A 72,089-nucleotide genomic window follows, 5' to 3' on the forward strand; every position below is an offset into this window, starting at 1 on the left:
ATATGAAGAGCAGAAGAAATAAACAGTACAAGACGGAGAACGTTAGATAGAAAAAGAGAGAAAAAGGAGATAGAAGAAAAGCAAAGAAACTAATAAAAAGAGGAACAGAAAAATGAAAGAGAAAACGAAGAAAGGTAGAGAGAGGAATTAAATTTTTGCTTTGGGGGGATGCCCACTCTAAGACCACCAGCTGGATTTTTATCTCAGGGGGGTTAATAAGATTTCATATCTTGCCCTTCAGTCAAAGAAACTTGCTTTGTTGTTTTTTTGTTATTATTATTATTGCTATATTATTATTATTATTATTATTACTTTATGGCGGTGTTTACAAGTTTAGACTTCAGTCTACAATTTAGATAGAAACTGGATTCACTTCGCTTCCTTTCCATAAAGATCTTTCACATACTTGGATAACATTTTCTTTTGGTCATTTTGTAATTTTTCACAAAGCATAGATATCAATCAGATACCAGTGTCGACTTGTGCATTTCTTGGGGACTAGGCAGAAGTTTACGATAAACCGAGGAAGATTTGAAAAATTCGTATCGTTTGTACAGTCACGGACACTTCTACGTTGTAGCGATTCCATTGAAAGTAAATTAGGCCATTACAACCCAGAAGTGTCCGTGACTGTACGTACTGTCCATTGAATTTATAATGTTAGCTGCAGGCCCATGTACAAGGTAGATCAAGGGACCTTTGCTCCCCTTGAACTACAAAATATTTCAATAGGAACCTATAAAAACCTATGAAAATAATGGACGATATTTCAGATTTTGCAAGAATTTAGATTTTGACCTCCCTTCCTGTCGTCGTGTGGATTGAGAAGAATAAAAAGTGCTTTTTAAACTCTGAAGGCTAGTGCTTCTAAATTGGGCTAGGATTAATTACGTATAATTTGTTTTCCGGATAACTGTAGTTTTAAGTTCAATGATGCATCTACTCTTCGAATTTTCAACTTGCGTTACTAATTATTCACTACAGTTATGTAATATTGTTAATTTTTTCACAAAATTGTTTACAATGGCTGAACGAACGAAATGGGTTCAACATAGAACTTGAAAAGGTTTGAGAAACTAATTTGTTCATCTCCAACTTTATTCCGATTTCCTTGTAAAAAGCTTGTCGCTGGCTTGACATACTCGCTTTTGTTCGAGACATGCCCGCTGGTAAAGTACGAGTAGAAATAACATTTCGGCATAATTTTATTTTCATATCCTGCAAACATATTCCTTTGAATTCGATTTCCCTGTACTCCCGTTAGCAGATTATGCTCTGTTTACCATTATCCCAAAAGCCAAAAGAAAAGGAAGAGAGAGAGAGAGAGAGAGAGAGAGAGAGAGAGAGAGAGAGAGAGAGAGAGAGAGAGAGAGAGAAAGAATGAAAGAGATAAAAAGACGAAGAAAGAAAGAGTATAAGTAGGATAATATTAGATCGAAGAAGAGAGAATAGGACAGATATAGCGAAAGAAAGGTAACAAATAGAGGTAGATAATGATAACACTCTACCCTCATATTCAGTCATCGGTTCTATTCTTGGTCGAGACACATCTCAGTGAATCAGAAATTCAGAATTCATTTTATAGGATACTGAATTTGAGTTTTAGGTCCACTTTATGCACAGCAACGCTAATCGGGACTGAACCTACAGTTTATAGTGGATTCCGAACCACTTGTTCCTCCACCGGGTATCGATCCCGAGATCCCTTGATTTATATATATATATATATATATATATATATATATATATATATATATATATATATATATATATATATATATATATATATGGCGCATTCAATTGCCACGAGTGGGACTCCCAGACTACATTTTTTACTTTAAAGTAACCATTCTACTGATAACTAAGTAACATTTTTCTTACAGTTTCTGTGTAATATTATTATTAAACTAAACACTGTTTATTAAACATAACAACCCCAAGAATATTTTCCTAGACTTATAATATGAAAAAAATACATTAAAAAATCACTTATTGTTATGAAAAATAAACTATTTAAGACATAGAGAGAAGGTGGCTGACCTTTGAATATTCTAGTGGAATTGAAGGGGACGTTTGCTTCGTGGTAGGCGTGGACATAGTCAAAGGCGATGACTTAAGGGGGATGGGAGCACTTTCTGGCACCTAAAATTCACGTAAAGGGACAAGACATTAGATATATTTACACATATAAAGTATTGTTTAAGCCAACCTTGCTCCCACAAATTAATTTTAAGTTGCCGCCTCTGGACATGGCAATGTGCTGGGCTTCTGAAGACCACAGGTTAAAGAGACACCAACGTATAGAGTAGTAAGATGCCAGTAAGAATTATATAAAATACCCAGATATACACCTCAAGTTTTATTTAGTGTTTTTACCAAATTTTGTGTTTTTCTTGCTCATGTGATAATTTCACTCATATTCAATTGTCTCTAGTAACACTATATCTGCATACAGTAGAATACACAAGCATGAGACTTGAATATGTTGATTAGTTTTCCTCTTGAATCCTACGGATTTTTTTTTTTTTACATATTTTGATGCAGATATTGTCAGCAGCTTGTGTGGCGTTTTGTTCGTTAGACAGAAAGAATAACCATGGTGAATAATATTGTGTAGTAATATTTATGCAGTGTATTTTAAAGTTAAGAGGGTGTTTACGTAATTAGGTTACTCACGTGTCGTTTATACCACGGAATGTTTTTTTTTTTTTTTTTTTTTTACAAAATGTTCTATCATAAACATACACATTGTGAATACTGTAAACACTTGGCTAAGTGACATTTACATATTCACAGAATCTTAAAGCACACATAATCCTAACAGTGTTAGCAAATGTGGTATCCAATCCTCTATTTCTTCAACATACTTGCCAACCAGCACGGAAGGTTCCACGCACTTCAAGATGGCTGCCTCAACGTACGCTACGTTGAGTTCGTCATTCCACAAGGAAACATCCTGATTCTGGAACCTCAAGAAGTTAAAAATTCGGCAGTTACAATTTAAAGGGTTGTTGTTTAAATTCAGAGTGACGTGTGACTTCCATTGGTGAAACTTTGACAGATCTCCGCTGCTCAAAACGACCGAACTAATTTGATTCTGAATTAGATCGACAGTCAAGTTGAAGGAGGCGAATAGGAGGTCGTGTTTCGTAATGGTGGTAATGTTGTTCTGCGAGAGATTAAGATAGGACAAAATGTTAAGTATCTTCCTCCAGTCTTGGGATATATGGGTGATGGAGTTGTTAGACAAGTCCAGATATTGTAAATAAGGGCATTCGGACAAGGGTGTAAAGTATACTAGCTCGGAATACTTTTCTACGAAGTAACTATAACCTGGTTGAAAGGAGAGAAGGTTGTTGGCTAAATTCAAGGTAATGAGAGTGTCTAGTGAGTTAAAGGAATCTCTGTGTATTTCAACAATTTGATTATTGTTCAGATAGAGTTGCTTCAAGGATGCCAGTTTCTCCCCTTCCGAAAATTTATCTATTCTCGAAATTTTGTTGTAGGATAGGTCTAAATTTTCCAAATGCCTCACTTTCGCAAATCGAACGTCACTGATCGTTTGGATTTCATTGAAACTTAGATTAACCTTTCGAACTCCTTCTAGAGACAAAAACACATTTGAAACATCCACTAATTTATTATGACTTAGATCGAGAGCTACCAGATCGGTCACTCCAGCAAATGTATTAGCATGAAAGAAACTTATTTTGTTATGAGCTAAATCTAGATACCGAAGTTTCTTTGAGTTCTGAAATGTGTTCGGATTAATTTCTTTCAAGTTATTGTTGTGTAAATATACAAATTTATGACTCTTGTGCTGAAATATGTTTTCAGGCAAGTTCTGTAGTTTATTGTTGTCCAAGTAGAGATTTATAATAGACCTGGATCCTTCCAAAAAGTTACCTGGAAGTTCCTCAATATCATTCTGGCCTAAATCGAGAATCAATAATTTAGTGGCCCCTCGTAGAAAATTTAGCGGTATGTGTTTTATGCCACAGTCCCTCATCATTAGGCGCATAATGGTTGGAATGTTAGTAAACCAATTGTTAGTCACATTTGTTAGATTGTTGAGAGTCATTTCTAAGTTTTTCACATTGTAGGGAACTAAGTTATCAGGTAGAGATCGTAACGAGTTATTTTCAATATCAAGAATACTTAGTTGATTGAAACCGTCAAAAATACCTTCCTCAAGAAAATGTAAATTTGCATATCCAATCTTTAATTCTTTCAGATTTTTTACCGGCTCGAACACCTGCTTGCTAATGTTAGTAAAATTGTTATACTGTAGATTTAACTTTGAAAGATTCCGTAGTGAATTGAATATATTAGGCGATAGCGAATTCAATAAATTATTGTCCAGGCTCAGAGCAACAAGATTTCTTAGATTGAGAAATGTATCATCATGAATATTAGCGAATCTATTATGACGTAAATAAAGTTCTTTAAGATTAATCAACGAGTGAAATATGCTAGGTGGCAAATGCGCGAGTTGATTATGTTCTAAGTTTAAAAATCTCAGCTCTGGTGTATCGGAAAATAATCCTAGTGGTAGTGCAGTGAGGTTTGAATTTTGTAAAGTAAACTTTGTCAACGAACGTGGAAGCATCTTGCTTGGCAAGTCCTGGACGAATCTGTAGTCGATTGTCAATTCTTGAAAACTGAGTAGGCCGATGGAAGTTTCTGCTGTGAAGTTGAACACCAAATATCCTTTGCTTACGAAACGTACGTCTCGTAGTTTCCTGTCATTTCTTGTTTCTTGAAATAGCTTGTCCAAATAGGACATCACATTCTGACAATCTTGTATTCTCACAGTTTCAACAAGATCCAAGTCAGCCTCTGCATATAAAGTGTCAGGAAAACTAAAAGAGGGATTGTCAAGACATTGAACAGACATGGTCATACCACCGTATGGTCCCAAGTTATAATCTTGGAATATAGTAATCGACACGTCATTGTAACAATATATTTTCAGTACTAGAGAAGTTTTGTAATGAGAACACACTTCGCCTGAAAATTCATCCAATGGCAATTGAGCGACAGCTGAATTTGTGGAGCATCCTGGATTAAGAAAAATGAGTTCTACAACCATTAAAGAAAGCAGTGTTCTAACCATCATGTTTAGAGGCAGCTTAACTCAATACTTTGTAGTGGATAAAAGAATCGACGGCAGTTCCTAAAAGAAAATAGAATAGAACTGCCACTACTGTTTCTAACAACACAAATTATGCGAGTAATTTTTTGTTATGCTAACACAGAGTGACCACACACAATACAGAGATTCTGTTGTTGTGCGACAGTATTAGTCTTCTTGAATGTGATGCTTGATAAGTCATGACTTGAACTTCCAGTGTTCCTCTGGACTTTCATGCAACATTTTCCTTTTTCCCTGAAATGAAAAGGAAATTATTTGCTTCAGTATATTTTTTAATTTTTCAGAGCAATTGAAGAACTGTAACAATTAATAACTATAATACCTTGGATTTTCCCACATTTTAAGCATAATGTTTCTTGGACAATTTGGTAGATTTATCACAGGATGAATTTTCATTACTCTAAGTGAAACCCTGACATTAACTACCGAGTATGTGCTTGTTTTAATAGGATTAGTATTTTAATTTTATTTATGCATTTATTGTGTGGACAAGTTGATGTATTTATGCAATTTTCGTCATGACATTTATTTTTGTAATCTCACAACACTTAATAGATTAAAATAATTAGAAAATTGATCGTAAAGTGTATAATATATTTTGTTTACAGCCTGTACTATGTTAATTAATCTGGTTGTTTTGTAGCTATCCTGATTTACACTACGTTGAAGAGAACAGAAAGGCAGGTGTATTTGTTGAAACCAAAAAATCGCAAAAAGTCCGTATTACAGATGGTTGAAGCACATTGTGACAAAAGATGCAGCAAAGTGTTCCTGGAAGTAACCTGAATGCTACTCACAAAATTACACAAATTAATATAAAGTTTCATACATTACTGTATACTAGCATTTTTAGCACCCCAGTGTGAATACTGAATACTCTATTCGATTATGAGAGGGAGAGAGACAGAGGGTTATTTGATTTATATTTTAAGACCACTTCTTGCACAGTAAGGCTAATCGGGACAGGACCTGCAGTTTAAAGTAGGATCCGAACCAGGGGTGCCCACAGAGGGAGATTATGGCGCAGGTTGCGCCATCGAGATTGTTTGGGGGGGATTTTTTCCCCTTCAAATAAAATTCAAAATTTAATTATATCTTTTTCCAAAATATATGTAAAGATTTTACACCTTAAATGCACCATATTTAATACATTAGTGAAAAAAGAAAGTGTTTAAGGATATTATCGAAGGTGTAGGGGGGGATAGATATCCAACTTTTACATATTAGACCTTAATTGACATGTGGGTTCTGGGGGGGATTCTGAATTAAATTTGGGGGAACAGTATCCAACTCCAGGTCTTAGATTATGGCGGGAAATTTAGTTAGAGGGGATATGAGCATTAAATTAAGGGGAGTATCCAAATCTTGTGTATTGCTATTGTCTTAGACTGTTGTGGAAATTCTGGTGTGGAGACTAGGCATTCATTTTTTTGGAGGAGACAATATCAACTCTTCAATATCAACATTAAGTCTAAAATTGATTGAGTATTAAATTTAAAGGGGGAGATAGAAAGCTCTTGATAAAGTGTTAAATCGTAGATTGTCAAGGTATTTCTGCAGTGGAGAGAGAGTTCGAACATTAAATTTGGAGACTGTATTTAGCGATGTGGTATCCACACGTTTTCAACTCCGAACGTGCCAAAGGAGAAGCTGGAAAAGACTAAGAATGTATTGACATCCTATTAAATGAATATTCTTGAAGGCCTGCAAAGAAATGAATGCAATAATGTGTTGATAGGATGCGTGTTTGGCACTTTGATGAGGTGAATGTGAAGTTTTTATACTACCTATAGCTGCATTACAAGACAAGCGATATTCTCGATTATGATGAACGATTTTAGGGGTGGTTTTGAGTGATGGGAGGAGGGGCAGATCAAGTATAGTGTTCAGTAAAGCCAAGAAAAATATGTTACTTTCGGTAGACATGTTGTTGTAATTAAATACTTTGTGAAGATTGCGATATGGTTTGAGGGCGCGAATGATATATGATTTGGGAGCGGGTACGCATGACATGATTTTGGGAGGACGCATTACATGAATTTGGGGTAGGGGGGATGAGCCATTGGCCTTGGGGGGAATGGGCACCCCTGATCCGAACCAATGTGCAATGTGCCTCCACCGGGAATCGAACCCGAGACCCCTTGAATACAAAGTGTTTGGGAAAAAACGAACATTTTCTAAATTATTTATTTGAGTTCTCTTCTACCTGTTTAGTGGAGTTTGCTCACTTAGGGTGGCCGTCACATCGAGGTAGAACATTTCTGATGAAAATCTGTAAAACATTCAAGAACGACTGATCGATCTTCTACAAAACAAAGAGAAACTTATGAATTGGATACAGGCAACCACTGTCACTGGCATATAAGATCAACTAAAGCAAGACATTTAAAGTCATCACCTTGTAATCAAGGGGTCACTGGTTCGGTATCAGGTAGAGGCATATAGTGGTTCTCATCCCACCAGAGCTGCCGGTTCACTCCAGATTAGCCTATCTGTGCATAAAGTGGACTTCAAATCCAAATCTAGGAATAACTCAAACAATAATTTTGCCTGTAGTATTATATGGATGTGAAACGTGGTGCCTTACATTGAAAGAGGAACATAAATTAAGAGTATTTGAAAATAAAATCTTTGGAAACATATTTGGAGCTAAAAGGGATGAGGAGACAAGTGAGTGGTAAAGTTACATAATTTAGAACTACATAATTTGTATTCAAGTCCAGATATTATTAGAATAATTAAATCAAAAGATTTAGGTGGGCAGGTCATGTGGCACGAATGGGAGCCTGATGGTAAGAGACCTGTAGGAAGGCCAATACAAAGATCGAGGGATAACGTTGAGATGGACCTAAAGGAAATCTGTAGGAATAGGAAAGAGTGGATTGATCTTGCCCAGGAGAGGAGGAACACATGGAACGCCTGTGTTGCTGCAGCCAAAAACCTTCGGGTTTAAGGAGACTAGAGAGTTAGTTTGTTACAAGTTATGTAATCAGTCTCACCCTGCAACGGGAACACCTTACCTTGTCACTTCCACGTTTACCTTCTAATGATACAATGAGGAAAAACAACAATACAACTTACCTTCAAAATAACTTGACACAAGACTCTCTTTGACGTTTTATGCCTTGTCTAATACCGTTCGTATAATCTCTTCAAAGAACACGAGTGCTCCAGAGTGTCCTGAATTGTCCATGGGTGGGAAGAAATCTGTAGTAATATTGTCGTGGTAAGATAATTATTAGATTCTATCCCCGGTGAACACTTCCCCCATGTACAGTATACGCGGATTTCCTCCAGATATAGCATGGGAAACACGTGACAAGGAAAACCACAAAATTTTACAAAAAATGAATTATCATTGCCATATAAATAGTGAAGATGCTAGGAAAAGAAATAGTTGGTAGGCATAAAGGGAGGGACTAACATTTCAAATCCCCATAAATATAAGACAAGAAATGCATATTTGGGTTAAGGGACTATTTATCTCCCTCCATCTCATGGCCGTAGACAGAAAAAAAATTCAGGGGGTTCAATCATGATTGTTCCCATGGACGTCGCCAGAAATTTGAATAATAGTAATAATAACAATAATTATACAATAATAATTAAAATTTCATAATAAAACAATTTTATTCCATAATAATAATAATTATTATTATCATTATTGTTATTCTTGAGGGGCTTATTCAATCCAGCAGATGAGTGAATATCCAGCACAAGTTTCACACAGTGTACTGAAATGCACAATTATTATACTTTGTTATTAAATTTTAGATACTTTCAAGACAAGGCATTAAAATTAGATGGATATTTTAGTCATAAGGTTTTTGTTGTTTGACCTTAAAACTTAATTTTTGGAATTTTGAAAAGTGTGGAACCAGTTATTCTTCGTAAGAACTTCCTGGTGCATGGATTGTAACCTCAATCACAAAAGTAATGCGCTACGAAACTGGAGATCCTAGGTTTGAACTCCTATCAAGGGGGATTTTCGACTTTATCGGACAGGGAATTTAAAAGTTGGAAAGGGAATTTTGGGACAATCATAAGGGAATTTTCAGTCTATATTCCTTGTGACGCAGGAGCAACACTGGAAAGAGGACAGCAGAAGTTAAAATTGAGGGGTCGCGGGTGGGCTACGATTCCGAGAATAAATCCTGTTTCACTCAAGTTTCAGAATTCCAAATGTATGAAAATTCTAGCTCGATCGTTTGAACATTGTCCCGCTGTTGTATTTTTGTGCTTCGAAAAAAATAATTGAAAATGAGCTACAGATTTTTGTTTCTGAACTTCCATTAATCCAACATGTCAGACGTTTCGGGGGGAATGGGTTGAATCCTAGAAACCCTCCCTCTAAATACGGTCATGCTCCTTCTGACATCGTCATTGGAACTCAACTGAAAGGTTTGTTATAAATCCCTATTTTGACGCTGGATTCGTCCAGTTAGCGCATGCACACTGACGTCTGAGGTCTATGCTAACGTAGGAGTCTGGTATGGGGTACGTTCAGTTGCTAATAATGTTTATAACTAATTGCTAAGAGTTCTAAACCTAACAATTCCTAACCTGTAATTCCGCGTAGTTCTAATAATGCACATGTGATTAGGTTAGGAGGACCAAGTTTAGCTCTTAGCAATTAGTTTTGGTGACTGTTAGCAGCCCCGCAGTAGACCCGCTAACGCAGACTGCTGCTCTATAGTGTAGTGGCTGACGTGATAGTGATTTCAAGTGGTTATAAATGTTTGAGGAACTTGGAAACTTTGGTACGGAGATTACGAGATAACACCCTCGTCAATTCTTTGAATGCTAGTGACAATGGCTCTTTATTAGAATGCAATGTTAATTTGACATTATCCATTGTTTAGTGGTTCTAACATTTATTCTAACACATATGATCTAAAGAAGTGTGTTAGAATAAGTGAAGTTGAATTCAATTGTTGTTTTAAGTCCACTTTATGCACAGAAAGGTTAATCGGAACTGGACCTGCAGTTTAAAGTGGGATCCGAACCATTGTGTCATGTGCCTCCACCGAGTATCGAACCCGGGATCCCTTGCTTACAAGGGGACGACGTAACCACTATCCCATCGGGGAGGGCCAAGGTATAAGTGTAGTTGAAAGCCCTGGTCAACGGATATATTCAGTTAATATTACATGCTGCAACTAAGCTGTAAAAAAGGCCCATTTACTCATATTCAACACGCTCAACCTCAACTGCATAAAGCAGGATCTACCATACAGAGGCACAGTGAAAGCAAGCTGTGATCAGAGTCCATTATTCTAGGAAAATAGTTACGAATTCAAAAGAAGAAACTTAGATCTTTTCCTTTTTATTTTAACAGTGCAGAGTACTTTTATAGAATTGTAACAATCAAAACGTAAATAAATTCCCTTTCTTTATATATCCATAATCACACAACTGTATGATATGCAACTGAAATTTATATTCTACAACTTAAAGTGACAAGTAATTAGGGGTCAATGCGTGTATAGTGAATGCGGCCATACGACCGAGAATTCTAAGAATAGGTTCCTCAATACCCAAACTAATATTAATTTAATTAGAAGTTAGAATAACAAAAACCTAATATAGGGTAAAGAAATGAACAAATAAACTATAGAATTTTAAAGGAACCACACTACGTAAATTCCCCATCATATCGCCACACTTACCATACACGTTTACAGTCAGAGCTACACTGCTCTTTCCCCCGTGACCGATGTCTCAAGACAAAACGTGCTCGTTTCCTCCTGGCGGCTCTGAGCATAACAGCCAATCAAATACAGGCATGACATCAGTTGCAATGTTACCAGCACATTTAGTACATTTGTGGGCAGAGGGTTATAATGCTAACACGATCGTTGACAAGGTGATTGTCAGAATATCGATTGATTGATTGACTATATTTACATTGTTGGGTGCGACGGCACGTTAGGCCATGTTAGTTTATCGGGATGGGGACCATGTTGCATTAGGCTGGTCTGTTGCAAAAGGTTCACAAGACTGCATGTGATGCAATTCCAATATGTATCTTTGAATTGTCTTAAGTCCACTTTATGCACAGGAAGCCTAATCGGGACTAGACCTACAATTTAAAGTTGGATGCGAATCAATGTGTCACGTGCCTCCGCCGGGTATCGAACCTGGGATCCCTTGTTTACAAGGCGACGACGTTACCACCAAAGATTAATTTGTGTTGATCTTTCTTATGTACTAGGATGGTAATTGTATTCTTCATCTTTTCAGCTTCTCCTCATACTTGCGTCCCTGCTATTGGTCAAGGGCCAATACCAAAGGCACCAACCACAGAGGCAGTACAAGGTGAGAGACGACGGCGAAGAGGCAGCGGCCCCGACGGCAGCGTCGTCGCCAGACTACTCCAACTACTACGCGGGCGCCGAAACGGCCCCTCGAGCTTCGGACGACGGCAACACAGGCTTCGTGCAACCCTTGGACTTCTCGTCCTTCTTCAGGGATGCAGGAGGCTCGGCTAGCAACAACAACGCCTTCAAAGTTAACACCTTCTTCAAGCCATCGCCGACGGAATTCCAGACGGGCGTCTTCTCCAAAGAAGGAGCCGCGTTTGGCGAGCTCTTGGGCAGCGCAACGAAGAACAAAGACGACGAGTCGGGATTCGTTGATCCCAATTTGCAGTTCCGCTCCTTCTTTGACTCCTCCAATGCCGAGACGGGATTCCGTCCCGAGGATTTCCTGAAGGCTTTCCCAAGCGCCGCAGCAGCCGAAGAGGATGACAAGAGCTCTGACGGTGGACCTTACACGTCGGACACCAAGGAGTATTCGGTGAAGCCAGGTCCTCACTACAACCACCACACCGCCCTTCCTCCTCACTCCTCGCGCCACCTTGCAGAACCCCACCAAGGCAAGTCCAGTTACTACGCACCTACCGGGCCTGGCAAGAAGGGCTACCAGTATTCTCCTAGTGAATATTCCCTCTCGAGCCGCGCCCCACCACCATCTGGCTTCTATCCTTCCACAGGTTATTCAGGAAGCGAATACGAATCCACCTCGGCTCCGACCAGCGCGCCTTCCCAGTACAGCAGCAGCAGCACCAACAATAAGAATCACAAGTGCAAGAAGGTCGAAAAGACCATCAAGGCTGACGACGTATCCAAAGGACGATTCAGGCGCCATGCCATGACGTGTCAAGTCTGCGAGGATCCCAAGACAGGTGGTTCGTACGAGACTTGCGCGTACGGCTCCGAGGCACCCGCAAAGGGCTACTTTGTGGCAAGGGAGGAATCGTACAGCACCAACACCAAACCGTACACGTACCGGTACAGAAGGTACCTTGATGACCCAGAAAGAGCCATCGTAGATGACGACGACGACGACGACGATGATGAATACGACACCATTGGTACTTCAGCCACTGAGGACAAGAAAGAAAAGGTCGATAAGAATATTGGCAGCGACAACAAGAAGAAACCGGAGAAACTGCAGAAGACAGAACGCCCGAAATCAAGAAAAACAAGGGAGGATTCAGGTTTTGGAACGAACGATAAATTTGAAACTTATGAATTTGGAGCCAGCAATACTGGATCCGGAAGCAGCAATGTTCCTGATTTCTCAAACTATAAATTTGATGCTGGCAAGTTTGCTCCTTCGGAAGACTTTGCTTCGTACACAGGAGAAGGAACCCAGATTCACCACACGTACCACAATCCTGGGCAATCGTACGACACCTACTTCCGCCATTACTTTCCCAATTTCGCAGGAGCAGGTAACGACAAGGGCAACCAGAACGTTCAGAGCACCAACGACGACAAGGGAACAGTAACGAGGACGTCGGAAACGACACGCGCGGAAAACAACAAGCCTGATTACACATACTCGAATCCTCCGGACACGTTCTACAACGAACCGCCTCAGAAGAAAGAACTGGAGGAAGCCATCGGAGCCTTCAGCCAGAAAGACCGCTCTCAGTGCAAGAAGGTGATGAAGGACCAGATGACCTGCTACCAGTGCGTGGACAAGACAGGCATGCAGCACGAGGAATGCATGTTCGTCGCTTCCACCGAACCCAAGAGTCACCAGCTCTCGTACCACGAGGTGAAGGAATTCAGGTTAGTTCCAGAAAACAAGAAAGACAATTCCGGCGACACGACTAGCACTGTGACAAACTCAGCCTCGGCACCAGATTCTAAATCTAGCTCGACCAACACCGACGCTCAACCAAAGACAGATGTGACTTACGCCTCACAAACGTCCAGTAAGAACGGTGAACAGAAGACCTCCGCGGCATCGATAGCTCCCCTCAAACACAGAGGTAGGTCGTCGATGGTTAGGACCACGTCCTCTACGACGGCGCCAACGTCTCTGGAAGAAGAGATTTCCAAGAAGAAGAGGAAGAAGGCAACCGCAACGACCACCATCAAATCTGAAATGAAGGCAACCGCCTCCTCCTCAAACATAGCACCGCAAATAGTTTCCGCCACCGAGACGAAAACGTCAACTGGAAATGCTGGTGGTATCCCTGACTACTTACAGGAACATGGTCCCGAAGGACTCTACAGCGCGGATACGAAAATGAAATTTGACAAAACCCTTAAAATTACCCTCCCAGAGTATATGTTGAAAATATCTCCCCATGAAGCTACTTTCGACGAATTTGTAAAATCATCTCTTTGAAATGGAAAACCAATAAATCACAAGAAGGAAGTAGAACTGCTGTCTAACAACCATCTAACCATCATTTACAAAACTTACATTGACAATACATGAGCTTAGACTAACATGCATGTATAATGACAGGACATTGAGGCACTAACTTTGAATATATCATTTGTCTTGTCTACTTTAAGAACATAACCATATTTGCATGAAGTTTGCAACATCTAACTACCTTATTTAACTGAATAGTATCTGAAGTATATGGAACAAGTAAATACAAGTACTTTTTACGTAGCCATGCCAATGTTTTTTGTTTGTTCTATTTTAGAGAAATATTAGGGCATGGTGAGTTTTATTGTATATTTCAGAAAAATACACTACAAATTAACTTTCACTTTATTAAATTTGTAGACAATATCTATAGGGGAATGACTAATACAAACCTCTTCCTAATCAAATTGGTCACAGTACTCAAATGCTTATGAATAAATGTTTCTAATGCATGTTTAACTGTATGCTAATAACGTTGGCAAGCTGTAAAGAAAAAAAAATCTATTTTAGTACAAATTTGCTAACTTTGATTACTAACTCCTTTATCTTGACATTTTATTTTACAGATAAACACAAGTTCTAGTCGCTTTGGGTTGAAGTACTTCTAGATCTTTGTTCTGTTTCTCTGGTCTACACATTTTCTTCACGATTCTCACATTTTTCTACGTATTGTACAGATAATAGTTCGAGTGTTATTGCATGAGTATTAACTGGAAACTCAAAAAATTATTATTTATATTACAGGATACTTTAGACGCGGTAAGATATAAATAAATATACGCACGAAATTTACTTACGTATCCCAGAAACGTGTATTTTCGTTTGATTTATTTCTGTGACCTACCACTATCCACATCGAAACTGGATCCTGACATTGGTCACCGAAATTAATCAAGCGAAAACGTACGTGCATTTAGTGTATATATTAATTTAGAACTGCTATATTTAAGCACAACATTTTGGTCTGAATATTAACATTATGATCTGTTAACTTCTTTACACAAATATCTCTTTATTCTATTTTAAGTACTACAAACCCAGTTAGAGAGTTTGTTATTGTCTTATATATAAGAAACTAAGAAACAGCAAAGATTTGCGCAAGAAAGTAACTCCATATTTTTCAAAAGAATCAGGTTTTAAATGTACAATTACACTTATTTTTGATTAACGTAATCATTCTGGTATTCTAAAGCTCGTTCGGATTATTCAGATTAAATGAAAGACGTTTTTGTATCACGTTTTAGTTGTATGAAGTGTGACAATAACGGAATATTTTTAATGATGTATCATAGATTTATATTAAAATAAACGAACAATAATAAGATTATGTGTGTTGATTATTGTGTTCTATGTAGACATTTCTGTAGACACACATCCAGATGTCAACCCCTCATCCACGTAGTAGACTCTGGACTGAAATATTGCAGACTAACGAGGCTCTAGAGTGTAGTCTCGGCCAGTATACGTCCATATTTGTTTGTGTCTTCATGTATCTTATCGTATCACTATTCATCCCCAACGTGGCGATTAGCCAAAAGTTGCCGTAAAGCGACGTAAATTAACATAATTGATTCATTAATGAACTGTGTGTCTAGTCCCGATTAGCTTATCTGAGCATAAAATGGGTTCAAAACGAACTTTGCCAATGTTACCCGTGAGAGTCTATGTCCGTATTTAATAGCTACTTCCGTATTGTAGGATTTTATACAAGATAAATTTTTCTCCCCGAGCAACATGGATTTTAGCGCCCTCCCCTTCCCCCTTATTTTCCAACCTGGTCCACCTATTTTCCACTATTTGACTATGTTACATATTTTCGGTTCTAAATAAGAAAAATAATAACCTTATTTTTAAATACTACAAGGGTTGGATAAAAAGTAATGGAAACACTGGTATAATTGGTACTTGACTGTATTGGCAGAGGAGCACGTGTTACATTTCTTCAAAGTAATCGCCCCTCATCTCTACGACCTTCTGTCACACGTATGGAAGGCGTCGTACACCGTCAGCGCGTCCATCTCTGTCGATGTCCCGCAGTGACCGCCCTATAGCACGTATAACGGCTTCGCGTGTGTCGTAGTGCTTCCCGCCCAGTGGTTCCTTCATTTTGACAAAACGGTCGTAATCACACGGTCTCATACCGGTGAATACGCCGGATGTTCCAGTACCTCCCACTACCAGTTATGCAGGAGCGCCGTCACATTGTTCGCAGTGTGACACCTTGCATTGTCAAGCAGGATGATGGGACACCGTGCCGTCGCTTCCTTCTTAATGCGAGACGAAGGTGGTGTTGCAAGAAGGTGCAGAAGTAGGGTGCGTTGACCGTCTGCCTGAGAGACGTTGTTCTTCTTGCCTAAACATATTGTTAGGGCGCTTGCACTCTCGTCCTCTGCTTCAAAGCACTGCTGTTTTTGACTGAAAAACATACAATCGCTCCCACTCACTATACTTCCTCGTCTGACATTCCTTTATCAGCCACGAAACGCTTGTGGCGCTGTGACTCACCCCTTTCACGGGACAGCAGTGTTGCCATTACATTTTATCCAACCCTTGTATAAGTATTAGTGTTAGAGAATACGTTTATTGTAGTAATTATCCATTTATTTAATACCTACATAATGATATCAAACAGTAATCTCTTAGCTTAAACTGCTACATGTTTTTGCAATGGACGTATTATGTTACGCTACAGTAAATTCAAAATTTTCTCCTTGGAGGGATGATAGCAATGAAGACAAAGGCTCTACTGAGCTATATCCTGGCCTGGGCATGGATGTTTCAGAGTGTCCATTCATCAATTTCATCATATCATCATTCATCCCAATCTTAGCAAGTTAGCCAAAAGTGGAACAAAAGGCGAAGTAAAATAAAGCAAATCAAATGAAATTGTGATTTATTGATTTAGTTTTATTTTACTTCACGTTTTGTGCCTCTTGGCTAATTTGCAAAGATGGGGATGAGTGATGAAATGATGAAATTGATGAATGGACATTCACAAACAACCAAGCCCGACCGGGATTCGAACCCAGGACCCTTGGCGTCGCAGCGCGATATGCTAACCACTCGTTTTTTTATTTTTTAAATTTTTTTTAAAAGGAAATACCCCCTACACGGAGGTATCCCCCACCATTCACTCTTTTTCTCACTTTTACACTTTTCAATTCTTACATTTTTCTTTGTTTCTTATCAACTGGATAAACACAAATACCCATGCCTTACCCGGGACTCGAACCCAGAACCCCTGGCGTTGTAGCGCCCCACTCCGCCACAGGGTCTGTCATAAAATGAAAATGAAATCAAAATCTATTGAGCTATACTTCTGAGGTCACTTCATTTTTTCTGCGTGTTTAACAATCGACTATAGCAGGAGTACTCAAAAGATTTAGTTTCAGGGCGTCCTTAGTGTTTCAAGATTTTTCTGCGGCGGTCAAGTCAGAATGTAGGACTATCTTAACACTTAAACGCTCAGTTAGTGTGATTAGATTGCTTGCCTTAAGTTAGGAAAAAACACATTTCAGTTTCAAAAAGAAATTTCGTATTTACTAAATAAGCGCAAATTTGGAACAATCATATCATATCATAACCAGAAAGTGTCATTTCAGTGAAAACATTGGAACATTTCGCGGTGCCCCTTTAAGCCAGCGGTGCACACTTTGGGAACCACTGGACTATAGGCTTAAATTTGTTGAATCAGGGATGCTCACAGGGGGGATTATGGCGCAGGTTGCGCCTTCAAGATTTTTTGGGGGAATTTTTTCCCTTCAAATAATATAAAAGTCAACATTTATATATTTTTCCAAAATATATGTAAAGATTTTACACCTTAAATGCACCATATTTAATCCATTAGATGAAGAAAAGAAAGTGTTTCAGGGTATTATCGAAGGTGGACTTTTTACCTATTAGGCATTAATTGACAGGTGTGTTCTGGGGGGGGCATTCTGAATTAAGTTTTGGGGGGACAGTATCCAACTCTATGTCTTAGATTATGGCGGGTATTTTAGTTAGAGGGGGATGAGCATTAAATTGAGGGAATATTCAATTCTTGTGTATTGCTATTGTCTTAGACTGTTGCGGAAATTCTGGTGAGGAGACTGAAAATTATTTTTTTGGAGGAGGTAATATCCACTCTTCAATATCAACAGTAAGTCTAAAATTGATTGAGTATTACATTTAAAGGGGAGATATGAACCTCTTGATAAAGTGTTAAATCTTCGATTGTCAAGGGATTTCTGTAGAGAAGAGAGAGTTCGAACATTAAATTTTGTAGACTGTATTTAGCGATCCACACGCTTTCGACCCCGATCGTGACAAAGGAGAAGCTGGAAAAAGTATTGACATCTTATTAAATTAATATTCTTCAAAGCCTGCAAAGAAATGGATCAAAAATTTTTTTTGCTCGCTTCGCTCGCAATGGTCAGTTCCTAAGATCCGTCTTTGGTGCTTTAATGAGGTGAATATGATGTTTTCAAACTATAGCTGGATTACAAGATAACCGATATACTCGATTATGGTGAACGATTTTAGGGGTGGTCTTGAGTGATGGGACCCCTGTTATCGTAATTAAATCGTGCGGATTGCGATATTGTTTGAGGGCGCGAATGATATGATTTTTTGGGGGGATGCGCCATTAACCTTGAGGGGATGGGCACCCCTGTGTTGAATGATGAAAACCACTTCTGTTCTTCTTTCCATCCATTGCTCTCATTTATCTAAATCTTTTTCTTTTCACCAAATCGATATTATCCTCCAACAATTTATTAATATTTTTTCATCTTGTGCTGACATCTATGTTTTTTTTCGAAACACCTTTCTTTCTATCTCGTGTTATTGTTTCCAATATGAAATATCCGGTTTATAACAATTCTTTTTTAGAAAAACAATAGCCACGCTCGCAATATAAAAATTAAGGTTTTGGCACTACTCAAGGAGGATTCCCCGGCTTGCACGGAAGTCTCTCTTGCTAAATTATGTCAGAGAGCGCGTTCCGCCAATCGAGACGTCGCAGCATTCCCGTGGGTTTTGAGGTGAAACCCGAGGAGATAGCTCGAAGGGAAAGTAGCGCGGAGAATCTTTCCTTTCGAGTTAACTTCCCTGCCAGCCCGAGATGAACGAAAACTCCATTTTACTATTAAAAAAGAAGAGGAAAGCGTGAGCGGCTGGTGTGCTGCAGTCCACCGGGCCGAGGGAAACGTATTCCGCTTCTTGCTACGGCGATGGACTGTGGCGCGGGGGCATTCAACCGTGGCTGATACGGATTGACGTTTTTCGGACGAACAAAAAAGAAGCCATGGATCGCGGCCAGGCAAGGAATGAGTCACCGGAGGTAAGAAGAAAGACCTGGAAGCACGAAAATCAAAGGAAGGAAAGTGCAAGCCACGAAGAAAACAATTGGGACAGCGAAGAGCAGTCAGGTGTTGCCTCTTATGGCAGGCGCGGATCCACGCGGATCGCCCCTCCCAACTGCAGGTTTTTGGATATATTATTATGTCTAATATTTTTGAAGACTCAAATATTCTGTCTTTTATCACCAAGTTTAACAGGCTCCCGAAATTTTGATTTAAGTCCACTTCATGCTCATGATGAGCTAATCAGAATTCGACCAACAGTTTAAATTTGGTTCTTTGGCCTTCTCGACGGAGCACTGCTCACTTTGTAACCTTCTAATCAAGAGGTCTTGGGTTCAATATCCACTGGATGCACTTGGTGGGTCCTATCCCGATTAGACCACCTGTGCATAAAGTGGATTTCGAGTGGTTAGCACATCGCGCTGCGACGTCAAGTGTCCCGGGTTCGAATCTCGCTCGGGCTTGGTTGTTTGTGAATGTCCATTCATCAATTTCATCATTTCATCACTCATCCCCATCTTCACAGATTAGCCAAGAGGCACAAAACGCGAAGTAAAATAAACTAAATCAATCAATCAATCATTATGTGGATTTAAAACAAAAAACTCAAGAACTTTAACTTCAATTTTGATCCGAACCACTGTGCAATATGCCTCAAAAGGGTATTGAACCCGAAACCCCTTGAGAGAATAGGTTTTTGTTACTTTATTTACTTAACCCATATCTAATTGTTCAGTTTTCCGGGGCAACGGTAGGAATTTCGATAACGACACACAATAAGAACCATATTTCAGCCCTGGATCTATTTTTGCAAGTCAATCTTCAGAATGTTGAAGTCATGTTCCTGCAAGTGTAGGTTGGAATCGTTACTCTGTGAGGTAAGGTACCCGCCTGAAATTCGCCCCTCCCAACTATAACTTCTGGATCCGCCACTGCCTTATGGTTCAAGTCCTGATTAGAACGCCACTTTACTTCAAAGAAAGTTCCGAAAGATTAGTTTCCTCTGACAATCTTATGTCAAGTCCACGTGGAGCGCAAACCTCAAACCTTTCCCACCAATAGCGTCCGTTTTAGGAACTGACAGAACTTGTCAAGTCCACGTGGAGTAAATGAGTGTTGTCAATTCAGAATTCAGTTTCTTTAGAGATTTCTTAACGTGAGGTTGCGGTCATCTTCAATAGGCTGTGTTATTGTGCTGTGCTATTCTTTATATACAATGAGGAGACTTTGGGATTGTCACGTCGTCGCAGTTCGTGTTGGATGTCTAAACACTGCAGGTAGAACTGACAACAGCGCTTCTAAAAAAAGGAGATGAGAAATCAGATATGCGTCCGGTCGGTTTCCTCTCGAGCTATGTAAAAGATGCCGAACTGGCGTTCCAATCTGGACTTGAACTTTACCTGTTGCCTCATGCCCCCTCCACTGGTTCCAAACAGCCACCACACTGGCGATCTATAGGGGACCACAAGCAAAAGAACTGCTTGCGCTGTACATCGTAGGTGTAGAGTGGAGCAGGCTTTGTCATGGAACGAGTTGAACGGATGGAGGGGAAGATGCGCGAAGGCTCTTGGCAAACGGTTCTTTTGTTTGTGGTCGCTCTATACCAGGTACCCTTCGGGTTGTCTGAGCATTGCTCGCTGAGCAAGATTTTCTCTCGTTGAGCAGACAGAACATTTACTTGATTGCGTGTGCTCATTGGTCAAAATATCAGCACCTTTGAATAATCTGTGATCAGCATAGGCTGCGTCGAGTGGTCAAGATTTCAGTGATTTTGAAAAGCTGTTAATTGTAGAAATGTTTGATGTCGAAAACTGTCGAAATATTTTTTTTAAATTTAATTTTAATGATTCAGTTAAAAATAGATTTATGATACGATATTCAAATTTATTTTTTTAAAAAAATACTGTTGCGTCCTGTTTTTGTACATTAACAGGCAGACTGTTTAACTTTTGAACATTGTAATTTTTACGGTCACTTCTAACACTATGGACGTTCCCACTAAGGCGTGAAAAGTTCATCCTCGTTGTCGCGATTAATCCAAAGACATAGAAGAGCGACGTAAAATAAAATAAGCAAAGTGCAAAACAGACATGAGCGTATCACGTTTATTTCCACTATCCCCACTCTCTCTTTCTTTCATTCTGTTTCACTCGTTTCTCATTCTCTAATTATCTTTATTTATTTCCTTCTCTCCCTTGCTTTTTTTATTACCATTACGTTCTTATTACTCTTAGTTTTTTATTACCCTTCTCTCTATATCTGTCTCGTTTTATTACCTTACTTTATTTCCTTCTCTCTTCTATGTTATTTTATTACCTTCTATCCCTTTCGCTCCTTGCTCAATTGTTTCCTCCATTTCTTTCTTTCTTCTCTCTCTCTCTTTGCTATTTTATTACCCTTATTTCTTTTCTTCTTTCATTTTACTCCTCTTCATTTTCTTTCGTGTTTCTCGTTGCTAAATTTCTCTTCCCTATATGTGGAAACCAGCTTCCTTAGAAATGTCTCATAGCAATCAAGCGTGCCTATTAAAACTAATCAGTTAAGTATTTTATAAAATATTCTTATTCTGGATTTCCATTCTTCAAGTTCATGAAGACTATACATATTTACATATTTCAAAAGTAATCTTAATTCAAATAGCAACTAGATACTAGAACTGGCAAATTACTAATAAAGAATAATTCTATTACTTTAATGCAGTTTATTTGACATAAAAATGAACAACCACGTAGACTAATTCAAAGATCGAATTGGATTATGGGATTTTTAGTCCCCAACATTGTATATGCGAACATGAAACTAACTTTTATGGAAATAATAGAACCATTAGTTTTAAATACTCACACTCATTTAGAAGAATTCTCTCTGGGTGAAGAGCAATTAAAAGAGAAATAGCTACTAAATGTAATAAGTACTTAAAATAATGACTTTATATCTATGCCAATAAGTGAACAAATTTATTCAGTAAATAAGTTTAAAAAATATTTCTTAAAATAAATTTATATAAATTTACTTTGATTTAGGCAGTAGTCACTAATCTGTCTCGCGACTAATCTCTTTGAGTAGATGTGTAGTGTATACTTGTTAACGTGATAAAGGTACAGTAGTTGTAGTATAATAGTTGAAAGGGCAAACTCAACATTTATAAGAAATTTTCATTCAAATGTTGAACAAATTATGAGGATTTGTGTCAATTTGCAATTACCACTTCCACGTTAACAACCTAAACTAAATTTATTTTCATCTATTTAATGCACATTAGTGCTAGGCCATTATCCATTCATTAAAACATACAAATAGCCTATATATCTCAGAAGCTGAATATCAGACGGGACAATCAACATTTCAAGACTTCCATCTGAATGGTTAACGACTAGATACTATTTCAAGTATCAAGAAAATGTCTGATGTAACAAAATCTTCTGTTTTTGAGTTGCGAGTTCATTACTGATGTAACTAGGAGTTTATGATATTAATTTGAGATGAATATAACTGACGAACTCTAATTTGTCTCAGTGATATGTTCCTATAGCGTTGTTAGTCTATTGCATTATGACGTTTCTATTATTAAGCAGACACCAGATATTAATTTAGTTTTCATGTGTAAAGACTGTCTCCCATTCTTGCAGACAAAGTAAAGTAGAACATATGTTACCGAAAGTGCTGACAAGCATAAGTAGCTACTAAGGTTACGTAACGTAGCACCTAAAGAGCGTTCCACGCCTCTATACTTGATATTGTTTAACAGTCATTTGTGTAACAAGATATGAATGATAGTGCTGAAGAATGTCCATTACACCATAAAACCAAAAGAGGTGTACTGTTACACCAAGTCTATGTAACACCTCGATTGGCGTTACGTCTACAGTACTTACAATGTGTGACACATGTGATACGAATAAATATAACGTTTCCTGTAGCGGCGATTGGCTCCCAAAACGGAAGGGAGGGGGCAAGGTCAGTTTACTTTCACTTGGTAGATAAGATTTAGCATAGTGCTGGGACAAGTGCCCCCCTCACCCCTAATCGCCGCCACTGAATGTATCAGATTAGATTATCACACAAAAGAATATTCTTTTTTCTACAATTCCTTAAAAACAGAAACACAACATCTAATTTTTTATTGGGTTCAGAGGAATAGAAGGGGTTGTCTCAGTGGTGACGTCAGAGGGTGGTGCTTCCTCCTTCCCTTTAAGGAACTTCAGTCGTGGATAGCGATTTGCAAGGAGGTGCAGGACCTCCCTTTTGCACACGAATATGACAAATATGAACACCCCGACGAGCATATTCACCGTGTCGCTCACGATCCATATGTAGGCAGACCCACCTGCTGCCGCAGATATCACGTCCGTTATCCAGCCCAGTCCCATTAGCATAAACAGCTTCAGGTGCATCAGGAATCTGAAAGAACCAAAGTGAAGGAACTGAAATATAACACCGTGAGTTTCTGTGAATGCATACATATTAGAGAGCTTTCAGACCGAAGTGACAAGCAACAAGTGATAAACGACCACCGACAAGTGTAATTTGGGAATATTCTGCACAGGAGCGACGTGATGTGTCGCTTATCTTTCGGGTGTCACTAACAGCCCCCGTAGTTAGATATTTTGGCGACCACGTCCCCCTTTCCCGCAGTAGCAAGCACGGACATTTTATGTCCGTCCTTCAATATTTTCTAATTTCATGGACTGTGATATTTACAACCTACAAATTTTGAAATGAAGAAGCAAAGAAAAACTCATTTAAAAAATAATGTAGTTTACATAATTTTATTTAAAAAGTTTAGAATATTTAACAATATTTCAGTTATGGCTTAGTGTGATAAGAGCGTCTTTAAAAACATATTATTACTACTACTTTGGGAAACATAAAATTCCAGCCGTGTATTACCAGAATATAAACTTTAAAGTAAATGAAGAAGAAATTGGTTAAGAAAAACAATTTTGAAAAATATTACAGAGTGCAGTATGCTCTCAGTAGAAACATTTGTAATTTAAGATTATTCAACACTGCTTGAGGAAAATAACACTATATATTGTGTATTACATTATCCTAAGTGGCCTCCTCGATGGCGCAGTGGTAGCGTCTTCGCCTTGTAATCAATGGGTCCGGGGTTTGATACGCAGTGGATGCACATAGTGGTTCGGATCCCACTTTAAACTGTAGGTCCAGTCCTGATTAGCCTTACTGTGCATAAAGTGGACTTAAAACACCAAATCAATCAAATCCAACATTATCCTAAGTAATTTTTTTTATGGAATTCAACTGATACAAATAATTAGAACTTAATTTTCATTACTTTCAGTTAAGAAAAATCTCCAATTATCGTATCGAAATTGATAATTTCTTGCAATTTCTTTTCCAATTGACAATATCTAGAGATTATTTAACCTCTCCCGACCAATTGACAGAGAAAAGGTTTGAATGGTGCCCCCTGTGCATGGCGCCATAGGCCCTCCTAGCCTACCCCTCGGTACCTGGCACTGATTACGCACGCACAGACTGGAGAGGAGGAAGTATGCAGACTCCAGTATGTGGTAGTTTGTTGTCATGTCGCTTGTCTCTTCGGTGTGACACTTGTCCCTTGTTATTTCGATTTGAAAGTGTTTCCTTACATTTGAAAGAGGCTCACTATTGTATTCTTTATTTTGTTTTCTTAGCATGTAGAAGTGCTCTGACGTATTTAGATCGTTACATAACGTATCACGATATCCTTAACTAGGCGACATGTTTTGAAATTAGGTGTTTATTTCTTAATATTATTTTATTGAAACTTACATATAGGATTTTATTTGTATGAAACATGTGTTACACTCGAATTTTGTTGAAAGAAATGTGAAAATTTTCAGTTTCGATTTTTCCCAGTGTTGATGTAATTAAGCAGTCTGCAAGAAGTGAAAGAAATTAACATATGTGAAATGACCATTAAATGTGACTTGATGTTTGTTGAATACACCGAATAGGATATTCGTTAAGAAAAATTAACCGAAAGTTCCATTTGTGATCTAATTCAATACTGTATAACTCATAAAACTTACAATTCTTCGGTCACTATATTCAGTTAAGAGTTTTATTGTGATAGTAAGGATGGACATTCCATTCTTTCAAAAAGGAAAATCACATTTCTGCATGGAATTGTACTTCCGATTGAAATGTATTATAGTTATTAATAAACATTGATAAACTTAGGATATATATATTTTTATATTATTTGAAAGAGGAGTGTCTTGATAAGGCATGCGGATAGGTAATATTGAATCATTTTATCATAGTAAGTCTTCCCAGGAAATAAAACCATTCAAGGGATGGATGCTCTCTATGTGTACCGAATCGGAGAGACCCTTGTCTGTTCACCTCCTCACCAGGGCGAAGAATACTAAGACACGGAGCGACAAGGGAAGGGAGAGGCAATGTCCAATAAGCTATCCCTTAAGTTCTCTATGCTTATATTTTTAACGTAGGCCACATCTTTGTAGAAACAAAATGACTCGAATTGGTAACAATTACAGGGTGCGCACAAAGTCCTCATCCCCCTGTATTTACGTGACCATCCACAAGGCTTGAACTTTGTGGAGACGCGGCTGAATTTGTCCAACCATTACCGGTTGAATCGACGCGAGAACGTGCTTTTTGGGTTGGCAATCAACCATCACCCATGATTGGATCTGCAAATGAAATGTTGGCGTCCATTGAAAGGTAATGGATAACACAGGGGCAAAAGCCTTGATGAAAGTTCAGTCGGAGAAAGAAAAACCTTACTCCTTCTCACTGTCTTATTGTATTAATCGATACTAAACAGGGGCGTATATAGTGTGTGTCTGGACACACCGAAAATCACTCTATTAGAAAGAAAAAAGTTCTCTCTTCCCTCCCCTTAATTTTCCTACTCTGTGGTTCAGACAAATTTACAAGTAAACATGATTTCGTACAGCAGATTCAAAACAACTACACGCATTTTATTCATTTCCAATGTGTGACCAATTTATTCTGCGACCACATAGGTGTAACAGAACTAGACTAAAGAATAAAATGCGTGAGTCTTAATAATGAGTAATTTGCTGGAGAACGAAGAGAGATAGTCCAATTAGACGTGTGGATGCTTGTGCTCTAAATTCCAACACTGACTCAAGAGGCAAAAGTCGTGTTAAAAGATGAATGCGCGATTTATCTCAGCTCCCGCAGTCGCAATGTCTTTTTCTGTGGGCCCCCGTGACGGAGTGGTTAGCACATCGCGCTACGACGCCAGGGGTCCCGGATTCGAATCCCGGCCTGAGCATGGATGTTTGTGAGTGTCCATTCATCAATTTAATCATGTTATCACTTATCCCCATCTTTGCAAATTAGCCAAAAGTGGCACAAAAGGCGAAGTAAAAAAAAACAAATCAATCAATCTTTTTCTGTGGAAAAGAAAATCCACATTTCTTCGAAAAAATCGAGCACCATCCACCTCACGTTATTATCTGAGCTAGATCGAGAATGTTGGATAACATGACCTTGAGAAGTTGGGCTATGGAGGGACACACACGGATATTGTGGATTCCAAAGAGGTACGTACCACCTTTGCGATAAAAATATATGTAGGGGTACACGGACTTTGTGAGCGCCATGTAAATTAGCTACCTCAAATATTTAAAAATCCGCACTGGCTTACCTCCTACGGTCGTTGGCGTGTTCGGAATGGCGCTTGCTGTCGGTCCTCTTCAGAGTTCGGCGTGTCTTCTTCATCCGCTTCATCAGCTTGAAGACGGTGAACCCAAACAAGATGAGGTTCACGAAGAGCAACACGCTGATCGGAGCATAGAAGTAAGCGAACTGCACGCTCGTCTCCTCTGCAAAGGAGAACGAAGGAAAATGAAAGATGGGTCCAAAAAAGGTTTGTTAAAATTTAAGCGAAAACTCCACGCCCGATCAGGACTACAAGGACGGTGTGGCATTCACTACCTTTGCGCCATCTTCTGACACGGGAGTTCAGTGTGTGGAGCAGTGGCGCTACTTGTCAGATTCACTGGTTGCTGTCCTAATCGAAACTACCTTTTTCGCAGTTTTCACACCTACTCTGTGCCAAAATGTAAGGTTACAAAATGGTAGAGGAATGATTACATTCTGCGTGTACAGTCAGCGGCAAAACAAATGGGACACCCATATCCTGAAATACTTGTTGAGTTGGTGTTTTAATCTACTTCATGCACAGTAAGGCTAATCGGGACTGGACTTACAGTTTGAAGTGGAATCCGAACCACTTGTTCCTCTACCGGGTATCGAATCCGGGACGCCTTGATTACAAGGCGACGACGCTACCACTGCACCATCGGGAGGCTCCGGAAATACTGACTTCCATGCAACGCGTTATGCGGGTTGCATAACTATGAGGCGATATCAGAACATCCTATTGATTTTGGATTTTAGATTTAGAATTTAAAATTTTGGGTGTGGCAGCACTTGAGCTATTTTGCACCCGTCACTTTATACGGGGCCCAGTCCCTTACCTGAACTAAAATGTAACTTATAACATGACTGTAACGTTGGAAGACTAAAATATTCTGACAGAACTAAAATAAACATAACTGTACGTTATGTCGTGTCGTAACTAAAATATTAAAATATTCTGACTTCGGTTAAAAGCTGAGGCTGTAATGAAGCACTCAGCACACTTAAGGAGAAGACACAGGACAACACACAGAATTATACTGGCCAGGGCCAGTCGCCAGAGCCTCGTTCGTCTGCAAAATGCAGTCCAGGGTGTTCTACGTGGAAGTGAGGTTGACAATTGGGTGTTCTACGTGGAAGGTCACCCCTTACACCGCGAACATCCTATTGGAAAGTTGTTGTTGAACTGTGCTCATCGTCCTAGATTTAGGCAACACTCTTAACACATCACAAAGAAGCAGGTGCTTCAGGATCTAGGTATCCCATTTTCATTGCTCGTGACTGTACGTTGTGATCTTATAGAACATGATGACCATCTATCAAATTGAAAACCATGAACCATGGAAGAGTAAAGCTCGTGGGTCATATCTGTATAGCATGATCAATGTTCTCTCTTCATTATTCTTAACAAAGAATTCAACGAACAAGGATTGAAATGACAGTAAAAATAATAGGACAATTTTAATACACTTACATTATAAACTGCCATCCACCGAAACCTAAAACAGTCGATCATAATGTCAGACTGAGTTTATAAAGAAGATTCCCTTTGTAGCGCTTTTACTTTGTACAATCTCTTCTGGGTTCGCTAGATACGTTGGTATTTTTCGTCCAATCACGTGTTGCAACTTTACATATTGATAGGCCTATCGATATGTTTTCCCCCCAATAAATTATAGTTTGTGTCCATGAAAACTTTTTTATCGTTTGTGTATCATTATCTTGGGAATATAAGCAGCTGCTTTCAAAACCTCCGACAAGCCAAAAACTCGAGAAGACTGCCACGATTTGATTCCGGATGATAGACAGTGTTACAAACTGTGAAGAACTTCCTTGAAATTAACTGCAGCAATATCAGGAGCAAAGAATGTGTAGTAAAATGTATCAATGGAAAGTTGTCAAAAATAAGTAAAGACCCCCAATTACATATCTGTTATCTGTTATAACATCACTAAGACTTCGATGCACTGGCGAGGTTACTCTTTCGTAAATGAGATTTGCTATACTGCCTTGCTTTGTTGTCACATCGTGCAGATTTCGACTTTTCAAAGGTGGGCGTTTTTTTTTCCGCTTACGGGTGAACATATGGCAATTACGTGGAAGTCGCTATGGAGGAAGGGAGAAAACTAGGCTCGCTTAAACGCTTCGTATAAATGGTTAGACACACTCATTTAGTTCGTTCTCGCGTCTTCAAGGAAGCTACGTTGCCATGCCAACGATAACAAGGTAGCAACTGCTAAGAAAACAGGTTGCTAACTCCAGGATCATCGTTCATTGAAATAAAAGTTTTATTTTCAATTTCTAATCGATAGCCTAGCTAACCTAGAATATACGATCCTGACTTATACATATACACCTCTCCCCCCCTCTCTCTCTCACACACACACACATATACCTGTATACACACATACACCTCCCACACACATATATAATGTAAATACGACACAAATCAATTATTGAATTTGTCTAAAGTAGTTTTCCTAAGTAACCATTGTTTCTCTGTTGACTTCGAATTTATATTTTTGTTCTCGTTATTTGTGAATTTTCGAAAACTTTCAGACAACTCCAGTTCGTGATTTAATGTTGGATGAATGAAATTAGGCACCTGTTCAATGTTTGCGTTATATTTATAAATAGTATATTCATGTTTTCATTCAGTGATATTGGCGTTGTATATCTTTATAATAATTACTAGATTCACAATAATGACATGTATTGGGAGTGTTTGTGTTGATAACTTTTGAAAGCAGGAAGATTTTTCCAAGGTGAAAGAGATGTTATGGCACTTGCGTCAAACAGATGCAGCGTGTGCTTTGGGCTTTAAAACGAACAGCTCATGGCACCCACGATAAGCTCCAGATGGACTGCAACAAAGTTGGTCTTACCAGCAAATAGTATTCGCTGTTAATCCTTACGTACCGTCAAACCAGCATATTTTCTCCCCAATCCTTGGCTTCAGCGAATTTTCTGACACGTCTGGTGAAAACTCCATGATGGCAGTGATGATTGAGAGAACAGCGGTGGCGCCCCATGCGTAGATGGAGTAAAACATGAACTTCTTTCTGTCGCGCTGAAGCACATCTCCATATATAGGTCGTATTCCGCTGAAAGTAAGGGGATTAAGATATATTAAACACTACTTTATCATACATCCATATCAAGACGAATACTTTCTGATCCCGTTAGCCATATAATTCTACGCAATACAATACAAATAGTATTACAGCGTTAATATAAACTTATGAAAATTTTAGTTAATGTCCTTTAAGACAAAAGCACATTTGTAATTTAATTGTTGATGAATTAGTTAAACACACGACACAGACCGAAGTAAAATATAATATAATATTATTAATTTAGGGCTGATGACCTAGAAAATCTCAAAAAACCACCTGCAGAATGACCTTAAAATTATTTAAAAATGACCTAAAAATAATTTTCGATCTTGAAATGAAAGTGTTTTTTTTTTTTTTTAAATTAAAGGAGATTAGTTGAATAATTCAATCCCGTTGTTTGGTGGTTTAAACTACCTCTTTCTTTTTACTTATAATACACTACAAGATTTTTCTGTGTCATTCACCTCCTTTCAGGGTTGGCCTTGAACAATAGAGTAGTTGGTCAGCATCTGAAAATACAGTTGTGTTTCGCGTACATCAGCTTATAATTTGTGTGTATGTGTGTGTGTCGTGACTAATGTTACTTTGAAACCACAATAACTTCTCCGACGCACCAGTACCTCAACAGGTGTCTTCTTCAGGGCTTCCTGTCATGAAAATACTGTATGGGGCTTGGTAGAGAAACGCCATGATCACGTGGAGGGAAGGTGAGAGGTGTGCTTTAGGTTTTGTGTATGTGTGTGTGTCAGGCCCGTAGCTAGAATTGATTTCAAGGGGGGCTCACGGGTTATCAGGGGGGGGCTTTGTAAACCAAGTCCATTTTTTAAAAAAAATAACAGTGTTAAATTAAGGTAAATTTTGTGTGTTATATAAGTTATATAAAATGTAGATACATCACACAAATACTACAATTTTTCTATATCTTTAAAAAATAACTTGAAATGTTAATTGACTGCTACTGAAATCATCCCTTACTACACACTCCATATTTGGAAACTGTTGACCTTTGATTGATTGATTGAGTTGGTGTTTTAAGTTCACTTTATGCACAATATGGCTAATTGGGACTGGACCTACAGTTTAAAATTTGATCCGAACCACTATGTGCCTCCACTATGAGATCTTTGACGCAGATGGGGAGGGAATTTGCATGATGACGTCAAAATTACAGATTTCTGTCTAAACGGGAGGCCGTAACAGGGGCAGCGAAGGTACAGCCCTATGAAGGAACTTTCTGAAGTCTAGAGAAGAGAATGTTCTAAATACTTGCCGCTACTTAGACTCCGGCTCATAAACAAGATGAACGAATGTAATAGCAGCAGCTTATGCTCTTTGAATTCAATCTTCACCAAGTTGTGAGCAAAATAATACCTGCTGTCTACATTTTCACTCTTCACTGCAAACAAATTATACAAAATAGTTTTACCTAATTGAGTCCCTTACAAGTCATACAAAACCACTTGATTAGGTTACTACTTTCAATGAAAACGGAGCAATTACAGCATCCATACGTGCGTGCGTGTATGTGTGTGTGTGTAGTCGTGTTTTGTCATAGCTATTTGAATGTAACTCAAACAGTACATTTAAATGCGATGTTTTATATCATTCTCACATCAAGTTGGAAAACGTTTGCAAAAATCTTGCTACCAATATAAAAGGTATATAATTTTATATATTTATATATTTTTGTCCAAACAAAAGCAATTAAGACTTAATGACATTTTTAAACTTTAATTTATATTCGACAAATTATCTCTCATTGCCATGATCAAATATCTGCTATTAGTTTTGTACAAAAATTAGCTTGCAAGAAGCCAAGATTACCTAAAGGTCCATGCGATATCGATAGACATGACATTCAACCAGAAGAATGAGGCCACGAAGAAGTACTGGATGATGAACACTGGAAGTAAAGACAACATTAATTAAATATGGAAACCAACACGTTGCTTCCCAAAAAGGGTGGATATATTGCACTCCTTCCAATATTTGGAGGAAGGTACAGTGTAGTTGATCTCTAAACCTTCGTTATACAGCGGCCCTGAGAATTATCTTATTCAGTGATGTCAGGATTTTAAAAAGTTTATTCGTAAATACCTTTTTAAACTGTGTTTATTAATATGTAGGGAAAGCGGGGGCTAGTTGCAATAGGGGCAGGTTGCAATATTGTTAATATCTCCTCAACGTGAAGAGTTACGAGAACGAAATTGTCCTTCGCGCATGTTCATTTTGTGGAGGAAGAAACGTTCTAGATTGTTGTTGCACGCGAGCTGATAACAGTTACAGGAAATAAGAATTGTTGTTTTCAGACTAGGTGAGTAAATTTTTAATAATTTATTTTGAAGTGACTAGCGACTATGACAAGTAACTGTCGTTGACTATGTTGCTATTAATGATACACATGTACTTTCATCTGTAAAAGAATAACAGCCATGTTTACAATGATATTCATGTTGAAGACATTTTCGTCCTATTGTTAAGTAAAGTGGGTGAGGGGTAAGTTACAACAGTTGGAAGGGAGTGGGTACAGTGTATAGTGTGACGGGTGGGCACATTTCAAGAAATGTGCGAAAGAAGATGCGTTTTATGTCTGTCATCATTGTTTCTCAGATTAAAGAAAGTGTTTCTTTTGTTTGTATACTCCTTTATCTAAACCACAAATATGCTAAATTTAGGTCTAGGCCTACTTGAAGTTTAAAATATTGTTACAATGTCAGCATATGTTGAACGGTTTCTAACATAATATTCATATCGTTTTTTGTATAATTTGTTAAATAAATTAAGATTTTCGTTCTTACTTTCATTTATGTTTCCACTGTTGCAACTTGCCCCGCATACGGGGCAAGTTGCAAGAAAAGTTAGGTGTTTAGAAATTTTAAATTTCCAATAAAAGTACATGAGTGTCGAGGTTCTCAAATTTTCTGTGCAACTGGAATGTATCCCGCCTTTAAACTACAAAGTTTCGTGAACGTATGTTGAAAAGCAAAAAAATATAAATTTTTTTGAAGTTGAAAATTTTAAAAGTGTTGCAACTGGCCCCCGCTTCCCCTACTCTTAGAATAAAATATTAATAAATAAATTATGGTTTCATTTTTGTTACTTGGCGTCCCATTTTGCCACTATTTTGGCTAAATGCGACGAGGAGGATGAGTGATGATAGGATGAAATTGATGAAGGGACACGCAAAAACATCCACGCCCAGTACGAGATCTAACTCGGGCGCGCAATTCTAACCACTATGCTATGGAGGTTGCAAAATAAATCATGACATAATCGTTAAGAATGTTTGTTCGATTATGTATGGCTTGTTGACAACTATACAATTATTTTAAATTAGTTATCAACCAATGAATCTAATAGTAGTCTGTACTCGGTGGAGGCACATTGCACAGTGGTTCGGATCCCACTTCAAACAGTAGGTCCAGTCCCGATTAGCCTATCTGTGCATAAAGTGGACTTGGTTGGTTAATTTGGTGTTTTATGTCCACTTTATGCACAGTATGGCTAATTGGGACTGGACCAACAGTTTAAAGTGAGATCCGAACAACTATGTGCCTCCACCGGTTATCGAACCCGAGACCTCTTGATTACAAGGCGACGACGAAAGTGGACTTAGAAACAACAATTCAATAATCTTTTCAGGCCAACCATAATTTGACTGTCGAAGGATCCTGCAATTGCAATAATCTTATTTTTAGCAACATAAAAGAGTTGCATCTTCAATAACTCCTCATTCAAGGACCGTTTAAGGCTATTATACAACTTTGCAATTATGTTATTTTAGTTTGTTTAGGATCTCGAAAAATATTCTGTAAAAGTTAAATATGGTTCAAAATGAGTGTAAAGATGTGAAATAGTAGAAAACTTGGTTTACGGAGGGATAGTTTTCGACTGCAAAATACATAAACATTCTTCAGGGAACAGTACATTGTTAACTTTAACGCTCTCAATATCTTGCTGAAAGTTCATAAACTAAATAACTGTCCATTCTTGTGCGTGGTATTAATGTAATACACCATGTTACATTAATACATAATAAAAGTGACACATTATCTCTCCTAACAGCCTTGTCGCCAGTAGAAAACATTACATCCAATTCCTTAAAACTTTTGTGATGACGTCACAAGTGTAGACGTAATGGTGGTCGAGTATTCCTCTCCTCGCCGATACACGTCTTGTCAGAACAGGAACTAACGTCACAAATGCGATCAAATGTTATGTTGGGTTGCGTTCACATGGACGGCAAAACGGCCCTTTTTGAATGCTCTTAACGTCGAAACGTCGCATGAAGGACAAACATGGTACTGTTTGTATTGATGTACTCTATACGTCTCTGTGGTCCGCGGACGCTATTTGAACAACGCTCTGTATGCATGCATGTTTTGTTGCGATCTCGCCATCACAGTTTCCGGGTTCTAATCCCTGCCTGGACAACAATAATTTTTGTGAGCGGCTCATCATGAATTTAATCTAATCATCACACATTCTCATCATTGCAAAAAGGTCAGAAAATGTGGATAATTAAAATAGTACAAATACAAAATGTATATATTTGGTTTATGAAAATTATTATGCAGTCAAAATCCTACATCAATTTTATTCGGGGGCACGCTGTTGAATTGAGAACTAAAGATAGACACTTATTCTTGTACCGGGTGGCCACGATTAATGTTATCTTATTCAGAGCCATCTGGAGGCCGTTTGAAGAATCGGCTTGCGGTGAAACTTGGTAGATATGCCATGGAGACCATGGAGAAGCGAATGCTGACGAAAAAAACAGTTAAAATTCTCACCATCAAGTGAAAATGTGGCGCTGCAAAATAAAATTCCCCTACTCGGAGCCTTCTGGAGCCCGTTGGAAACAACAGATTGCAGTGACACTTGGTAGAGAGGCTATGGAGGTAATTGGGAACAGAATGTCGAAGAAGAAAAAAATCAAAGTTTCTCTACCGGGTGGCACTGCAGTAACAACAACCTGTAATTAAAGTCGATGTCGGCACAGCAGACTTCAGTATGCGCCCCATCAACGATTGATTGATTGATTGAGTTGGTGTTTTAAGTCCACTTTATGCACAGAAAGGCTAATTGGGACTGGACCTTCAATTTAAAGTGGAATCCGAACCACTATGTGCCCCCACCGGGTATCGAACCCGGGACCCCTTGATTACAAGGCGACGACGCTACCACTTCGCCATCAGGGAGGCCTGCCCCCGTCAACGGGAATGAAGCTTTGGAAGAGTAAGACAGCCTCATCAATGGTCTAAAGAGGAATTTCTCGTGACGTTGTTTCAGCGCCAAATTTCTACCTGGTGGTGAACATTTGAACTTTTTTCGTCAACATTCGCTTCTATATGGTCTACATAGACTCTCTACCAAGTTTCACTGCAATCCGATGCTTCAGAAAACTCTGAATAAGGGTAACTTAAATTGTCGCCAGCCGGTATTAATTGCACAAATTCTTACCTAAAGCTCTACAAGCGTTTCTCTCTTGCTCTCCCGAAACCCTGCTGATTGCAATTGCGAAGAAAGCGATCAACAAACTCCCACAGTGGCTCAGGAAGCTCATTCCATGCAGCCTGTTTCGTAACTCTGGCAACATTGCATACACCACAATGGACATAGCGAGGAAGACGCATCCTATGAACAGCATAATGGAATAGACGGTGTTTTGAACTTCCGCTTCCGTGTAAGGTTTCACACATATAAGAAGTTCGGGGTACATATCGCCGCTTTCGCTTAGAGCAAAGTCCAGGCAGTACTCTTGGTAGTTCACGGGACCGGTTGCTGTGAAGAGGGCGTTTCCGTTTTCGGTTATTCTGAACTCGTCATCCGTGTCGGACGCCAAAGTTGCATCGTCTGGACACAACCCTCTGACAAATTGACTTTTGAGAACGTAGAAGTCCGTTGCTGCTGAACTTCTCAAGTAGTTTCTGAACTTGAAAGCGTAGTTCTTGTCTTGCGCCGGAACGCACATTGACTCGACCAAATCCAGAAGCTCATCATGGGGGCAGCATTTGTTCAGACAAACGTACGCTGTGCAAGGACAAACGAGGACTATCATGGATCCCGAATCCAAATCGACGCAGAAGCTTTCCTTAGGAAAAGTACGAGAACTTACATTATCGTTACGAGTCAATACTTCATTGTCATCCACTGTTAGATCACTTTCCTCGTCACTGAGGACATCCATGAAGATTTTATCACACTTTGGGAAGCCTACCGAATCAAACAATGCTTCAACATCGGTGTATCCACCAGAATTTTCAACAAGTTCACTGAAACGAGGAACGCACGTCATATTGGACACCTCGAGCACTTGTTCTTCTGGACAACACCTGCTGACGCCTGACACTCGCTGCAACAATATAGTGACTAAAACTAGCTTTACAATGTCTTCGAAGACCATCTCGCACTAGTACTTATTTCTAACTATTCAGTACCGAACTCTTCTAATCTGTAAAGCGAACGAAGTATCCATATTATGACACACACACACACACACACTGCATGTATTGTGAAACTAAAGTCGCAACGCAATGATACCACCTGTTTAACTTCACCTCACTGGAATGATCTGTTTGGAACGAGCATAAGGAAGTTATGGCTACATCGCCCGTGACGTCAGCTATAGACAGACAAATTCAAGGGCCCTTATCAGCCCTAGATAGCTAAGAACGGAAGTAAACAAATGCAGGAAGAAGTATTGAACGAACAACCTCTGGTATCTTCTTAGTGAATCATCGCACTGAAGGAAAATTTCACTAATTTGTAAATACAAGCGAATGCAGCACAAGGATAGATGGGACGAATATAACATATTTGTTACCCACATGGTTGCAAAGCTATTAGGGTAGTGGTTCTAAAATTGTCCAGACTACAAGCTTTTTATTTCTATATACTAATTCGAACTGTCCCCTATAGCCATAGGGTATCCCCGATGGTGTAGTAAAGTCGTCGCTTTGTAACCAAGAGGTCCCGGGTTCGGTACCTGATGGAGGCATATGGTGGTTCGGACCCCACTAGAATCGTTTTCGCACATGGCTGCAGGCAATGACTTGATCTTTCGATAAATTGTCCACAGTTGCCATTTCCTATGTAGTTAAACTAGATGGGTTTGTACTGATCCTCTTAGAGAGCTGACTGTTTGGTAAGAACCTCACGTTCCAAAAAAATGAATAACTTCTGAATCTAACTGTACATGGGCTGTAACAGGTGATCCTTTCACCTTCACGTAGTACTCCAAAATGTCAACCTCACTTCCACGTAGTACGCTCTGGGCTGAATTTTGCGGACTAACGAGGTTTCTAGGGTTCAACCCCCTCCACCCCCCCCCGAAACTTCTGACATGTTTAGTTAATGAAAGTTCAGAAATCAAAATCTTTAACTCATTTTCAATTATTTTTTTCGAAGCATCACAAAAATGCAAGGAGATAATGTTGAAACCATCAAGCTAGAATTTTCAAACATTTGGAATTCTGAAACTTGAGTGAAAAAGGATTTATTCTCCTAGCCCACCTGCGACCCCTCCTTTTTCACTTCTGCTGTCCTCTTTCCAGTGTTGTTTCTGCGTCACAAAGAATATAGACTGATTGTCCCAAAATTCCCTTTCCAACTTTTAAATTCCCTGTCCGATAAAGTCGAAAATCCCCCTTGATAGGAGTTCAAACTTAGGATCTTCAGTTTCTTGGTGCATTACGTTCGCAATTGAGGTTACAATTCATGCACCAGGCTGTTTTTAAAAATAATAACTGGTTCAACACTTTTCAAAATTCCAAAAATTACTAAGTTTCAAGGTCAAACAACAAAAACTTTATGACTAAAATTTCCATGTAACTTTTAAGGCTTTTTCTTGAAGTTATATAAATTTTTTTAAAAAAGTATAATAATTGTGCATTTCAGTACACTGTGTGAAACTTAAATAAAAAAAAAAGCCTTGTGCTGGATATTCACTCATCTGCAGAATTGAGCAAGCCCCCTCAAGGATATAATAATAATAATAATAATAATAATAATAATAATAATAATAATAACCATTATTATTATAGAATAAAATTGTTTTATTATTATGAATTAATTATTATTGTTATTTCTATTACTCAAATTTATGGCAACGCCCATGGGAACAATTATAAATGAACCCCCCGCCGAACATGTTCCTTGCCTACGGCCATGGTGAGGGGCTGGACCCCGTACAATGTGACGGGTGCAAAATAGCCTTAGTGCCTACGCGCCCAGAATTTCAAATTCTATAAATCAATCAATCTTACTGTACGTACAATCTATATTGATAAGACTGTGTGTGCATGGGTTGTTTACACATAATATAATATCTACAAATGCAAACAAATTAAGTATACTTATTTTGATATAAAATATTGCCCAATTAAATTTGTTAATTTATTGTTTATGGATGGAGCCACGGTTTCTCCGTACGAGGTACAACGCCAGAGGTCGCTGGTTCGAATCTCGGTTCAGACATAGATGTCTGTGAACGTTTGTTCTGAATGAAAAAGAGAATTGAGAATAGTAGATATGAGTTTGTGGTATGAGGAAGGCTGTCGCTTAGAGGTCTTCTTTTTTTTGATAAAGCATCTGGCTGCCACGCGCAAGAGTCGGGTTCGAATCCCGGAGCAGGTGATCTGGACTAGGAATTTTTCCAGTCATTTCCCTGTTTCTGCCAGGCTCTGAGGCTCACCCAGCCTCGTATCCATGGGTACCTGGGGTCAGTCCTTGGGGGATTAAAGGCGGCCGGGCGTGATGCTGGTCACTTCATCCCATTATGGCCGAGATGAAGAATATGTGAAGCTCTACCTCCACATCATCTCACATGCACAGGGGTACCTTTATCTTTTTTAAAACTGTTTATTGATAATAATTCCTTGCTAAAGTTTAAACACTGGATAAAAGTTTCTCCACACTTTAGTGGTTACCTAAATTTCAGGAGTTTAAATTTTAGGTTTTTCCTTTTATTTAACGTGGCTAATTTGTTAGTATTATGTTATGACGCTTTTCTGTCTCTTTTGGCTGATGAGGACTATGAGGATGAGTGGTGATTAGGATAAAGTTATGAAGGAACACTTGCGAAGAACACTCATCTCATGCCAACGCCGAAGCTCAAACCCAGGAAAATTGATGGTCAAGATTCGGCCGCTGGGCCGACGGCGTTCACTCGAATGAATCTTCTCGGGGAATATAAAGGAACATTCGCTACATATTACGTTTTATATTCTGATAGTGGTCATTTTATTCTCAACCAAGAAAGTTGGATGTACTGTACAAATGTACAAATTATCCATATTTGTTTTCTTTAGATATATGTTTTCACAGAAATACGATATTGTATACGGATTGCATTATTATTGGATTCTTAGCTTCAGAAAAGTTTAGAAGTTAAATAATATCTGCAATAGTGTAATGAATTAGAAAGATAAAAATCATAAGCTATAAAACAAATACTTTAAGGGTTTATGAAACATCAGTTTCATACAATAGCCCATCTGCTGATTTAATAATTGAACATATTATTATTTTTGGTTATTTAATGTTTCTACGGCAAAAGGCTTTCACAATCATTCGTTACTGAGAATTCGAACCTAAGACAACTGAGCGCATTACATCAACAATGTCGTCACAAAAAATATGACCCATTGATATACGGTTCGGTATGTAATAATTAGGGAACGGATTTCAAGGTGCAGCACCTTTCCAAAAATATAACTGTTTTCACACTGATTGTTTGAGATATGTATTTTAGAACATGAAATCAAGTAAAATAAACACACTTTGTTGCACCTTTTCGTGAGATTAGAACATTTATCCCCCGTTTTACCCCCTCTTTGATGCTTGAGCACCTTTTCCCTTCCTTTTCTTTCATGTTTTGTTGAAAAATTAGACAGAAAAATAATCTATTTTCACTCTTCTTGAGCAGTTACATAAAACCCTACAGTCTAATTTTGTAGAGCAGAACGAGAACTATAAAATGGTATAGTATAATCATTGAGCCCCAAGAATTCCCAAGATAATGTTGTAGCAAAACACAAACTTCAACCAAACCTATTCGGCAGAACCACAGTTCTCTATGCGGCCCGCGCGCATTATATACAGAAGGGGCAGAAAAAGAAAGCATGGAATAGCGTCATTTTATCAGCACCTTTTTTGCTCCTTTTTGAAAAAAAATTCACAACCTTTCTTTCCTTCTCCCGACCATAATTTTGCACCTTAAAATCCTTTCCCTAGTAATAATTATACACTATAAATTCAAAATATTTGCAGCATGCAACACTACTATATCATATGTTTGTAAGAGAAAACGCAACTTACCAAGTGTTCTGCAAGTATCCCTCGAGTTGCTAGATGTCAGTCGGATGATCGCCATGCCAATGAACGCGATCAACAAGCTACCACCGTGAAACATAAAGTTTTTACCATGCAAATTCTTTCTCAGCTCCGGCACCATCACGTACACCACAAGTGACGAGAAGAGAAAGAGAGACCCTACGATCAGCATAGCGGAGTAAACAGTGTTTTGGATTTTTGCTTCCATGTAAACTTCCAGGCAAAGGAGAAGCTCGCCATATTCGACATCGTCTTCCCCTACAGCGAAATCGAAGCAAAATTCATCCTGACCCCTACGACCCGTGTTTGGTAGGATGGCATCCCCATCCTCTGTTATCCTGAACTCTCCTTTTTCCTCGGACGCCATCGTCGCTCCTTCGGGACACAGCCCGTTTGCAAGACGGTCTTTGATGATATAAAAGTCTGCCGGTGCAGAACTTTTGAGGAAAGTTAAGACTTTGTTCGCGTAGTTTTCGTCTTGCGCTGGGACGCACATTCCGTCGGCTATGCTGAGAAGTTCTTCTTCCGGACAACATTTATTGATGCAAGTGTACGTCGTGCAAGGGCAGACAAGGGCAACCATGCCTCCAGAATCGAAATCTATGCAGAAACTGGCTTTTGCGAAGCTGTGGGTACTCGCACTGTTCTTACACGTTAAGATTTCACTAGAATTCACCGTCAAAACACTGTCGTTATCGTTGAGTATATCCATAGCAATGTGCTCGCATTCAGGAAAACCTATTTTATCAAAGAGTGCTTCGGTTTCGTTGTATACGTTTGTGTACGTAGCATTTTCACTGTTTGCAGGAACGCAAGTAAGACTAGATGTTTCAAAAGATTGTTCATTAGGGCAACACTTATTTATTCCCCATACATACTTCGATATTACTTGCACAAACACAATTCCTAGAAATAGTTCCCAATGCATGTTACCAACTATTTTCTTGCTTCAAGTGCAACAAAATTTAATCACTAGAGAAATTTTGCCTCACGCAACTCTTGCCGTAAAATAAATGTTTTATAATTGAGAAGTTCACCGTGTCACAACAGCAGCACAGATATAGGGACGCGAAGTGGCGAAATGAACAAGTAAACTTCTTGCTATCCGAGATCCTTAAGGTTAAACAACACTGATGACACCTTACTGCGTGCCAATCAACGCGTATAAAGATCGATAACACTCTAGTGTCTGTTGCCAGGAAGTGAGTGATAACAGGGGGAAGTGCGAACGGAAGCTAATGATGGACTAAAACAACAAAATGTGTTCTAGAATTGACAATAACGTTATCTTTCCTTAGCAGGTACAGTTCAATCTGAGATTGTACGTACATGAAGAGAGAACGTATAACTGAGAATAACTTACAAATCAACTTTAGATACCATGTCATATAATTGAACGACTCGGGTGTAAAACATGGTAAGTGACATTTTGGTCATTTCTGAGTTCATTAAGAAGAAAGGTTATTAGAAGTTATACTGTAGATAAATTGTTATCGTGTTGTGTTTACCAATTTCAGAAGGCTTCACTGAGTCTAATGCAAATTGTATGACACGACAATTTCACTCGAAAATTGAAGGATGCTTTGTAACTCAAAAATAACCAAAATGTCACTTACAACGTTTTACACCCGAGCCATTCAATTATTAAAATACTGTAATTGTATCTATTTTGAGGAACAAGATACACGCAATACAGGTTATTTCTGTCAAACTGGTAAATTAACGAATCTAAAAGTTTCATTCTTAAGTACATTGCATTTGCCACTTTATTAGTGAACACTTTGATACTGAAATACTACACTAGACACTATCGTTTTATAGTTTTACTGCTCAATTTTAAAAAATCGTCTAAAATAGCAATTCTCTAATTAATGACTGCAAAGTATGGCATAAGTTATGCCTAAATCTTCAGCTATTTCACTTTTAGTCTTATGTGGATTAGCATCAAATTCCTGTATAAATTTTACTTTCTGGTCAAGCGTGTCACTTTTCGTCTATCCGTTGTCCATGGCCGACCAGTAGCAACTGAAAACTGTCACTTCTGTGACATTGTTGTAGCTTGGTTATATACGTACAAATCGACTGTATTTTATGACGTATAAATGCGCTACGTACAAATAATGTTTAAGTAACACGTTTTTAAATTATATTTTGCCGAGACCTACAGTAATTTACGTACAAAATAGAATTTCGCAGAACTAAGTTACGTATAAAGCAGTCTCAACTGTATTATGTTTGTGAAAAGCTAATTTAATATAAATTTTCAGGAAGTTTTTATTGCTCATATGTCTATCGAGAAAGGTAATCCATTTTATATAAAAAATGTAGGGTGCAAAAGTATGCACCAGAACGCCTCACAAAAAATCTAGTACTTTTGTATGATTTCTAACTCAACCTGAAAAAGTCTTTTTTCTTTATCCATGGGCAAGAAAAGTAAAATTGCATCTCTTTGCTTTAGAAGACTTCAGCTTTCAATTGAAAATTAAGAATATTATAACTTTTGTATATCAAGCCTGTCAACTCTGAATACGATGAGGTTGAGTAATGATATGATTAAATTGATTAAGGACTATTCAGGGCCTCCCTGATGGCGTAGTGGTAACGCCGTCTCCTTGTAATCAACGGGTCCCGGGTTCTATACCCGGTGGAGGCATACATTGGTTCGGATCCCACTTTAAACTGTAGGTCCAGTCCCGATTAGCCTTACTGTGCATAAAGTGGACTTTAAATCAGTAGCGGCTTCTGCCTGCCTATTCGCACGTGCACACTCAAATAAATCTGTATTGCAAATCATTATTATTATACTTATTCATTGAACTCTATCTCCTTCGAAACATCAAATGTTCCTACACCGCTTCACGAAGAGAGGTGGTGAAGAAGCATGCGATCAGTGATAATAACTCCCGTAGACCGAGGCGCGCTCGCACTATGAGAGTTTCGTTCCCTCTGAAGTAGTTGCAGCAGTCGCGTAGTGGGTATTCTGGCTTGAGTGCTGGGCCTGGGGATTTTGCATCATATGGTAACCCATGAACGCAGTGGTCGGTGTGTTAGCAAATGTAGTGTTGCAAACCCACTGCATTTGAAACCGTGTGACGGAGTCGAGGGAACGCCATACATCATTGCAAATTGAGGGATTTCTTTTAGAAAAGGGAAATTTCGATTGTATATTGTCTCTCTCATCCTGCTCCGAGCATGACAGGGGCAAGAAAGAGAAAGGAAGGGGAGGTGGGCGACTGAAAGCGAAACTGGTGTTTTAAACATGTCTGGTATTGCCTTTGCTTAGTGCATCTTGGCCAAAATAAACGGTCCCTGTGGCGCAGTAGCCGAATTATCAACCCGCGTGGAGGGAGCGAGCATCTATCAGTCATCTGTTTTGCATTGTATGTCGTCTGTTACTGAGTTGCAAAATTGTTTAGCGCTGTCAAAAGGTCGTTCCTGTTTCAGTGCAAAGTGTTTAATTTAATGATGAATAGAGAAACTCTACATAGCGAAAGCAGAGACTTAATATTTAACGTTGTTGAATTTTTGGAGGGAAGTTAGCTACAAAGCCTGTAGCAACTGCAGCAATATATGGATACGGCGGAAGGGAAGGAAAAATTCTGAAGTACGAAGCAGGGCAGTGTGAACTGAGTGAGTACTGTAATTTTATTTAAGATATATTATTCATCTTGATTACGCTTGATTTGCTTTGTTCGATCAGCCTGTCATTAGAAATGAACAGCAGCTAGATAGATTACAACTGATTTTCTCCATGTGGTAGTTGGATCGGCTTCTTTGGTGTACGTCAATGATATTATTCTCCTTGCTCATTAATATCAGCGGAGCGGCGGAGGAAGTTTTAGCGAAATATTTTGAAAATCGACAATGATATTGATATTGTACATCGGTATTTCTATGTTTTGAGTGATTTTGTCATGTTATCGAATGCTGAATTACATGTTGCACAATAACATCGCTCTTCTCGCGATTGGTTGGAAAATTTCCAAAATAGACCTATTTGAAATTTGTAAAAAATCCGTGTTAAAAAAATCATGAAATATAACTCTGTCATAGCCTTATTTTTAGTGAAAGGTGATCAAACTTGGGTTGCCAATACATTTAGCATCATTATGTACGCAAAAACGGGTGCGATTATTTGACAGGGGGGTGGTACAGTGTCTCTCAAAAGTTTTAGGACAACGACATTTTAAGCTAGGCAACCCAATTTACATAAGACGTTGGTGGGTTGCGTGTAGAGTTAGGCTCAATTTCAGGGTTTCCACATGCACAATAGATATTTGTCAAATACGCGAAAGAAATGAAAAGAAGTATTTTCGTATAAAATTATTAAAAATATCAATATTATATCGCAAATGAGGAATTTATTTCTAAAATAAAAGAAACTAGGTTTCTAGTATTCATTTAGGTTTCATCCTTATCCTAAGGAAAGGATAAGAGGTTAGAGGAAACGAAAGACGACAAAGAAGAGGAGAAAGAGAAAGCGAAAGGAGAAGAGGAAAAGTAGAGGAGAGAAGAAAGAGAGGATAGACGAGGAGAGGAGAAGTAGTGAGAAGAAAGGAAAAATCGAGGAGAGATGAGGAAAATGGAGCAAAGAAGAGAGGAAGAAACTGAGAGGAGAGGAGAGGATGAGACGAGAAGAGGGGAGTGGAGAGTAGAGTAAAAGAGAGTAAAAGGGAAGAATGAAAAGAAGAGGAGAAGAGTGCAGTGGAGTCGGAAATCTAAGACAGGAAAGGAGATAAGAGGAGTGGAGAAGAGTGGGATGGAGACAAGATGCGAGAAAAATAGAGAAGATGATATGAGATAAAAGCAGAGGAGAAGGAGGGGAGAGAAGAATAAGAAGGAGAAGAGAAAATAGAAGGGAATGGAAAATATAGGAGAGAAGAGGTAGTTTGGAGAAAATATCGTCTCCTCGTCAAAAATTGATGCATTGATCAAATTATCGACATGAAACAAAACACTCAATAACGTTTTGAAACATATTAGAGAATGTATTAGATCGGTGCCATATGCCTTTTGACTGAGTTCAGAGCAAGATGAAATCTTTCACGTAAGATCATTGATTTTACCTGCGATTATACCACTAAAACATGAATGTAATTTTAACATTTATAAGAATTATCCAATTTCTCGGTTCGTTGAAATGAAGATGATGTAATTTTATATTTCCCCTCCCCCATCGTTAATTCCAAACTGAATCATTCAGTTTCACACAGCGTGGACAATGAACACAATGGAATATGTCTAAAACTTACGAAAATTTTCTGCCACCGGAGGGGTTTGAACCTACGACCATCAGATTGACAATCCTTAACGGTAACCATTACGCTGCAAGCTGTCGCTCCTGAAAGCAGGTAGAAGGAGCTGACCAACGTGAAATGTAGATGCAACTCTTCTCCTACATGTAATGTGCAAAGAAAACTTGTTTGTAGCAAAGAAAACAAAGGTAGAACGAATCGGCGAAAACATTTAGCGGAGAATTGCACATGTTGAAAACTTTTCATTCGATATTTGCGGAGGTATCCTTGCATTGATCTCGAGTGGGAAAAGGGGTAAAATTAGTATATCCTGAATTGCTACAAATATAAATAGTTATTTCATTAATATTTGTCAATGTCTTTAAACGAGTACAGAATTATCGTTAGAGTATCATAATTCATGATCTTATACATGGAAATATCCCTTTGAACGTGTGTCAATTCGTTTACTCCCTCTGTCCCATAATTATAGTCCGGTATGCCAAAATGGTAACTTTTTATTTATGTTTTTTTGGATACTTGATCGGCCAATTTGTACTGATCATTGAGTTATAACGTTGTATGAATCATTCCCGTGTTTCATTTTCTTCTTCTGTCTACACCAATGTCACAGTTTGCATATCGGATAATTATTATGGGACAACAAACAAAAGTGTACCGGACAATAATTATGGGACAGAGGGAGTATTTGTTTTTTTATATATACATTCCAGATGCAGAACAATGTAGCCACTTTACACTGCTATTACAAATAATGTTACCATGCTCTTTTTTAATATTAGGGGAAATATGTTTTCTAGTATGGAGGATCGAACCTGGGACCGCAATAAATGCTTTCAAGAACTCTAACCAATACACTACGCCCTTCGTTTCCCTTGGAGCAACAATTCTTAATCATTCTCTCGCCTCAATATTGTAAACGTTATCCTGCAAAAGAAAAGTTCAATACTCTGATATAGCTCTGTACTTCCAGAATTACTTTATACACATGCATTTAACTCTGAATTTCTTTCTGCGTATTAGTATATCTAAGCTTGTGAATAATTTATTTGTAATTTCATAACGGTTACATGAACATTTACGATATAGTTCCTTACAACTTGGAATCTAGTAAATAGATACTTTCAAGTCTTCAAATTAATTTTAGACTACTACATTTTTGCAAGGGAATGGTATATGTGATCCGTTTCCAGTCATTCATTGCTGAAGCAAACGTTTCAAAACTCTGTGGAATTTTCATTCTTAGGTAAGTTTCTTTACTTGCTACATGTATGCGAACTACACTCTGTCCCACTTATCTCTGGAGCAGGTGAACGAAAACAAGTATCTGAGCATCAATGAACACGTGGGAGGAACGGGATTGCTGTGGAGGGAGGAAGCCACTGAACTTATCCACCTTCCCAGCAGTGTGCACTGTTTCGCTCTGTCCAGTCGATCTCCCCTTTCCCCCTTCTCCCCTCTCCCCTTCTTTTCTGCTATGCGCGTCTTTGCTCCAGAGATGCTGGGACAGGACACAATTAATTGTTTTCGCAAAAATTATCTCTGTGTGCCACACATTTCATTCGAACTCACATGAAAAAATGTCAATTTATATTCAGGGCTAGTTTCACAGTTACAAACTCTTTTGTCCTCGATGAGAAGTTTAGTGTAGATTGGCATTTTGTTTATAATTTTGAAATTTAGGTCTAAGGTTAAAATCCTCATATTTAGGGCTTGAACTCGTAATCTAAGAGGTTTGAAGATCCGTCCTATTCTTTGTGCGTGACCTTTTTTTATTTTTTCTCTATTCATTATTCATCCTCGTCGTCGCGATTAGCCAAAAGTAAAATCAGAAAAGTCCCCCTCCTTGACTGTGCTGTCTAAGGCGCTGTGCTTTGGACTCCGACTGCGGGACGTCATGGGGTCATGGGTTCGAGTCCGCCTGTGTTCAGTCTTAGGGTTCTCGGCCTGGGTATAGGACCGGTAGCAACCCACCATCGTGAGGAAATTGGGGAGCTAAGAGTGAGTAGCGTAATCGGGTCTAGGAAATCTCCTATAACGCCTGGGGTTCGACTTGCTGATCCCACGTCACCCCATTACCGGTTGAAGAACTCCACACCTCTAGGTAGGACTGTGGGAGGGAGATTGGCAATCGGGAGATAGGTCAAGGCCCTTCGAGGATTGTCGAGCCATGGGTTATTATTATTAAAATAAGAAAATACAAGGGAAAGAAGAAAAATATATATTTTTAAATATTTATCTATAATAAAGCAACCATTTAATTATTTAATAAGCTTTTTGTTTGTCAGGAATAATAACTTAAACTTATGCATGCTGAGCTAGTGCCCACCTAGCCGCCTCTGATGAAATCTATCATTCTTCAAATTCTTTTTAAAATTCGACTCTGGTCACTTGTAGCTTGCTGGGTGCAGACGTTGTGCACCTACGAACAATGTTTTGCGATAAGAAGCGGCCTTGAATATAGCGTGAGTCACTTGAACGCGAGCAAGCTACGCTACCAAGCTTGTCTACCTTTGAAAACAAAGTCATTTTTTCGCCGTTTCCGAACGCAATTGTATAAGATCATGAATTATGATACTCTAACGATAAATCTGTACTCGTTTAAAGACATTGACAAATATTAATGAAATAACTATTTATATTTGCGGCAATTCAGGATATACTAATTTTACCCCTTTTCCCACTCGAGATCAATGCAAGGATACCTCCGCAAATATCGAATGAAAAGTTTTCAACATGTGCAATTCTCCGCTAAATGTTTTCGCCGATTCGTTCTACCTTTGTTTTCTTTGCTACAAACAAGTTTTCTTTGCACATTACATGTAGGAGAAGAGTTGCATCTACATTTCACGTTGGTCAGCTCCTTCTACCTGCTTTCAGGAGCGACAGCTTGCAGCGTAATGGTTACCGTTAAGGATTGTCAATCTGATGGTCGTAGGTTCAAACCCCTCCGGTGGCAGAAAATTTTCGTAAGTTTTAGACATATTCCATTGTGTTCATTGTCCACGCTGTGTGAAACTGAATGATTCAGTTTGGAATTAACGATGGGGGAGGGGAAATATAAAATTACATCATCTTCATTTCAACGAACCGAGAAATTGGATAATTCTTATAAATGTTAAAATTACATTCATGTTTTAGTGGTATAATCGCAGGTAAAATCAATGATCTTACGTGAAAGATTTCATCTTGCTCTGAACTCAGTCAAAAGGCATATGGCACCGATCTAATACATTCTCTAATATGTTTCAAAACGTTATTGAGTGTTTTGTTTCATGTCGATAATTTGATCAATGCATCAATTTTTGACGAGGAGACGATATTTTCTCCAAACTACCTCTTCTCTCCTATATTTTCCATTCCCTTCTATTTTCTCTTCTCCTTCTTATTCTTCTCTCCCCTCCTTCTCCTCTGCTTTTATCTCATATCATCTTCTCTATTTTTCTCGCATCTTGTCTCCATCCCACTCTTCTCCACTCCTCTTATCTCCTTTCCTGTCTTAGATTTCCGACTCCACTGCACTCTTCTCCTCTTCTTTTCATTCTTCCCTTTTACTCTCTTTTACTCTACTCTCCACTCCCCTCTTCTCGTCTCATCCTCTCCTCTCCTCTCAGTTTCTTCCTCTCTTCTTTGCTCCATTTTCCTCATCTCTCCTCGATTTTTCCTTTCTTCTCACTACTTCTCCTCTCCTCGTCTATCCTCTCTTTCTTCTCTCCTCTACTTTTCCTCTTCTCCTTTCGCTTTCTCTTTCTCCTCTTCTTTGTCGTCTTTCGTTTCCTCTAACCTCTTATCCTTTCCTTAGGATAAGGATGAAACCTAAATGAATACTAGAAACCTAGTTTCTTTTATTTTAGAAATAAATTCCTCATTTGCGATATAATATTGATATTTTTAATAATTTTATACGAAAATACTTCTTTTCATTTCTTTCGCGTATTTGACAAATATCTATTGTGCATGTGGCAACCCTGAAATTGAGCCTAACTCTACACGCAACCCACCAACGTCTTATGTAAATTGGGTTGCCTAGCTTAAAATGTCGTTGTCCTAAAACTTTTGAGAGAAACTGTACAACACTTCTTCTGGACGCGAGACTGAAGTTCACACCCATAGAGCCAGACGAATCCACGACTTTTGCGACACCGTCGTATGCGACACTAGTACTTCTGCCGTCATATGCGACACTGTAAGGAAAATATATTCCTTGACAGTTGCGACACCGTCATCTGCGACACAAAGTGTAAATAGCTTCACTTCACACTTTATCCAGGCTTAGGACTGGTAGCATCATGGAAGCTGGTGTGTTTGTGAAAACCTTTATTAGTTTTCCTTCACACTGGCATCATGGAAGCTGGGTGTTTAAAAGCTGGATGTATTTATCCTTTGTCAATGACGGATTTTTTAGACCCCTTGTCAGTATAGGAACAGACTGTAATCCCTTGTGAATGTATAAATGTAGAATGCGTCGTTTCTCTTGTAGTTCAACCAACATCTTACTATTTTCATTCTAATTTCTGAACGTACGCAATTCTCCTCAAAAAGGCTTAAGATCTCTATGCATTTCTTAGTCGGCAAACGCTCTATGTATTCTCTCATGTAATGTAATGTACTGACGTCGTTTACGTTTTCCTTTAAGATTCAAGGCCCTCCTCTCACATAAGTAGTCGTTGTATACAGCTTCTAATATTGAAGTCTTCACTAATTGGTACACGTTAGGACTTGACTTTTCCTTCAATACATTAACTGTATGGTTCCATCCCTCGACTGCATTGTTAGTCCTGTGCCGCTGTTGGGAGCAGTTCCACATGGAAATGTCGAATACAGAGTTGTTCATCCACTGTTCAACGAAATAATCGTGGTTTGGCGCATCTTCCATCACACACAGCCATCCAGCCACAGCCACACATTTCAGACTCTTCTCTTTCAAACAAGGCCACGCTATGTTGCTGTTCTCAAAACGCCGATGCATTCGGTACTGATAGCCATGATGAAGACCGCATGGTTTCTTCTTCGAAGTTTCAATTATTTGAACAGTTTCCACTTCCAAGCAGTGTCGCTTATGACGGGAAAGAAACAGTTCTTGCCTTAGTGCCGCAAATGACGGTGTCGGAGCCAGACCACCAGCCGCCACTGCTTTAAACAACAATTCAATAACGATGGACAATTCACAAAATTAGCCGCCCTGCCGTTGTAGCGCGCCGGAATGGATATCATTTAAAATTTTTGTCTTCTTTCGTCCGCACGTAGGTCATTTGTAGTAATAGACCAGCAGCCAGAATTGTGACTTTTACCCGCATACAATGTTAATAACAGACATCCATGCTACGTAAATCAATCAGTCATAGGTCCGACAGAAAAACTAGGGTGGATGCCACCAAAACCTTTTTACCCATTTATTGTAATCTACAAGATTAAATTAAAAACCCACGGAAAATAAACAAATAAGAAAGTAATGATTTTGGTGTTTTCTGTTCCCTTATTTCAAGTCGCTCTCCTGCCATTTTGACAGGCCACACCGATGAGGTGAATGATAATGATTTCATGAAATTCATAAAGGAACATTCAACGTGCTCGGAAACCGATGAGAAGAGAAACCCTGATACAGCACAGCTAAATCTCTCATTACAATCATAACTACATGATTACGTGCACACGTGAACTTGCCAATTCGAACCAAGTGTCATACATATATTGATGATGATGATGATAATAATAATAATAATAATAATAATAATAATAATAATAATAATAATAATAAATGCCTCCCTGGTGGTGCGGTGGTAGCGTCGTCGCCTTGTAATCAATGGGTTCGATACCCGGTGGGGGCACGTAGGGGTTCGGACCTCACTTTAAACTGTAGGTCCAGTCCCAATTAGCTTTTCTGTGCATAAAGTGGACTTAAGACACCAACTCAATTAATAATAATAATAAAGCAAAGTTTATAAGTAATAGCTTAAGAAGACTAATATTCTATTAATACTATTGTTATCATTATGTAGGTCAATTAATAATAATTATTATTATTGCTAACAGAGTTTTTCTGGGAACAAAGGTTCTGATATTCTCGAAGTTAGCTACATATTATTATTCTGTTGATTTATTATTGTGTTCATCACATGTTAATAAATAATCGTGCATTCATGTCGTACACACACGCATGCACACCCACAACACACACACTTTTCTCGTAAAATTAAAATGTTTTTTCTTTTTGATGTGTGGGTACGGCATACCGTTGTGTGCCGCCAGAAAAATACTGATTATTACTAATATTACTGCATGAAGAGGTATTTATTATTTAGCTCATATCTAAGATCATATCTAAGTTCATTTCAACATTTCTATAAAAACAGCCGACCTACAAAAGAAAATAATATACTATAAAAAATGAATGGATAATTAATATCACAATTTTATTCCTTTCCATTTGTAAAATGAAATCTTATTTGTTCTGAATATCAAGCGTACAAGTGTTGTAAACAAATATAATATAGGGTGTCCGGAATGGGACTGACAGTTTTTAAACAGTTATAATTTTTTTTTTGCAAAGTATATTCTTCATAAATGATATACTGCGATAAATAGTTGTTGAAAATGGTACTACATACATATCAACCGTGGACTCTCCATTGCGATATCTTGAGTTACTTTCTCTTCTTTTAAGGGAACACGTAATTCTATTGTTGAATTGATCACTGTTGCCTTTCTATTGGAATGAAAGAAGTATTTCATTTCACATATATTATTATTACTTTTCGTAAACCCACATTTTTAGTGTTCAAAAGCGCAATTACACTTTAAATTACTGTCTCAAACCACAGTTTTGTCCGTGCTCAAACGTTCAGTAGCCTGGCGGGGATAGTGGGTAAGGCCTGCAGTAGTGTAATTGGTAATACTACTGGGGCGAGAAAGTATGAGTCCCCCTCAGGCAGATTTGGCTACACTTAAAACTAGCTCAAGATGTGCATATGAGCTTATTGCTCAAGTGTGGTACTCTGTCTAATCCAAGATATTTGTAAAAATGCCCTCGGGAATTTCCCGTGAAAGTATGACCCCCTCAGATTGATTTGCTTACACTTACAAAAGCTACATCTGTGAGATTGTTGTCCATAAGCTTGTCAAAAATAAGCCCCTCTTGATATTGTTTTTGCTACACTTAAAACTAAGCCAAAAATGCTCATAAGAGCTTATTGCCTCTAGTGTAATACTCTGTAAAGTGTAATCTTATTAGCTACATCTACACCCACACCCACACACACACATATTTACTTCCGGTCCACTTCCGGTTTAAGTTCAGAGAATTAATGTTAACCCGAATATTTTAATTGGGCACCAGGCTCAACTCATATATCTAATACTAAGACAATGTAATATGCAGAGGCCTTCTAGAATTGCTCTGTGACTCTCTCATTTCTTACATCATAAACATATGATTTTTCACCTATAAGAATAACACTACATATAGTGTCATCAGGGAGTGTATCGTGGAATTCACAGATAATTTTAATGTTTGTCCTGTCATTAACCACAACTTGTTTCCTTTTTGAAGTGTTGATGACAAACATGGGTCTCTGTGCTTTGAATTCATCTGGTGTGTAATACATGTCTGTATTGCCAGTAGTGACCCTTTTGTATGCTGTAAATGCTTCATATAATTTAAGAAAATCATCCTTGGACATGTCTAAATTATAATTTTCTCTAGGGAATACCTCATTTCTGCCATTTTTAAGATATATGTTCTTGATGTTGCAGCTATCAAATTTACTTGAATTTTTTCCTGATTATTGTGTCTTCCAGTCTGAAACAGTACCACCACAAAATCTGGCATGTCATATTGTATACTGGAGAATGAATTTGTAGCATCAAACTCATAATAGGTACCAGTGGCAGGCTTCTGCACACATTGATATGTATAAAATTGTAAAGGCACGTGTGGATTTTTTAGGATATCTGCTTTGTATTTAAGAGCATAACTGGCTTCATATTCAACAACTGGAATTCTTAGCTCCATAGTCTGAATAATGCACTTGCCATCATCAGGTAGGGTATTAGGCAGAGCTTCCCCAGTGGAATTTAATGTACTGTACCTCATCAAAGCATTATTATCATTGGCAGCTCTTCTAAATGTGATTCTTAAACCACCCTTCCACATAATATCTTTGTAATCTGAGAAGAATCCTGGCAACAGGCGCATGGGAAACAATACTGTGTGGCTCTTAGATATTATTTTATCACCAGCCTCAAATCCACCTATTTTGTAGTAAGAAGCCTCGGTTTTGGATAATTTTAGTGTGGCCAAAGCTGTAGAGGTAATGCCAGGGTAATCTACTCTGTTTATAACAACACCATGTTTTCTGATCTCAATTTCAGAGAACAGATGTGGCACAAAATTGTCTACCAATCTTATATTTGAATTTGCCGGATAATCTGTACCATCGAGCTTTACAACATCAAATTTGATGTATAGATCTGCTCTGTGGGGGTGTATAAAGCCATCCCCTACATCAAGATCAACCTCAATCTCTGTGTTGGGTTGATTTAAATTTGCAAAGGTCCTCCTGTTTGGGGGGAATGATTGTAGCTCATAACTCTCAATATTTTCCATTTTTTGTATGTATTTTTATTTAAATATTAATTTCTATGATTGCAGTTGTTGTGGCTCCAGCAAAATCAACTAATTCTTATTTTTCATTAGTGACCATCAACTCAATGTAATCTATTCTATTATGGCACACAGGAAAATATAATGTTGGTGATGGAGTATAGATGATCGGTTCCATGAATTCAGAGTTAGGTTTGAATGTTGCAATGATGCCAGTTTGTTTGTGAGTGCCTATGCCATTTGATTTGGTGATCATACCCTCGGCCACATTACAGTGAATATTCAGAGTCTCTATGGCTAAGAATTTAGGTATATTAATAGCAGTGTGTTTGATGGCTGGTTCAAGTTTTGTGTTGTTCTCAAAGCCTAACAGCTCTCCTATAGTACCCAGATCCACTGTCTCTGTAGCAGACACAATTTCTACTCTGTGAGTGACAGAATTTTGAGTTAACACTATACCTCTGGGTAACTGAGCATTTAGAGTGGACAGATTATACTGCCCTGGAGTGATAACAATTTTTTGATCACCAACTGCAATTGTGTTGTTGTGGTGTGTAATATTAGGGATCAAGTACATGCCATAAAATGCTCTGAGAGCTATTGTTTTGGGATACACTATATCATCATGTAATCTAAGTTTCAATATTGAATTTTGGCTGGTGAGATGGAATACCCCCATGATGTTTTAAATACCACAAGGCTTTTTGAAAATCTTCAATTGATGGTTTATTTATTTGAGACAGATATCTAACAACAGATAAACACAGATGTCCACAATTAACATCTTTGAAATTTTGAACACGGGCATTATTGTAATAAAGATTAGTTGATTTTAGATATTTTATTAAATTTTCAGGTGGAACACCTCCAAATGAATCAAACACAAATGCCTCATCTTTTAAATATTTAAGATAACAGATCCAGTGAGTGCCCTGATTTTTGTACTTATCCAAATTAATTATGCCACACTCTTTGTTGAGTGGTTGTTCTGGTAAAGAATCAGACATGTACACACCTCTAAAATTTTTGATGCCCAGTGGCTTGATTAAAGCTTCAATATCTTGGTTTGTAAGCGGCTCTTGTTTTTTTTAAACTTATTCATGGCTCTCTTAACCCCTTTGCCTTGTTTCTCTATGTCCAGATTATGGCGCTTTATTTCATCTAATTCTGCCTTATTCTTTTTGGCATCTATTACTGTTTTTGCTATAGCAGCTGATCCCCCAGCCAAGCTCCCAACAGCCCCCAAAGCTGCTAAGATGGCCGGGATAGTAAATATGAAGCCACCTGTATGCAATTTTTTCCTAGATTGCTGTAATTTTTTTAATTGAGGGGTACTAAGTAATAATTTCATACCATGGCCCTTGGCAAGACAAGAATTTTTTTTCTTGCGCTGCTTTTTGGTTAAAAGACTATCAATAGTTTTAAGAGATTTAAGACCTGCATTAGGTATCTGATACATAACACCCTTGGCCTTCATTGTAGGTGTATTATATATATATTCACAACACCCACCCCAGTTTTTGTTTGGTGTTCATAGCTATGGTGGTCCCCAATGCTGCTATTCTCTCACTTAAAGAAGCATCTTTGCTTACAAATCTACCAAATGCAGCCTCTTCTAATTTTTTGTCTGCCACATGTCTCTTGTCAAGATCAGAATGTGTGTTGTATGCTATGTCATGGTCTCTGCAAGCAGCATCTAGGGGATTAACACCAGGATCACCTCTGTTTAATCTATGATCTAGTTTTGTGCCTGGACCACAATATTGATAGCCTGGAATGTGTAGTTCAAATGACAGCTTGTTTATGATGTCATTAACCAGCCCCCGACCCTCAGAGATATTCCAAAATTTAGGTGGTAGAGTATTAATAATTTTTATAAGATATCCAATCTACTTAGTGTCATTCACTATAAAATTAGACAATTTGGTGCTTATAATGTCCATAATTCCAACCTTTTCATTGTAAAAATTGTGGTTGCCAGCATTTTCCTCCCCAGCTATCACCAGCAACCTATCTACAAGTTTCCTGACATCATCAACCCACACAAATTTTTTAGGCAGGTTGTTGTATTGTTTGATTCCACTACCTGTCTTGATCTGTGACCATATGGGCTTGATTAAGTTGTTGTATTTTGCTCCACTGCTAGACTTGACTCTTTTTTGTGTAGGATCATTGTTCTGGTATAGAGCATCTGATTTTATTAATATTTCTTTGTAATGCTCATAATCTTGATCTGTATAGTTGCCAGGTCTCTTCCTAGTCATCAGTTCCCACAATCCAGGTGTGCCAGGGTACTTAACAAAAGCACCTCTTTCTCCAAGATGAGATTCTGAATATACAATCAGATCATCTCCCATAAATGTTACTCTGAAATTGCCAATTCTATGTATGATGCTACCATCACGCTCTGTGTCAGCATATAAGCCAAAGACCTCATCTTTGTTGTCTTTAGGTGTGCTTAAATATTTTTGAGCAAGAAGACCCAATTCAATAGGATCCTGAGTAGCTTCAATTCTTCGAGGAGCAACAGGACTAGGTGTATGAATACTAGAAAGTGGGGTGATTGGATAATCTAATATGTTCCTAGCAGCTACAGGTACAAGCTCTGTGATCAAATTTTGATTTTGTTCTGTAACAGTTTTGATATTTTTACCTAATTCACTAATAGCATCAATAATAGGCTGTTCTGTTTGCTTGTGTTGTTCATAGATTCTTCGGTTCTCTGATTTCCATCCCTTAAATCTTTTTACAAGATAATATCTTAATTTAAGATCATCAATAATTTGCCTTTTCATGGTTATTTATATATGTTTCAATGTCTAGAAAATTGTTGATTTTATTTCTGTATTTGCCACTATTGGGTTTTCTTGTCATATCAATTGTGACAAACCCATAACTGTCCTGGTTCCAGCACCTACAGCAAAACTTGGAAAAATTATTGTAGCTCAAGTCCCCACCTACATATTCATCATGTATGTGTTTGAGGTTGGTATGTCTTGATGAAACACACATATAAAAATGCTGTTGTCTCGGATCAGCTGCTTGGGTATTTTAGAAAAAGTCTGTGCCAGGTAGAAGCAATCTATGTTTTTGTGTCGGCCCTGTGTAAAGAAATTTCTAACCTTGTTTTGATTATCCAGTATAATGTCATCAAACACAACAACAGAGTTATCAAGACATTCATGGAGTGGCTTAACATCTGATTCAAAAGTGGCTATATCCAGTCAATCATATAGCTTCATCAGCTGCTGTTATTTTAATTGTTCCAAGCTCTTAGAGAAGACATACAAGTGCCTGTTTTTCCAGTCTAACCAGTTGGGTCCCAATAAAAAATTATCAATCATTAGTGTAGTTTTACCACAAGCCGATGGCCCAACAATAAGACATCTAATATTATCAGGCAGCAACTTGCCATTTCTCTTATTCTGCTGTTCAGGATCTGGCAGCCTCTTTATAACATCCCAGGTGTTCATAGTATCACTTTGTCTGCCTCGATCCAGCTTTGTTCTGGGAGACCTAGCCATTTGACAAGTATCTTGTTGCCTTTTCTGCGGATGATTTTTTCTATGAGATATGTGTCAGGCTGCTTAGTTTTGCTGAGTTCTTCTTCATAAAACCTGCCTTTGAGAATTTCTCCTCGGTGATCTTTTATTATATATGTGTATCGGGTCCCAGGTTTAACTTGAACCACTGTAAATAATTCAGTGCTCCAGTTTCTGGTAAAGCCTCTTTTGAATAAGTGCTTATATTTGCTGATTCTTACTTGATCACCTACCTTGTATTTGGCTTTTCTTGTTGTTGGCTGGTATCTAGGATAATAAACAGTACTGATCAATTTTTGCTCATCAGATGAATTTACCTCAGAGGGTTTCATGTTGATTGTGGAATGGACCGAGTTGTTATATTTATCTAAAAGTTCTGGAAGAATATTAAGCCATTTATAATTACCTTGAAGTGTAAATTGTTTATACGTATGATTTTTTAGGGTTTTGTTTAATCTTTCAACAATAGAGGCCTTGAGATCACTGTAACTCGAGTAATGTTGTATTGACTGGCTTTTAATAAATTGTTGGAACACAGAATTATAGAATTCTTTGCCATTATCTGTTTGCAAATAGCGCGGTGATCTTCCACTCTGATTGATGATTGTCCTGAAGACTTCTGTAACACATTTTCCAGTCTTGGATTTGAGTGGCACAGCCCAGGCAAATTTTGAAAATGTATCTATGACAGTGAGTAGATACTTGTAGCCCTTGTTGATCTTGTCTAAGTTTTTCAGCTGTCCACTTGCCATCTCAACCAAGTCACACTGCCATAAATCATCTATGCCCTTTGTAACCACTGGCAGTCTCTTATAATTATGTCTGGCTTGTCTGTGTAATTCATCAACAATAATTTGTCTAGACATAATATGTAAACAAGAATATTGCAACTATAGGGTGTTCAACAGCTGATACTACAGGATTTTCTAAATATAATTTGTCTCCTATTTGTATATTAAATTCCAGAGAGCCATCATCTTCAGCATAAGATGTCTCTAATGTATTGGGGTCTGTAAAATCCTCTAATTCTACACTGGTGATTTTTGGTTTGTTGTCAGCATTTGTTATTGATAAGGTAGGGTAGTGGAGTGCCTGTGGTTGTAATCAATATTTGATCTTGATTGGTCTAAGTGTGCCCCCAACAAAAAACTGGTAATACAATTGTGCAGGGGACAGCATATATATTTTGCCACCTGGTGTAAATGGTGAATCATATTCTTTGTTGGGGATACTGTACAATTCAAGAATTACTGTATGTTTAGGATTCTCGATTAGGCCAGTTATTTCTTTTTCTGCTGTAAGCAATCTACTTGTTACAGATTCAAGGTGCTCATTGATAGTCCTAACAACATCATCATGGCCTGGCTTGATCTTTATGTCCACAACAAGTTTTTTGTATTGTTGCACAATTTCTTGAAGCTGGGTGGCAAAAACAGACAGAACATTTGCTTGGTTGGATTCCATGGTCATTAGCTGTTGCTTGATATAAGCTACAATTTGCTGTAAATTTTCAACAACTGCCAATTTTGAATTTTGAGCAGTAAGATCATGGACTTGTCTTCTGATATCCTCAAACAGGGCATGCAGTTCATTAATATGTTGATTAGTTGGTAGAGTGGCCACTGTCTGAGTAAGTTGTTTGATCTCTGTCTGGATATTCTTGATATCTTCTGATTTCAATATGCGATTCACTGCTCTCTTTATATTTTTAAGTTCCTGTGATGTAGGCAGATTTGATACAGTATTCTTCAAAGATTCAAGTGCCAATTTCACATCATTTAATTCAGAAGCATCAACCACACCACGCATAGCATCTTGGAGCAGGGCTATGTCTGCCTGAGTGGGTGTTGATTGTTGTAAAATTTCAAGCTTTGTTTGGATATCATCGATCAAGTGATGAAAATGAGATAGCTCACATTCAGTGTTGAGGTTTTCAAGTTTTGTGATCTGTTGCTGGACACTGACAAGGGTGTCTACAATACCAGGCAAGCGGGATTCTAGAGATTCTTGTACATTTGTCAAATCACTTTGCACTGCTGCAATGGTACCTTCAAGATGGGTTATGGTACTCTGAATTTTTCCAAAATCTTCATATCTTTCAAGTTGCAACTTAATGTTGGCAACACTCCGAGTTATAGCACTCAAAGCATCAGAAGATGGCAAGTTGTTCATAAAATTTTCAAGTGTCTCAATTTTTTCTTTAACCTCGGCTATGGCATTGTTTAGAGGGTCCAGATTAGGTATCTGTAGTGATTGAATCTGTTCTTTTAGAGTGGAAATCACTAGATCAAAATCTTCTTGTGATTTTATGCTTTTGACAATTGTTTGGAGCTGTGTTTGGACATTATTTATCTGCTCTTCCAATTGTTGTTTCAATTGCTCAGAGTTGGTGGCCTGGGTCTTAAATTTGGCTTGAAGAGCTGCTACAGCCTCCTCTAAACTTTGAAAATTATCCAATGTAGCCAAGTCAGTATATTTTTGAAGCAGCAATTTGAGTTCTGAGTCAATTTTAAGAAGAGGGTCCATGCATTGTGATTGTAAATTTGTAATTTCTAGTTGAAGACTGGCATTGAGTGTGGTTTGTAAAGCTTGTAAATCACTTCTTAATTTTTTAACTCTGACATCAAGCATCAGAATCTCATCACTGTGATCTTCATGTCTTGTATGGCCAAATATATCATTAGGCATTTTGTTTTAGTGGTTATTTATTATTGAATATCTAATTCTTAATTCTATAAGAAAAGGTATAAGCTTGTCATAGGATCCCGGACCTCAATATATAAGCAGTCACCAGCAGAAACAATATATACAGTGCCAGAAATCATGTTTGAGTGCTTAATTCTATAAATATTTCTCCCTATTGAAATCTTGACATTACCCTCGGGGGTTGTAATAAATTGTAATTGACCACCTACAGGTAATTGGTAATGATTTAAATTATTGTTAAATATGTACAATGTTTTACCTGTTTCATCATCAACATCTGTAAGTATGCTGTTCAGATGAATAATTAACAAACTACTTAGTTTAGATATTATATCAGAAGAGGGTGCTGGTGTTGGCAAGTCCATAATAGCCTGTTTTTTGAACCCAAATAAGTTCATAGGCATGTTTATTTATTTCAAATCATGCTCTGTAATTGGGCATTGATTACCATTTTTCAAATCACAATGACCCCATGGTAGAGTATGTATGCCACATGACAAAATGCATCTCTTATCATCATGTGGGTCCAGAGCCACTTTTCTTACAACATTTGTAGTCAACAAGTGATCCACACTCTGAATTCTGCATTCTGATGTTCTGATTGTACTACATGATTTGAGACAATTTTTGTAATCTTTAAATTCAAGCTCTTTGTCCACAGTTACTCTGCCAATGCCCTTGGCCTTTTTGGCAACAGCACCACTACATGTTTCAAAACTGTACATCTTGGCCCTTAACCCAGCAAATGCCACAATAACATCACCAAGTGTCTCATCTTTTAACTTGCCAGGCACCTTTTTGTTGTGAGGTTGAATCTTTGTATGTTCACTGGTATCAAAATATTCAAGCAATGCAGGCTGTGATATATCTTGATAAACATCTTCTGTTTGAATATAAAGAATAAAACTATCTGTGTCCATGTACATCAGTTTTACACAATCACCATAAAAAGGCTTCAACACATTATAATACAATTTTAACATGTGTAATTTGGCCAATTCCAATATCACAGCCCCTACATAAATAGGCTTATCAAACTTAATCTTTGTTTTTTTCATGTTGAAGAGTGCCATATGCTCATCATAAATTCTTCTGTAGTTGAAATTAGGCTTTGCAATCAATTTTTTGCTCAGGCTGGGGTCAGTAATTAATTTAACATCAGTATGTTTTCTGACATTTTCTATGGTTTTGCCATACACTGAATTTACCATCAATTTGAACAAGGTCTTATCAAATTGGCTTATTGCAGATGTTCGAAGCTCTGTGTTTGTATCAATATATGGCTTCAACCATCTTGAGTGCCTGAACCTCAAAACTTTGCCAACTTTGGTCACTTGAACACCATGATCCATTAGGAACTGGAGGTTTTTGTAATATATGACATAATCCTGTTTTGGGTCCAGAGTCATCATCAATTTCTTTTGTTTAGAGCCAGGTGAACACTTAACCTCAGGAATTGGGGGCAGATCAGAAAATTTCTTGTGTAAATCATCAGGAATTGTCAGATCAACCTCTAAGAACAGGCCATAGTTACTGTCATCAAAATCCTGAAGATCTTCAATATTGAAATCTTCAACCCACTCAAGCCCTGCATATGGCAATTTATCCATCATAACATAACCATAGAGGCTATTGGCATCTACATACAGTATATAATTTGATGGCAGTGCTGGATCATAATTGAGAATAAACTTGTTATTTGCTCTGGCATATTTCTGAGAACATTGCACCATGCCTCCTCTTATACATTGCTCCATAAACAGATACATGTCTTGATCTTGGATCAGATCCAATTGCATTTTAGTGTTTAAAAACATTGCAGACCATGCTAGGCCTGGAGCACTGTAGAAATACATTGGATCCAGCTTATAATTTTCCATGGAAGATTTTCTAAATGCCTGAAGTATATCAGCTAAGAGAGTGACATCAAGTTTTAAATATGCCTTGTGATAATCACCAAATGTCTGGCATTTTAAATTGTTCCACATCAACTGGGCATGGTGATAATCATCATCAGTGATTCCAGATGATCTGAGTTTGCTGTAGAACTCTTGTTGTGGTGGCAGAGAACACTCATCAAATTTAGAAAAACCTGTAACATAATCATATGGATATACACCCTTCCGCCTAATTAATTTCAGGTCCTGATTTGGAAACATAGCACATGTGATTTTGAATTGATCATCAGATAATTGACTGGCCAGTGTAGCCAGGCTAGCGGACAGAATTCTGTAGGAATCAAGAAATCTTAAGTGAATAGGAACACCATTAACTTTAATTATTTTGCTAATAGCAATATATTTCTCATTATTTTCTGCTAAAATATTTAAATTCTGCTTGTCAAACCCCTCGTACCTGATCAAATTATGAAAATCATAATTGGATGCACCATGGCAAAATATAGGGACAAATTTTGGTCTCTGGATCTTAATATTACAACTATTACACAGGGCCATTTTGAATTTACCATCTGTATGAGAATGGTGTTTCTCCTTGATATTTGTATCTGAAAATTCAGAATCACATACCGGGCATTTTTCTGCATTGTTGAAATCTTCAATATGATCCTTTGTTAAAGGCAACATGGGTTTTGATTTTAAGAGCCCGTATCAGCGTCACTCGAAAAACGCACCGGACAGATGTCAAATTTTCTTCCTAGTCTTGCCAATATTGATTCCATTTCCCCCTTCGAACGCAAATCCATTGCATGGTAGACCGTTTGAGACTTTACTGGTGGGAGGGTTGCTGTGTCGAAAGAAACAGAAGACAAGGTTCCCTGTCCGCTACTCCCCCCCCCCCGCGGGGAAGGTCAGGCTCTGACCATAATAGACCATTCTTTTGAGCCCGAACGTTTATAACTCCGAGCCGAGAGGGTTTCTGTGACAGGACAACACATGTTCCGAGTGTCTGAAAGAAGAAAAACACACATTGACGAACATCGCAATACAACTTACATGTAATAGAGCCAAGGACTATTTAGGGGAGGCGGGGTGTCCAGGGAGTCCGAATCTTCCACGAGAGACTTACTAAAATTAAATTATGTAAATATGCTTGTTTTGTTTAGCATCTGTCGTATAATCGAGATAGGTGTATTTCCGTCAAACTTATTGTAAGGGAAGGATTACATTGGGGTCATACAACTTTAGATGACTGTATCAAAGAAGATTTATACCACTACCTAAGTAATATGATTAAATATTAAATTAAGAGCTTTACTTTTCGTCAAATGGATCTAGCATCCTTTTTCGTTATTCAATAAATATTCAATTCCTTATCTGTTTCACAATCACCTTGCCAGGTCAGTTGTTTTTATACAAATTGAAGCGATCTTAACTATTCATGAGCTAGATAATGAATACGTGCTGTTATATTCCTATTCTTATGCCATCTTTTCCCATTCATGTGATAACAATATTAATTAATATTTTAATATTATTAATTTAATATTACTGTTATTTTAACTTGTTTTTATTATTAGAAGAAGGTACCAACATCATAGGCGTGCGCAGATCCTCTGATAAGGGGGGGAGCAAAAACCTTGAAAATTAAGTCAGATCGGCAAAGAAAAACCTCATTTTAACTCACTGTTTTAGTTTTTTGCATTGATGTGATATATATATGTGTGTGTGTTTGCGCGCGCGAGTGTGTATATTATATATATATATATATATATATATATATATATATATATATATATACCTAGGTATTAACATATTATTTAAATACATTACGTAATCTATTCATCCGCCCCTTAACAAACCAACAGCAAAATTTATATTGATTGTCTCTGAAATGTGAGCGCTCGTTTTCCTCCAAACCAAACTGTTATAGCAGCAACTGTATGAATTACTTATTCGTTCTTACTTTCTTTCTGGTACTTTACAATGTATTGGAGAAAAGAAACTGCGAGCGAAGCGAGCAAGAAAATTTTTCGATCCAAATTTTTGAAAGTTGAAAACAGTATTGATTTAATAGGGCGCATGGGACGGCATGGCATTCTTTTTTACAATTTTTCTCAATCAGATTGTTCGGCGCCCAGTGCCAACTCCCGCTACTTCCTAGCTACGGCTCGGAAGTTGACAAGACTGCAAGAAAAGCAGGTACCCCGAGCGAAGCGAGAAAGAAAATTTTAAGAAATGTATTTTTATTTGTATAAAATTTAAAGTCGAGGGGACAATTGTCCCTCTGTAACCCTCTGCAAGTGATCCTGACCGTCTGGAAGAAATAATGAAGATGGACGTGAAAACTAATTCCGTCTTGAGTATCCTTTTGTCCTGCTACTAGTAGATTCTGCTAGTCTTGCTTTCTTTTAATTCAATGATTTCCGTCCAAGGTTGGAAAAAGGCATAAGCAATGCCCCCCTGTCCCATTGTGGTTGCGCCATTTCCTTTTAGAGTATAATATTGTTTAATAACATCGACAATATTGCTCTCCACTAAATTTCTAGGTGAAAGTATAATAATATAAGGGCATGGAACGTCTGGAAGGGGGGCAAGGATGACCACACCTTGAAAACGAAGGTCAACCTAAAAGTATATATTTCACAAGTATAATTAGATTTCAGTCATAGTAATTTACATTAATTATTATGTAATGGGGACGCAGGAATGCGATAATTTCAAATTCAAGTGGTGTTTTTTGAGAGGACAGTACTAGTATCGGGGTAATATGCCCAATGAAAAAATACCTTTCTTGTCCCTTTGTGGAAAAATCTGCGAACGTCCGTGATTAGGGGGCAATCAACCCCCCGCCCCCGCCCGTGCGCACGCCTCTGACCAACATATATGGAATAGTTTATAACATCGAGTAGCAGGATATCTCTCCTGTATGGTGCTGTAAACTAGGGAAATAATGACGATGTTTTGTAGTAGTGCATAGCTATTCACCCTGTTGCGACACATGTGCAGAACAGGCGGAAGACATTCTATTGTGTTTTCTGCAGTTGGTGAATTATCCTAAGTGAGATGATTTTGATGTTCTTTCTTTTCTTAACGTAATAAAAACGTGTCTTACAACCTAAGGCGTCATGCTTTGTGCTCCGCCTGAGGATGAATTGTATGATGAAACTGATGAACGGACACTCACAAAGAGCATCCATGCCGGGATTCGAACTCCCGGATGTGCTAACCACTTCACCACGGAGGCCAGTGCTAATGCACATGAATATCAATCCAAGTTAGCCATTTGGGATCATTGGGAAAGTCGTGTAGTTAGTAAAATGTGTACTTTTAGCATTTTTGATACAATTAAAACTATTTACAGCCAATGCATATTACTCATATTGAACCGGAACGACGAATTTGTGAATTTACTACAGGACTTTTCAAACATCCGCAGATAAGGCTAATACAGTTTCTTGTTCATATCTATCATAGTTATCCTGAAATACACGTATGTCAGTTTTCACGCAGCTTACTAGTTTCCAGATATGCTTGATTCTGTTAACTGTACACTCCTCTTATTCATAGTTGCGAACTATCTCTCCGGATCCGAGCATGCATGTGAAAAAGAACTGAATCATTCCGCCACGGGGGGCAGCTTTTCTGATTGTAGTTTGTCATTCGAGTATTTGCAATGAACATAATTGTCAGCGATGTTTTCTCAATCCTTTCATCGTTACATCGTTATTGAAAACATCCGAGAGGCAAAAATACGACATTAAGGAATTAAAAGACTAAAGAAACTAACTAACTCTTAAATGTTAATAATTAGAAAGATTATAAGTGCACCTTCCCGCCTCGGTTAGCGGTAAAAATGATGCTTTGTAATCGACGGGTCACGAGTTCGATCCACGGTTAGGGACATTTAATTAAGTGGCTCGGATTCCACTATAGGCTGTAGGTTTTGTCCCGATTAGCCTCTGTGCAACTAAACATTGCAATTTAGTGCAAAAATCAGCAAGCTTGGGCAGTTTTATTCCTTGTAAGCCTAGGTCTTCATGTTAATAAATTATTATTTATGACGTTGGAAAATAATTTATGCCGAGTGGCCAATTTCTATTCCATGGAGAAGAATCAGATGTGAAACATATATAAAACTATTGGTAGTTATTTTCACTACTAATCACATCTGCCCAGTGCGAGAGCTGCAACTGTATCCATTGATTTATGTCAATGATATTGATAGTCAATGCTTTTGTCTCCTAGTGTAGGTGAATTTGCACTGAAAATATGTTTGTTCTCTCAGTGTTACCTTCACAATACAATTGGTAACATCCTCCAACTTATAAAAATTAATTTTTAACACTCGCTCCAAAAATAGTGACATGATTTACATAGGATAATAATTGTTATCATTTAACTTCGTAGGCATCGTATTATCATCGTTTGACCCTCCAACAACCAAACAGCAATCCCACAGCCTCTGAACACATCCACCTACCAGATAGGCAGCAGAGTATCTGTAAATTTTTTTGGCAAGTTTGGAGACTTGTGATTTAACAATTACTTAGTACGTATTAAATAATCAATGTCCGTTGTTGATCCATGCAGATCTGCAGCTGCCACCTCCAACCACGATTTTACGTACAACACGTTGCAATAATCTTGCGATCTTATAAAAGCAGGAAATGTACTTGAACATAGCAATGGCCTTGCCCTAAGGGAAGTTTTATAATGGAAAATATTACGTAAGATAGCTTCTACTTCTTTAATTTTCGATCGATAGGCGTCTACCGTACTATAAAAATCTGGGGGCTACAGGGAGCTTAGATATGTTGTTGGGGTTTCATCCCTCCTGACCTCCTTGTAGCTCCGTCCCTGGCTGTATGTATTTCGTCCAATGAGTACAAGCTAGCAAAACTGTGAATTTCAACAAGTTTGTAGGTAATTCTGCAGCTGTTCATAAAAACAGACGTATATTATTAGTTTCTTGCTGTGGTTCACTTTCCCATTTCAGCAAAAAAGTATTCACACTCTTTGCATACGGTGAGTAAATTGGGGGGGGGGGAGGGAGAAGTTGCCCCTTAATAGCCTCACTTAGAAATTTAGTGCAGAAGAATCTAATAACAGTTCTTAAACAACATTATGCTTTTATAGAAATAAAAGTAAATACTATTTTCAAACCTACGAAAGTTCCAAGTAACTACGTAAGGAAAGGGTAGTGTATTACTTCCTATGTAATTGGACTCTCCCACTAGCAAATTTCTTATTAACACCTCCACATATTTTATTCTTTAGTTGTATTATCTGTATGTGTCTGCAGAATAAATTGCCCATATATTGCACATGAATAAATTATGTGTAGTTCTTTTGAATTTGCGGTACTAAACCACGTTTATACGTACAATAGTCTTTGAACAGCAGAGATGGAAAATAAAGCGCCAGCAGAGAACAATGGTGCCACTGAAGTTGAAATTCATCTAATAAAGTGATTTTAGATGCGTCGGGACACACACGACCCTGTTTTGTTCCCATCAATGTAATAAAAACAGTGAGATGGAATGAAGGCTTTATTTCGTCAGCTGAACTCTTATCAAGGCCCTTGCTCCCCATAATCGGAGGATCTGAGCACGCCTAAAATTCCTTATACAGAAATAGTGTTATTTGTCGTATATCCAGAAAGTTGATTGATTTGCTTTATTTTACTTCGCTTTTTGTGCCACTTTTAGCCAATTTGCGAAGAAGGGAATAAGTGATGATATGATGAAATTGATGAATGGACACTCACAAACATCCGCGGCCAAGCCGGAATTCGAACCCGGGACCCCTGGCGTCGTAGCGCGATGTGCTAACCACTCCCCCACGGTGGCCGGCCCCAGAAAGTTGAAAGTGAATGAAATTTCTATGGTGTGTTTTGTATGGTCATTATCAATAGTAAGTCTGTCATATTATTCCACTAAATAATGTCTTTGGAAAAGAAAAAACAACATATAATTAATGTATTTTATTTTACATAAGACCTATGCCTAAAAGTATTTTTGTATATGATGACACAGAACTATCTTATGTTGTGACTTCTTTGGGTCTGACTGTAATATATATATATATATATATATATATATATATATATATATGTAATTGGTGATAAAATAACGCAGTAAAGTATTAAGTAAATATATTTTATCCCCCTACTTACAAATCATGAAAGGAGCCAAATTCGAAATTAAGTTGAACGGACGTTCAAAATGTTTAAAAATAGCACTATTTCCATCAAGTATTTTTTACCATTGACCCTCAGAAATATCTCAAACTGACAATGAACGCTCATTGAACTTATTTATGATCGACAGCTAAAAAGTCATTAATTTGCGTTACTGGTTGATAATCCACCACCAGATAGAATTTACACAATATTTACCTAAAAACTTTGAGTAAAGTCACCTTCCCCCTAAAAAAATCCCTTGGTAATGGACTTCCGTGTTCTCACAAAAAAAAAGTTATAATTTGGCACAATTTTTCTTTTGCAGACAAACCTTTTGTAAAGGTGTACTTGAGTCTGTGTAACCAGCCCTTCCCATTCGTGAACAATATACTGGAGAAATCCCCCGTTCTTCACTGTTGTCATTGCACTACAACCCCATCGTGATTTAGTATTAGGATATAGCGTAGTGAAGAACTGTTTACAAGCATCGCCCAAACCATTGATTCCCCCCAAAACCTTTCCCTGAATTCTTTTTTCTTTTCCTAGCTCTCAGCATGCGGTTTTCTTGGAAGACCGGCCGATTGTGAAAGAAAAAAGGGCCGTGGAGGGGGGGGGGGCGGGGTTGAGCGCGAGCGGTACAGAGGGGGAAACGGCTAGCGCGACCAGCTTAGAAACGTCAAAGTTAGAATTTACATACATTGCTCTGTACGTCGACGAACTACAGACATTCTAAAGAAAATTATGTAAGATCAGTTTCATTTCTTTGCTGTAGAAGAACAGTAGAAGCTTTCTTGTTCTTTAAAATGTTGATTTAAGTTATTACATATAATTGGCGATCAAGTGAATTTTACGAAATTGAGATAAGGAAAACTACGTAATAAATAATGTATTTAAAAAAAGGCTTAACGACATAACAAATTTCATATTTGATCTTTAACTCAGTAAAATTTAAATGCCACACACTTGACTGTTCGAGCACAGAAGGTCGACGCAAGAACCTATTTTTTAGGTATCGTCACCAGCGGTGATACGGGCTCTTAATAAGACATTAGATGCTATGTTATGGCACTCATTTTCTATTCTATGTGCAAATTCTTTGATGGCATCTGGTCCCATGTATAAATATTCTTTACTAACAACACCATCCTGTACAATCACATAATAAAAACTAGAAGGTTCATGTAACTGGTATGGTGTAATTGAAGATTCATGAGGATCTGGGCTACATAATGCAAGGGGTTTGAGGTTTGATTCAATATCACAGACTATATATGCTGGGTGTTCTAACAAGGCTTCAAATTTTTTGAATTTGGCATTTTCACTTGGATTAGGCATCACCATATGAACAGGTTTATGGTTGCCACAGTATTTTAAATGTTCAATTAACTTGTTTTTAGCAATTTCTGCATTCACTTCCCGAACCCCATTCACCATTTTTCTACCATCAAATACAGTTAAACATCTTCTACACAACTTGAATATTGTCTTAGATTTGTCTAGTTGTTTTCTGACTAAAGCTTCAAGACTGTGTATCAGAGTGTAATGATATGTGCCATCCCCTTCAATTAAGAGCAGATCAATCGGAACAGCAGAATCATCATCAAGTGTACTGATTCTGAGAGGTGGTATCAAGCAATTGCCACGGCCAGTAGAACAAATAAATACATTAATAGATAATTGTTTACCATTGATATCCCTGGCCTTTTTTTCAAATTTATCAATATTCTGAACAGACATTGGATATTTTAAGCCCTCCATTGCTTCATCAAAATCATGTTCATGCTGTTTATAATAACTTATTCTCTCTGGATTATTTAAAACTGGATACAAAGCAGCTAAAATACACCACAGAAAACATTTCTCATCATTATTTTCTATGTTAACCACGGCTTTTTTGTTTTTAATATTGGCAGGTAATGGCACATATGTGGAACCTTGTAATGGGCTAAATTCAGAAATATTAACATAGAGCTTGTGTGGAGATCCGCATAGGCTCCATCCTGATTCTTTTGCTGCAAATTCAGAGTGTTTAATATTCAATTGATCTATCAAACTGCTTATTATTTTGTCTGAATTTGTATTTGAATATATAGCTACAGTTTCTGTTATGTGGGGCTGTGTAAATTTTGTGCCATTTGGTTTCTTATATTGTGTAAACAATTTTAGGGACAGCTTATAAGAGCCATTTTGTGCATTTAGAATTGCCTGCACATCAGGATTTATACTGTTCAAAAAATTCTTAATATCACATTTTTGCTCTGATACAAACCGGTAATCCCTAAGTTGGCCAGCAAAACTGCTATGGATGGGTTCATAGCGTGGCTGCTTTGCTGCTCTAGCATTAACAGGTGTTTCATGCTTCCTTTTCAGACCAGATGTAGATGGTTGTGAGGGCAATGTTGATGACTGTGTAGAACAAGTGCCCATATGTTTATATGTGAAATATTCCATGCTATATTTTCTATGGCATTTTGGGCATATTTTTGTGGGTGTTCTGCATTTTTCTCGATCACAATTCTTTTGGTGCTTAGCCCAATTGGGGCTGGATATATTCTTATTGCATTGATTACAATATTTTTGATTTGGCATTTTTTTGTTGGTTTATTATATAAAATTTCTTGGGATTCAAATCAAAATTCTATGCTTAATAAAAAATATCAGTTTAGTTCAGCAGTGTGCTTTGTATATTTAGTGTGTGTGTGTGTGAGTGTGTGTGTTAATATTTTTGGCTTTGGTATTTATATAAAATTTCTTGGGGTTCAAATCAAAACTCTATACTTAATAAACCTATGACAGGTTGTATAAAGCTGATAGCCTACATGCACAAAAATAGAATAAGTACAGAAGCACTGCCCTAGCACAAATGTATGTTTACACAGGCATGTCCTAGAAAAACAATAACCTAATACCATGTGTCATGTATAACAAACTGGGGCAGATATAAACCCTTTGTTCAATATATTACAAATATGTTTGATATGAATAATAAAAAATTCTGTCTATTAAATAAATAGATTTGTAATTCAATTTATATAAATTTGCAATATTTTTGTTTTTAAAAAAATATGAGGAGCACTGCAACAACACATCTGTACTCTTCAACAACTCTCACAATACTGGCTGATATGCAATGCAAAATCTCTTTATATAGCCTAAGCACGGACCGCATTGAAAACATCTGAAACAATAAGCCAATCAGAATATAACACATCATCACATTATGTCATAACCAACCAACCAGAAAACAACACATGCCTAATAATTTATTGCATAATATTGGGTAATAATTTGTTGCAAAACATGATGCAATAGAAATAAACCAGAAATAGGCCACAAGTGGGCCGGAAGTGGACCGGAAGTAAATATGTGTGGGTGTGGGTGGCTCTTATGAGCATTTTTGGCTTAGTTTTAAGTGTAGCAAAAACAATATCAAGAGGGGCTTATTTTTGACAAGCTTATGGACAACAATCTCACAGATGTAGCTTTTGTAAGTGTAAGCAAATCAATCTGAGGGGGGTCATACTTTCACGGGAAATTCCCGAGGGCATTTTTACAAATATCTTGGATTAGACAGAGTACCACACTTGAGCAATAAGCTCATATGCACATCTTGAGCTAGTTT

General features: G+C 38.0%; 3 protein-coding genes across 5 annotated transcripts; 1 reads left to right on the forward strand and 2 right to left on the reverse strand.

Moving 5' to 3' along the window:
• The first annotated feature begins 7,813 nt into the window (after positions 1-7,813).
• Positions 7,814-13,805, forward strand: LOC145995086 (uncharacterized). The gene is made up of 2 exons (XM_083131620.1): positions 7,814-7,825; positions 11,399-13,805. Exons 1-2 carry the CDS (start codon positions 7,814-7,816, stop codon positions 13,799-13,801), a joined length of 2,415 nt encoding a protein of 804 aa, XP_082987746.1. The 3' UTR covers positions 13,802-13,805.
• A 482-nt stretch (positions 13,806-14,287) lies between these two features.
• LOC145995322 (G-protein coupled receptor Mth2-like) lies at positions 14,288-36,434 on the reverse strand. Of its 3 annotated transcripts, XM_083131932.1 has the most exons (6): positions 35,409-36,434; positions 31,770-31,848; positions 29,749-29,933; positions 26,834-27,011; positions 23,510-23,583; positions 14,288-14,317 (listed from the first exon to the last, which is right to left on the reverse strand). In XM_083131932.1, the coding sequence occupies exons 1-6, from the start codon at positions 36,349-36,351 to the stop codon at positions 14,301-14,303; spliced, it is 1,476 nt and encodes a 491-aa protein (XP_082988058.1). In that variant the 5' UTR covers positions 36,352-36,434; the 3' UTR covers positions 14,288-14,300. The 3 variants fall into 3 exon arrangements, with proteins under 3 accessions (XP_082988058.1, XP_082988057.1, XP_082988059.1); XM_083131931.1 differs by lacking the exon at positions 14,288-14,317 and having other exon boundaries at positions 21,864-23,583; XM_083131933.1 differs by lacking the exons at positions 14,288-14,317; positions 26,834-27,011 and having other exon boundaries at positions 23,457-23,583.
• Positions 36,435-38,416: 1,982 nt separating this feature from the next.
• On the reverse strand, positions 38,417-41,208 carry LOC145995087 (uncharacterized). Its single transcript, XM_083131621.1, has 2 exons — positions 40,266-41,208; positions 38,417-38,445 (listed from the first exon to the last, which is right to left on the reverse strand). Exons 1-2 carry the CDS (start codon positions 41,206-41,208, stop codon positions 38,417-38,419), a joined length of 972 nt encoding a protein of 323 aa, XP_082987747.1.
• Positions 41,209-72,089: the final 30,881 nt, after the last annotated feature.

Source organism: Lepisma saccharinum, chromosome 11 (genome assembly GCF_977018435.1).
Source record: "Lepisma saccharinum chromosome 11, izLepSacc3.1, whole genome shotgun sequence".
Taxonomy (NCBI): Eukaryota; Metazoa; Arthropoda; class Insecta; order Zygentoma; family Lepismatidae; genus Lepisma; species Lepisma saccharinum.

What these genes read in the sequence shown, in the direction of transcription:
- LOC145995322 (XM_083131931.1), bottom strand. Translation starts at nt 36,351, where the DNA reads ATGGTCTTCGAAGACATTGTAAAGCTAGTTTTAGTCACTATATTGTTG. An exon ending in GATATCGCATGGACCTTTAG is followed by an intron (nt 29,934 to 31,769) that starts GTAATCTTGGCT and finishes CCTTACTTTCAG; the next exon opens with CGGAATACGACCTATATATG. An exon ending in CACGCCAACGACCGTAGGAG is followed by an intron (nt 23,584 to 26,833) that starts GTAAGCCAGTGC and finishes TGGTTCTTTCAG; the next exon opens with ATTCCTGATGCACCTGAAGC.
- LOC145995087 (XM_083131621.1), bottom strand. Translation starts at nt 41,208, where the DNA reads ATGCATTGGGAACTATTTCTAGGAATTGTGTTTGTGCAAGTAATATCG. An exon ending in GGATACTTGCAGAACACTTG is followed by an intron (nt 38,446 to 40,265) that starts GTAAGTTGCGTT and finishes TTTTTCATTCAG; the next exon opens with AACAAACGTTCACAGACATC.